This window comes from Mustela erminea, chromosome 20, assembly GCF_009829155.1.
Source record: "Mustela erminea isolate mMusErm1 chromosome 20, mMusErm1.Pri, whole genome shotgun sequence".
In the NCBI taxonomy this organism is placed as follows: domain Eukaryota; kingdom Metazoa; phylum Chordata; class Mammalia; order Carnivora; family Mustelidae; genus Mustela; species Mustela erminea.
In genome coordinates, this window is record NC_045633.1 from 28943825 (window position 1) to 28998417 (window position 54593).

The 54593-nt window shown below is 46.4% G+C and overlaps 2 protein-coding genes across 2 annotated transcripts; both read left to right on the forward strand.

Annotated features, from left to right (window-relative positions):
- The first annotated feature begins 2797 nt into the window (after positions 1-2797).
- Positions 2798-7489, forward strand: LOC116580724 (speedy protein E4-like). The gene is given in 7 exon segments (XM_032327366.1): positions 2798-2861; positions 2950-3240; positions 3736-3933; positions 4814-4872; positions 5352-5437; positions 6950-7118; positions 7303-7489. Coding segments are annotated over 7 exon segments (930 nt in total). The 3' UTR covers positions 7366-7489.
- Positions 7490-14062: 6573 nt separating this feature from the next.
- Positions 14063-46017, forward strand: ZNF12 (zinc finger protein 12). The gene is given in 6 exon segments (XM_032326977.1): positions 14063-14214; positions 14999-15063; positions 38208-38334; positions 38586-38681; positions 42378-44180; positions 44183-46017. Coding segments are annotated over 5 exon segments (2112 nt in total). The 5' UTR covers positions 14063-14214; positions 14999-15048; the 3' UTR covers positions 44254-46017.
- The last annotated feature ends 8576 nt before the right edge of the window (positions 46018-54593 follow it).

Sequence of the window (54593 nt, forward strand, 5' to 3'; positions counted from 1 at the left end):
GACTCTTAATCTCACAAGGCAAACTGAGGGTTGCTGGGGGGAGGGGGTTTGGGAGAAGGGGGTGGGATTGTGGACATTGGGGAGGGTATGTGCTTTGGTGAGTGCTGTGAAGTGTGTAAACCTGGTGATTCACAGACCTGTACCCCTGGGGATAAAAAATATATGTTTATAAAAAATAAAAAATTAAAAAAAAAAGGGAGTTGGGGGAAATTGGAAGGGGAGGTGAACCATGAGAGACTATGGACTCTGAAAAACAATCTGAGGGGTTTGAAGTGGCGGAGGGGCGGTGGAGGTTGGGGGAACCAGGTGGTGGGTATTAGAGAGGGCACAGATTGCATGGAGCACTGGGTGTGGTGCAAAAACAATGAATACTGTTATGCTGAAAATAAATAAAAAATAAATTAAAAAAAAATAAAGTGTACATCATTGCGAGTGATGTACACAGTGAAGGGATTCTAACCACCTAGTTAATTAACACATCCATGACCTCACCTACTGATCTTTTTGGGGGGTGAGAACATGTCAGTTCTACTCCCCTGGCTAATTTCATTTATGTGCTGTGTTGTGTGCGGTTACTGTGTCTGATAGGAGATCTGTAGACTTCATCTTCTCACTGAAAAGTTTTCTCCTTTTTACCAGCCTCTCCCTAGTTTCTCCACCTTCCCCACCCCTGGCAACCTCCTTTTTTTTTTTTTTTAACCTTCTGTTTCTCTGAGTTTGACTTTTTGTTGTTTTTTAAGATTTCCTATATAAATGTTACCACGCAGTATTTGTCTTTCTCTGTCAGTCTTATTTCATTCCACATAATGCCCTCAAGGTCCATCCATGTTGTCACGAATGGCAGGATTTCCTACTTTCTCACCTCTATACAAATACCGATCTACAGCTCCCTGTGTATGTACCTCACATCCTCTTTATGCACGCCTCCGTTGACGGACACCAGGGTAGTTTTCCTATCTTGGCTATTGTGAGTAATGCTGCAATGAACACAGGAGGGCAGATATTTCTTTACTATCCTATTTTCATTTCCTTTGGTTGTATACCCGGCAATAAGAGTGCCAGATTATATAGTACTTCTGTTTTTTTGGGTTTGTTTGTTTGGTTTTTTAAAATCTTTGGAGAAACCTCCATATTGTTTTCTGGGTGAACTGGTTTGACTTTATTTATGCTTGGACTGGGCTCCTTAGCTATCCGTAAGTTTGATCGAAATGCAAAATAAAACTTGAGGCACATCTCGAATTAAAGATGTGTTTCTAATCCAAGTGCAAACAATGGATCGAAAGCAAGGCTTAGCCAAAATGTGGACCCAATACTGGCGTCCATCAACAGATAGATGGATAAACTAAAAATGGTATGTATGTATTACTGTTATTATATGATTGTGAAAGGAACATGTAAAAATGCAAACATACACACACAGAATGGATATTATTCATCTTTAAAAAAGAAGGAATTCTGTCACACACTATAACACAAATGAGCTTGGAAGACATTTTGTTCAATGAAATAAATCAGAAACATACGCATAAAATACTGCATGATTCTACTGATAGGAGCTATGTGAAATAGCCAAATCTCTAGAGACAGAAAGTGGAATGGTGCTTGCCAGGGACTGGGAAAGGGGAGAACGGGATTTATCCTTCAGTGGGTGCAGAGTTTCAGTTTCAGGGAAGACGAAAAAGTTCTGGAGAAGGATGGTGCTGATGGTAGCACAGAGACCCGAAGGTGCATACTGCTACCAAATCATACCCTCAAAAATGGTTAAAATGGTAAATTTTCAGTCCTGTTATTTTAACACAGAAGGAGAGAGTGAGCAAGATTCAGATGCACAGGTGAGAAGCAGAGGCAGGAGGTAGGAGGTTGGGAAGAAGCTTCCTCTGATGTTAATGGACAGCCGGCCAATACCTCCGTGACGGCTTCTGTGCTACCACATGCTTCCCACCTTCTTGGTTAAACAGATTCTGCCTTAAACAGGAGATTTTTCCCTCTAGGCTTTTTGTGCATGTGGCATTTTGTTCATAAGATAAACAGGGGGTCATGAAGTTTCTGGGTCGAGAGTGATACACGGGCTTACAAATTTCAGATGCAGACTAGAGCTGATTAATTGCGACCAAGGGGCAGGTTTTGGGTGGTCTAGGGACTTAAGTTGTAGACATCGTCTGAAGTGTGTGAGAACACAGGTACAGTTATCTACCGGTTCAGGTTCCCAAAATGTCTCTTGGGCTCAGAGATGCCTCAGAGGAGAGCGTGAGTGCTCCTCAACCACTGAACCCCCACCCCCAACACTATGTCAGTAAAACACGGAGCGGAAGAAGTCTACCAAACAAGAGATTTAAACTTTTTTTAAAAAAATTTATTTATATATTGTCAGACAGAGAGAGAGGGAGAGGGAGCGAGTGAGCACAGGCAGAGGCAGGCAGAGGCAGAGGGAGAAGCAGGCTCCCCGCGGAGCCAGGAGCCTGATGTGGGACTCAATTCCAGGATGCTGGATCGTGACCTGAGCCGAAGGCAGCCGCTTAACCAACTGAGCCACCCAGGCGTCCCTTAAACTAACTTTTAATTCCAACAAGTCCATGTACCTGGAACCTTCTTGACATACTTATGTCTGTCTTGTAAGTTCGTACGTTTCGGCCCATCCCAATTTCCCTTGTCCCTTTCCTCCTTCTCCCACCAGATGTGCCCTGACTTAGGAATAGGAAGGATGGAGAGAGCCCAACATGTGCCAAGAGGGGAGAGAGCCGGGCACCTGCTGGAGAGGAGTAGAGCGATCCAGACCCCTCGAGGACAGTTTTGGAGGATGGTCCAAGGCTGGGTCGGTGGCTGGAAACAGCCCTTACCTCGAGATCCAAAACTGGACACCAGTGTGGCAGTTATGTGTTTCCCTTCAAACTGGTTGCCATGCTGGAATGACCTGTGACATCAGAGGCTTCCGACCTTCCTGATTGGAAGGACCAGATTCCGTGGTGCTTGGCAGCAGAGGTGGACAACTGTATCTTCACAGACCTTTTCGCCACTCCTGGCTTTGCCCCAGCTTGGAGAAGGGATCACGGGCTTGTGTTCGGTCGGAATTTGCCCAGAACAGGGTCTAAGGTTTCTGGGAGGACAGAAAGAGCTTGGGAAAAATCATGGCCGATGATCAACCTAATCAACCGCGTTCCCAGTCTGAGGACCAGAGTCCCCAGCCTAGCTGCTCAGGGTACCCCTTCAATGTGGTGGATGATGAAATCCCAGGACCATCAGGTGAGAAAGGAGGAAGAGGAAGGGACTTGAGAGGCTTGGCTAGTAAAGAGGAATGGGTACAAAAGTCAGGAAGGAGTGTCTGAGTAGGGTGTGTGTGACAGGAGAGATCCAGAAAGCCGGGGATTGGAGAAGGAAAGTACAGGAGTTGGGGACAAAACTGTAACCATGGAAAGAAAGCCCAGGAAGCAGGGAAAGAGGGTTAGGAGATGAGGTCCAAAGAGGAGGTAAAGGAAGAGAGGAAATTATGCCATTATTCCCAGGGGAGAAGTTATCTACAATGAAATTTTGAGGATGGGGGTGGTGAAACAGTGCCAAAGATGAATGGGCACAGATGTGTATCAACAAAGGAGAAAGATGGAAACATGGTTGGGGAGATGTCAACTGTCAGTAAGGCTGGAGAGAATGAAGGGGAAGTTGGGGTTTTTGGAGGGGGAGAAGGGGTGGCTGAATTCCAAAGACAAAAGCCTTATACTGTAGCCTGGTTTCTTCACTCAGCCCCCTGGGTAGACCCCCGCCCCATGCCTGAGTCCCCCACAAGGAAGAGAGGAAGGGATGAGTCAGATGAGGAGACAGGCTCTGGCGCTGAGGACATCTGGGTCGTGGAGTCACTGTGTGGCCTCAAGATGAAGTTGAAGAGACAACGGGTGTCTTCAGTGCTCCCTGAACACCACGAGGTCTTCAAAAAGTTGCTTGGTAAGAAGATCTCCTCCAACCCTCTTCCATTTTCTCTTTAAATTCAAGAAGCTTCCAATGGAAAAGAATTTTCCAGTGGAAAGGAATTCTCTGAAGGTTGGTGAGCTCTCCATCCTTGGAGGACTCCATAATGATCCCTCACTGGGGACACATAAAAATGACAGAGGATTAGGTGAGACTTGGAGAAAGGTCTGTACTTGGGATGAGAAAGCTTGGTTTCAGTTACACTCCGTGGATGTCTTAGTTCTTATTGGTCTTTTGCTTTTTGGTTTTTTTTTTTTTTTGGATAATTTATTTATTTATTTGAAAGAGAGAGAGAGAGAGAGATCACAAGCAGGCAGAGGCAGACAGAAAAAGAGGGGGGAAAGCAGGCTCCCCGTTGAGGAGAGAGCCTGATGTGGGGCTCGATCCCAGAACCCTGGGATCATGACCTGAGCCGAAGGCAGAGGTTTTAACCCATCGAGCCACCCAGGTGCCCCTTATTGGCCTTTTGACTCTAAATGTCTTTGGCTGTGTGTGTGGAGTTGGGCAGGGGGTGTGGAAATGACATGCCATCTTTATACCCTTATGTCACTGTGGGATGAGAAAATGACAGGGAATGACTGTGGTCTGCGCAGTGGCATGTCCATGCATGATGAGACAGCATCCCTGTTGACTTCCCATCCAATCTTACAGGTGTGCTCCCTCAGCCTCCCCACGCCGGAAGCCACCAACTTTCCCTGGGCGGTGACTGGTCTCTTCTCCCTTTTGTCCATCAGCCTCACCGCTGGCCACATCCTGGAACTTCCCCAGGAGAGGCATCATTCTCCTCTTTGCCCTGGAATGCTCCCACAGTAACCCCATTCTGCTTGTCAACCTGACCTATGCCCTCTTTTCACAGACGATCCTGTCATTCAAAAATTCCTGGCCTGGGACAAAAATCTGAGCGTATCCGACAAGGTATCGTTGTTCTCCACTCAGATGTGTTCTTGCTCCAACATCTGTCCTGGGGCAGGGCGATGCCTCCAAAACCCTGTCTCCAACCTCATCCTGCCAACACTTCCCGTTGGGGACCTCGTGGTTTCCTGCAGGTCCTCTGCTAGTCCCAGGCGTGCCCCTCTGGCTGTTGCCACCTTAAGTCCCTTCTCTCTCAGCTCTTGGGTGGGGCTCCCCTTGGCTCCAGCTTCTCAGAGACCCTCCAGAGGCCGGCTGTCCTGAAGACAAGCCCTCAGACCAGCACAGCTTGCTATCCTGGGAGCACCATCAACTCTTCCCTTGACTTCTTTGGTTTGCAACCAACCATTTGACACCAAATAAGCAAATTCACCCAGTCTGTCAAAGCGGGAGCACCTGCTCCAGCCTCCTGTCCCCATCCCCCACTGGTTTTCCTCGCCCAGGATGTGACCTCTCTCTGACACTGTGTCTCCTCTTGCCGCCAGTATCTCCTGTCTATGGTCATAGCTTACTTCAGCCGTGCTGGCCTCTTCTCCTGGCAGTACCAGCGAATCCATTTCTTCATAGCCCTGTGAGTATTTTTGTCTCATCCCTCAGTAGAATTCGCTACCTGGGTGGATGGAGGGGGAAAGTGGGACCCTCACCTTTCATCTACTTTTTTTTTTAAACCATTTGTAACTGTTTATTAAACTACTTTTTAAAAAAACTGTTGACCCCGTGTATAAAAACGATAGGATTATAGTATAGTGTTTTTTTAGACTGTTCCTTGTAAACACAAACAACCCTGACGTCAGCCAGGAGAAGCAAACAGAAGACCCTTCTAAGAGGACAGAAGGAAGGAACGGACACGGCCCTGCCCTGAGCAAACAGACTAGCGAAGCAGCCGGTCCTGATCCTCCGTCTGTCCCCTTCCCACGGCGATACCAAGCGTAATGGTTTTCCTCCTAAGCATTCCCAGCACAAATGCCTCGATTCACGCCCCCAAGACATAGCACAGATCAGTTGTGAATGCTTCCGCGGGTGTGTCTTACAAGACCGTCCCCAAGCCTGTGGGTGCTATGTGCAGGAAGTCCTTCAAAGCTCTGGTCTCCTCCTCCACTCTCCAGGGCCAGTGGTGTTCTGGGTCAAGGCCAGGCTTCCGAGCTTGGATCCAACCCTTTCGTCTTCGTCCGACTTGCTCATCCCCTTGGTGTTGCAACCTTCTAAGGACACTTCCCTCTGTTCCTATATTGCGTTTTCTGTCTAGGTAATTTTGCACCTATACCTGAGGAAAACGACTTGTCCTCAAGGTCAAGTTCAACTCCCAAATCTTCAGATGCTCCCCCCTTCCCCGCCCCGCCAACCTCCCTGACTTCTACACCACAGCAGCACTTCTGTTAAAATCCGAGTGTCATGGATATTCTGGACTATGGTTATTGCCTATCCACTCACCGCCCCACCCCTTTGTCCCCTTCCCCAATCCCATTAGACTTGATGCCTGCAGGACTTGTCAAGATATTACCACACTCTCAAAGACACTGCACAATTCCTTCTGTTTTGCATAGGTTTAAGTTATGTTGGGACTAGGAGGTGATCAGTATTGCACTTGAACATGAGAAAAGGCATCATTTATTCATTCAACAAATACATATAGAGTACACCTTATGGACCAAGGACATGAGGCAATGGGAAGAGAGGTTCAAGAAGTGCGTGTTGAATTAATGCACCCAATGAACCCAGTCCTGTATTAGTCATTTGGTAGGAAAGTCATGGTTACAGAATAGAACAGGGTCAGCTCCTGCCCATGGGAGATGTATATGGCCTTGCTCAATGGGAAGACAAGTTTGTGCACAAACTAGCTAAAGGGAAGGGGTGGGTGTGGGTGTCCCCCCACAGGACATGCCCTCAGGCTTCCCATTGAGTTCCCTCTCCATCGTCAAGCTGGGAGAAGTCTGTGCCCAGCCATGCCTTCTCGATGACTGAGTGGCACTCTGTGACACTGGGTAATAAGCAACCTGTGTCCTTGCTGGGAAGCTGAGCTCAGATGGGGGAGGGGCATCCTTCCCGTCCTGCTCCTGACCAGCCACCTGATGTCTCTCTCCAGCTACCTGGCCAATGATATGGAAGAGGATAACCAGGCCCCCAAACAGGCCATCTTTTCATTCCTCTATGGGAAGAACCGGTCCGAGCGACCCTTGTTCCACAAACTGAGATTCCAGTTTATACGATCCATGAACTGGAGGACCAGGGTGTCCCGAGAAGAGTGTGAAGAGGTAGGTTGGCTGGAGGGATTTGGGGTGTGGGGCCCAATGGGAGAGAGAGGAGGTGCAGCGAGGGACATGGGCATTTGGGACCAGAAAGAATTAAGGGTCTGGACGACAGGAGGGAGCAGGTCGGGGGTCGCGGGGGCAGGGCCCATCTGGAAGTTGTGTTCTCATGGGGCCGCTTGTCTTCTAGATCCAGGCTTTTGATCCAGACCTGTGGGTGTGGGGGCGAGACCGCCTCACTCTGATGCCCTAGGTCTCCTAGGGCCATGGAGGCCTGAGGTCATCGGCCTAAGGGAAGGTAGGTCTCTGTCCTCATGGGTCCAGGCACAATGATTTCTTGTGTAATGAGGAGATCTGAGGAATCCAGGAGCTGAGCCCACGCTCATCTCACTAGCCCCACACGTCAGCCTTCCATGCGCTATGAGGTGGAAGCCGTACACGCACTCAGGTCCCAGCCACGAGCTGACAACCCCACAGAGCCATGACTCAGGGAGACGTGTGGAAAACCTTAAGGACCTCAGGAAAACCAGTTTGTCACAGAGGCATGGACTTGGCTGAAATAATTCCATTGAAACCAACTGGACCCACATGATAGCTCTGAGGAAATGTTGACTTTCTGTGAAAAGGGAGCAAGTTTCCAATTTTTTCCCCTACATTGTGTTTTTACTTTCTCTTTCCTGCCTCAGAGATATGAATTCTGGGGATTTATTTACAACAAAGTAAATGTCTAACAATAGGACATTGGATGGAACAGTCTATCTATCCAATAATAAAAGATAAATTAGGACTAGCTGTGTGTTCATCCAGATTTGCTTGCGAACACATTGCTGATGCCACATGGCATCTGTGAGTCCTTTGGGTCCCCTGCCCACTTCTGGACGAGTCTCTCATCTCGTTCCATTACATCTTTCCCCTCAGGTTCACAGTCAAGGAGTTTGTCAGAATGAGTGAACCTTCAGAAATACTAGTTTCAGGGCGCCTGGGTGGCTCAGTGGGTTAAAGCCTCTGCCTTCAGCTTAGGTCATGATCCCAGGGTCCTGGGATCGAGCACCACATCGGGCTCTCTGCTCAGTGGGGAGCCTGCTTCCTCCTCTCTCTCTCTCTGCCTGCCTCTCTGCCTACTTGTGATCTCTGTCTGTCAAATAAATAAATAAAATTTTTAAAAAATAAAAAAAGAAATACTAGTTTTAGCATAGCTTATTGTGATCAGCACGTAGAGTTATAGATTTGGGCAGAGGACTAAGTAAAGATTTGGTTTAAATCATGTGAACTAGTTCTCAGTCCCTTCGGCCTCCCACAATGACGTACTACATGGCTTTGAGCAACAGACATTTTTTCTCATGGTTTGGAGGCTGGAAGTCTGAGAGCAGGGTGCGGACCCTTTTCTGGGTTGCAGACTAAGTGGGTTCTGAGTTATGTCACTGGGGTCTCTTTTATCAGAGCACTACTGCCATTGTTGAGAGCCCCCCCTCATGGCCCAATCAACCCAAAGACCTCATCTTATAGCACCATCACCTTGTGATTTAGGATCTTAATGTACAAATTTTTTTTAAAGATTTTATTTATGTATTTGACAGAGAGAGATCGCAAGTAGGCAGAGAGGCAGGCAGAGAGAGAGAGAAAGGAGGAAGCAGGCTCCCTGCTGAGCAGAGAGCCCGATGCAGGACTCGATCCCAGGACCCTGAGATCATGACCTGAACCGAAGGCAGCGGCTTAACCCACTGAGCCACCTAGGCGCCCTCAATGTACAAATTTGAGGGAGGTGAAGCGACAAACATTCAGACCACGTAGCACTGACCACATTTAGGACTAGGTGTTATGGTTAAACATTAGGATCTAGGGTTAGAATGGAGGATTAGGTGGTCTCATGGTTCATGATGTTGATGTTTGCAGTATGGTTCTTTGTTCAGACTTTAAGTAGCACAAAAGGATCAAGGTGAGTTTCAGGTCTAAAGCAACATTCTCTCAAGTTTGTTTGTTTGTTGTGTTGTTGTTGTTGTTGTTTTGTTTTTGTTTTATTTTTAAAGATTTTATTTGTCAGAGACAGAGAGAGAACACAGGCAGGGGAGTAGCAGGCAGAGGGAGAAGCAGGCTCCTCATTTGAGCAAGGAGCCTGATGTGCAACTCATTCCCGGGTACCTGAGCCGAAGGCAGACGCTCAACCGCCTGAGCCACCCAGGCGACCCTCAAGTTTGCTTTACTCCCTGAGCAGAATCACCTAGAGTCCTGGCTATCAAGCAGATAACCGGGTGTGACCTTAGGCTCATGAAAACATTTGGGGGGTCAGGGTCACCAAAGTCCAAGAGTCATAACTGATAATGAATTGGGGTTTAGAATGAAGGATTAGAGATAAAGTTGGATTTATGAATTAGTCTAAATTCTGGTTAGAACTGACCAAGATGTCTGGAGCGTTGACTCCTTGCGATCTGACTTCCTCTCTTTCTCTCAATTTCAGATCCCTGAGCCCCGGGGAGACACAGGTTTACAGCAGGATATCAATCTAGACACTAACAACAGGCATGAGGAAGGAAGAGAGGAGTCTCTTGTGCAGATAATCTAGAAGAGCCCAAGACCTTCTAAAATTAGCTAAAGGGAATTTTCATATTGTACTCGGAGGAGCTGGGAGTACCTATAGGAGTCCAGAGAAGGACAATAAGAAACCAGGCTTTTTTTCAGGATCCACCCTTTCCTGGGGTGGTACCAAATATTTCAGATTTTTAAAATTCAAATCTCCCTTGAGGTAGGAGTTGGAGATCCTGATTTTTATGCATTGGGACACAAACAAGGAGGAGATTACTTCAAAAATATAAAACGAGAGACGACAGGATTATAATAGCCTAATATTATACCATGAACTTCATTGGTATATTTTGAAAATGTTGTCCTTAGAACTATTTTATTTATTTTTATATTTTATATTTATGTATTTATTTTTTAAAGTTCTGAAATAGTCATAGTTTTCAAAACATGCTCCTACAAAGCTTTGTGATGAGATTACACCTGTAGATAAAATATTGTTGACATATTCAGGATAGGTTTTTGTATTTTTACTATAGTTATATATCAATTACACTTATAACTAGGTAGGTGATTCCCTCAAGTTGTTATTACTGTAAATGTTTATTTGATATTTAGTCTTCATTATTAAATTGTGGGAATCAGTTGTAATTCTTTTACTTGCCTGGATGACACGTTTGTAAGTTGTTTTATGTTATTTTAGGTTATTAAAGAGGACACTGCAATGTGTCTCTTGAGGAAAGTACAAAGTTTTGTGATGAGATTACACCTGTAGATAAAATATTGTTGACATATTCGGGATAGGTTTTTGTGCTTTTACTATAGTTATATATCAATTACACTTATAACTAGGTAGGTGATTCCCTCAAGTTGTTATTACTGTAAATGTTTATTTGACATGTAGTCTTCATTATTAAATTGTGGGAATCAGTTGTAATTCTTTTACTTGCCTGGATGACACGTTTGTAAGTTGTTTTATGTTATTTTAGGTTATTAAAGAGAACACTGCAATGTGTCTCTTGAGGAAACATAATAAAGATAAAAGTCTTCATCTTCGTGGTGTTTGTGTTCATCTCAATTGGTCTTACTGTTCACTGTCCAATGATACTCTTTCTTAATGGGGTTGTGATTATTCAGCCACACTTCTTACCTTTGAAAAATAAGTGTAAGTCTTTTTTAATGAGGATGTGGGGTTTTTTTAAAGATTTTATTTATTTATTTGACAGAGAGAGATCACAAGTAGGCAGAGAGGCAGTCAGAAAGAGACAGGGGAAGCAGGCTCCCCTGTGTGCAGAGAACAGGATGTGGATGCGGGCGGTCTCGATCCCAGGACCCTGAGATCATGACCTAAGCCGAAGGCAGACATTTAACCCACTGAGCCACCCAAGCGCCCCAAGTGTAAGTTACTTGTTATGTAGAAAATAAAAAGAAGATAAAGTGAACCCTGAGCTTGTGTCTTAAAGCAAGAAACAAGGCAAAGATATTGAGGCAGGAAAAGGGAAAGAAGGAAGATAGAGCTATGGGGACCTAGATAATCTGAAATTCACAACAAAGGCAACGTGCCTCAGTGAGATTATACATTTTAGGCGATGATCCATGGCAAGTAGACCCACAGGTGCAAGGGAGCACCCTTCTTTGGTAGAAGGAAAATCTACAGTATGGGATGAAATAGAACAACTGGAAAGAAATGAGGGTTTGGGAGAACTTTCTGAGAAACACAGTAAGATAGGAGGAGCTAAAGCTGTCAAATAAGAGAGGCATGGAGAAGAAAGAGTTAATGGCAGGAATCCTGAATATTGGAGGAAACCATCTTGGGAGATGGTAGCACCAGAGAATACTGGGGCTGTCTCAAATACCAAGCTTCAGTGTCCTCGGGAAGCATCCCATGGATGTCTTGGCACATAGATGCATATCACCCGTCATGAAGCTCACCTGAGCTTGGTGACCAGAGTTTTTATTGGGGTTTCATTATGCAAGTGTGATTAACTCCATCATTGGCCATACCTCGAACACAGTCTCCAACTCTCTTCCTTCCCCTAGAGATTGGGCTGATATCAAGTGGTTCAAAGCCCCACCCCTGTTGGAGTTCCTGGTATGGCTGGCCCTATCCTGACTCATCTCATTAGCACAAACTCAAGTTTGGTCCACGGGGCCCAGTGTGAGTAACGAACACTCCTATCACTCAGGATTCCAAAGATGTAGAGGTTCTCTCCCAGGAAGCAGGGAGGGAGAGGTATCTGAAAAATTATTTATACAACACACTGGCTATGGTAGGAGATTGGCAAAACTCAGGTAGTCAGGGAAGGTAACAGTTTGGGGACAGATCTATCACAGGAGATGTTGGAGAAGTTGAACAAATAAGGATTGAAATAATGGGGTCCTCATGGGGATTTGGAATAGCTTGGGAGATGTGAGATATTTAGGAGATGGACACAGCACTCTATAGAGGAACAACAAGCAAAGGAGTAAAGAGAAACCAAAGGGAAAATTGTGTGTGTGTGTGTGTGTGTGTGTGTGTGTGTGTGTGTGTGTGTGTGTGTTGGGGTTGGGGTTGGCGTTGGGGTGCAGTTCTGATGAATGAGATGAACTCCTAAGCCTGGAGCAATTTCAGAAAGTGAAACTACCAAGGTCAGAAGAGCCACAGGGACATCAGCATCTGATTACAGCAGCTCAAGGAGAGGGATGGCATTCAGAATTGGGACACAGTTGATGGACTGGGAACAGCAGAGGCTAGATTCTGCAGACACGGAAACAAAGAGGAGAAACAGTATGGCAGCTTGGAAACAGATATAACATATACTTAAAATGTATATTTAAGAAGCTTTAGGTCTCTGCAAGGTGGCAGGTAAAGGCAGATTAGGAAACAACTCAAATAAGGAAAGACCTGAATGAAAAGGCACAAGAAACAGGACGGTGGATGCACACAATAAAGCAGTAACAAACAGGCGAGAAAGCAAACAGTCCGGTGACTGATGACAGGTGAGAACTGGGAGTACTTGGGAACACTGGAGCAGAACATAGTGGATTCAGCCTGGACACCTAGAGAAACTGAAATCAGGACGGATCCAGTTGAAGAGAAGGGGGAGCCGAGGCTGCTGAGAAGGGGGTGAAGCTCAAGAGACTTGGAGGATAGAGAGAGGGACCAGCTGAGAAAGTGGGAGAGGCTAGAGGCCACCGAAGGCTGAGAAGGAATACGGATCCAGGGAGGTGGTTCGGAAGTGTGATCTGATGGCAGAAGCACGCGTGGCTCCCAGAGCACAGAAGAGTCAGAGCAGCCAAGCTTCTGGAACCGGAAAGCATCCAGGGCTCTAGGTGGCCGCTGAGTGGAGGTCAGGAGGCAGCAACAGCGAAGTTCAGCCACACAGCAGAGGAGCAGCGGGCTTGTCCTGAAAAGCAGGAGTGATGGAAGAACTCCAATGCCTGGAGATGGAAAAGTAGGAGAGTGGTGGGGATCAGGGGTGTGATGTGGCTCAGTCACTGAAGCAGCTGCCTCGGCTCAGGTCATGATCTCAGGGTGCTTGGATGGAGCCCTGCATGGGGCTCTCTGCTCAGCAGGGAGCCTGCTTACCCCCCACCCTGCACCTGCCTCTCTGCCTACTTGTGATCTCTCTCTGTGTGTCAAATAAAGAAGACTGAGTGACAAACAAGGAGGAGCTGCTTTGTGAAGGGGAAACACGGAGAAAACTAGAAAGAAATAGGAGCAGGGACTCAGGAAGAGTCCCGCGGGCAACTCCGGGGCGCCTGTCTCAGTAGCTACTCCCATTCTCTCAGTTCTCCCTCAGCAGGCAGCCACGTACCCTGTACCGCTACTCACATCGCAGATAAGGCGGGATTGTCTTTTTCTTTTCAGTTTTTCCCTTTATTTCTCTTTCCTTCCTTTCCCTTTTGCTTCCCTCTCCCTTCCTTTTCCCTTGCATACCTTTCCCTCCCCTCCCCTTGCCTTTTTTTTTTTTTTTTAAGTGTGGCTTTTTCGAGACGTCCCCTAACTTGTGGGCGCTTGAACTCAGGGGAAACAGAGGTCGGATATTTGACGGGCTCCCAATTGGGCTCCAACAGGCGCACGGCCGCCGCCGTCCTGCGCATGTGCAGCTCGGCCTGTGTGCGTGTTCGCGCACGCGTACTGCCGCCGCGCAGCGCTCGCTTCCTGTCCGAGTTCAGGTCACCGCTCGCCGTGGTTCCCAGGCTTCGGCCTCCGGCGGGCGAGCGTCCCAGTGTCCGAGGGGCTGCACCCCGTCCAGCCGGCCGGCACCCAGCGAGCGTGGGGCTGTGCGAGCACGGGTCCTCGCGGAGGCTCGAGCGGGGACCCCCGAGCGCGAGCCCCGGAGCCCGCGGGCTGGGCCGGAGGGGCCGGGCGGCGGCGAGGGCGCAGGGCGGCGAGGCCCCGGCCCGGCTCGTCTGCTTCCGCGGGACGGCGGGGCCCCTGGAGACCGAATCGGGGCCCGGGAGGGTCGTCGGCCCGAAGTGAGTTTGTCCCGTAGGCCCAGAGCCGGCTCACCGGGAACGGCAGCCCCGGCGCGCGGAGGAGGAGCCACCCCCGCCCCGGAGTCCTCCGGAGCCTAGGGGCAGCTCGGCGTGTCCCGACGGGGTAGGTCGTGCGTTTGTGGGTCTTGCGGGCGGCTGGACCTGGAGGGATGGGCGCTCCCCCGGGACTCGGGACTCGTGGGACTCACGTTCCTGGGGGCGCAGGGAGTTCCCCTCTCCCCTCCACTCCGACACCCTTGCTCCCCCGGTTCTCTGTCCAGTTGTAGACGGGTCTGTAAGCGCGCAGGAGCGTGTTCTGACCCTGCTGGGTTGTGCCCTGGGGCATCCCCCAGTGTAGGGCAGGACCAGTGTGCGAGAAGGAGTTGACAGGAGAAGACTGGGCCTGAGAAGGGAAGGGGCATGTCCACGTTGACGGGGTCTGGGGGTGGGCTTGCTCGCAGGACTCGCCTCCTGGACCTGGGTTCTGTCCTGTTACATTTAAGTCAAAATGAGTTTCTTAATAAAAGACCCTTTTGCAGTTTGTACAAATGATTTGAAGACAGCCATGCCTGAGCGCATCTCTTTCCTCAGAGCATCCCCGTTCTGTTCTTAAGTAGTTAAAAGGGGTAGTGAGAAGATGAGTGTAACAGATTTTGGTTTATGTTACTTTTAATGATGGAGGATGATTTCAATAGGATTCAGGTTGGTTAGTTAAGAAACAACATACCAATCAGGTGGGAGTTACAGACAGGTGGGTGCGTCCTCATTTCTTTTGGTCATTTCTGAAGATTTAAAGGGACAGTGTCGCAGTTTCTTTCATGGAACTTTCCAGGAGAGTACTCCCCCCCACCCCTTCCTCGGCAGTCCAGATCTCACTTAGTTTCGTTGCTTGTCCTTTCTTTCTCCAGGTCTGCCTCCACTTTCACTGTCCTTCCTGTTTTTCCAAGATCAGCAGAAAATGAGTAAATCTTTGGTGAGTATTTCTGTGTCTGTGTTTATTCCCCACTTGCACTTACAGTAGGCCTTAGGAGGTGAGTAGTTCAGACTTTAAAGTGGGAATGGGGACATAAAAACAAAAAAGGTGTGGGCAGACAAAGCGTGGAGTAGTAGCGGGGCGCCAAGCACGTCTGTCACGTTCATCTGTGTGGACAGCACGATCCTTCAGAGCCCTTGAAGCCAGAGTTCAGTTGACATTCATTGCAAAAAGTGACAAATACTGTTCAGTACTTGACTTACACTGACCTGCCAAAAAACAGTTTTGTTTTCTCGCGTGTCTTGTGATTTCTTTGGCTGGGTTGTTGTAATGCTGAACAGGCTTCCTGAGTGGCCATCCCCGAACGGTGGCCATTGGTATCTCACTTGTGTCTCCTGGAGACAAGGCATACTGTCCAGGGAGCACCCAGTGCATGTAATTTCTCTGGTAACTAAAACATTGCCCTATAAATGCATCGTTTTTATTGCTCAAGTCAAGGGGAGGATGAGGGACCTCTGGAGGAATGGCCTTTCCACCCTCCAGTGAGTCTTGCCAACTAGTTCTCTCTGATCATCTGTCTGGTTTGCATCTCAGACTGGGCGGTGGCACCTCTGGGACAGATTGCTGATTTCCCACTCACGTTGTATCCGAAACGGCACTTCTGGGTCTGCCCCTGTCCCTCTGGAACCTGACCCGGTAAAGGTTAAGCTGGGAGCCAGTCCTTGTGTTGGACCACTTGCCACCTTTCCTATCTGCAGAGGCGGTCTCTTGGCATCTCTGACGAGTTTCTCCTCTTTGTGACTGCTTCCTCTGCCCTCTTCTTGTGTTGTCATGTCCCCGCTGACTTTTGCACTTTCACATCCTCTGAGCCACCTGCTCTGTCTGTTCTCCCACGTGGACCAGATGCCGGGGCTTCCGGGGAGGGTGTCTCAAGTCACCTTAATAGACCCAGTAGATTCAAAAGTAGTTATTTGCAGCCCCCCCACCTATGCTTTCTGCTGTCCTTCTCCGTCCTCTCTCTGTTCCATTGTCAGCCTGTCACTCTGTCCCGAACAATGGGGTTCATTCTCCTCTCTGTCTGCATCCTGTGTTACATTTGCATGTTCCTGTTGTTGTGTTCTAAGTGGCTTCTGTCCCTTCCCCTTCGGCTCCTCCATGCTGCCGTTAAAATAGCTCATTCTTTTCATCTGTGGACCATTATAGAAACTTCTTTTCTGTGCTCCTTTCCTCCACGGGCTCAAGTATATTTTCCACGCTGAGCATTTCTCCAAAACTGTGAATCACATAATTTTGTCCCCATGTGGAAAAAGCACTTCAGAGGCTCCCTGAATGGCAGGAAATGCAAGGCTGGGGTGGGCGGGGCAGTCAAGGGGCCCCAGCTTGTTAGTGAGACAACAGGCAGAGAAGGAACGCGGCCTGGGGTGTTCTAGCTGATTGTAGGCCCATACTGGGTTGGTGGGGTTGGGTTTGTTCTTTTCAACACCCCCCCCACTCAAGAGAATATTAAGTCATTTATTGATTACACATGATAATGGGTGTTATACAAGCTTTAATCCATCTATAATTTTATCTGATACCATTATTCAATTTAGATATATTGCCTAGGATGTGCCAACAATCATATTGATAACCAAACAAACTCCAGGACTTTGCTTGGGTGACCCTTTTAGTGTGAACTCCAGGTCACAACACATTGTCAGTTCAACTGCACCAAGGTTTGGGGAGACAGTGGCTTCTGGGCCCAAGCAGGTTGCAAATAAATTTCGAATGGAACCTGGCATCACCCTGAAGGAATTTGAACTTCACACTGTTGGGATAGTGTACCAAGACGGCTTCAGTGTAGACTGACTTTACACAGCACATTTAAGAAAAAATATATTTATTCAGGGTCATGATCAAACTATTATATTTAGCAGCATGGATGCAAAAAAAAAATTATATTAAAATCCTTTATTGGAATGCTCTACACTTTCCAAAGAACAGAAACTAAAGTAACCCGTTATACAGTTAGTCACAAATACAGTCCTGGAGTTGTTTGCCCCATATACGTGAGTATCCTGTAACATGTCTTCTTTGTAGCAGCTCGGCCCTGCCACCACTGTGCTTGGCTGAGTTCAGGAATCAGTTGTAACCTGTAGCTTCCTTGTTTCTCTGGCTCTCCTCTTCTGCTAAGCTTCGTTTACTGGCAGTAATTGAAACCTTCTGCTGGGGCACTTGGGTGGCTTAGTGTGTTAAACCTCTGCCTTCAGCTCAGGTCTTGATCTCAGGGTCCTGGGATCGAGCCCCACATCAGGCTCTCTGGTCAGCAGGGAGCCTGCTTCCCCCTCTCTTTCTGCCTACTTGTGATCTCTCTCAGATAAGTAAATAAAATCTTAAAAGAAAAACAAACAAAAATCTGCCACTGCTGTAGCTACTGCTGCTACTGGAACCACCATAGCCACCTTGTTTTCGTGGTTTGGCAAAGTATTGGCGTCCATCTTGGTGCCAGAGCTTCTGCCTCCCAAATTTCTTCTTTTCATGGGTCCAGAATTTGAGGATTGATTGTTGTAATTGCCGCAATCATTATAGCTTCCACCACCTCCAAGGTCGCTTCCATCATTACCAAATCCGTTCTAGCCATCCGCACTGCCACCCTGTTTACCACCACCTCGACTGCCACCAGAGCCACCTCGATCACTGAAGTTCCCTCCACAACCGAAGCTGTCATTCCCAACAAAACCACCTCCATATCCAGCAGCAGAGTTTCCAGAACCACTTGGACCTCTTTGGCTGGATGAAGCAGTAACCATCTCTTGCTTACTCCCCATTTGTGGCTGTTCACAGTGTGGTATTTTTGAATGACAGTCTTGTCTACAGAGTCCTGGTCATCAACTGTTACAAAAGCAAAACCCCTCTTTTTTGCCACTGCCTCGGTCAGTCATGATCTCCATCACTTCGCTTTTCCCATACTGTTCAAAATAATGTCTTAGATGATGATCTTCAGTGTCATCTTTAATGCCACCGACAAAAATCATTTTCCCAGTTAAGTGGGCACCAGGTCTTGGAGAATCTTCTCTTGAGCCAGCCCTCTTCAGTTCCACAACTCTCCCGTCCAGCTTGGGCGGCCTCGCATTCATGGCTGCCTCCACCTTCTCCACAGGGGAGTATGTGACAAACCCAGAGCCTCTCGAGTGCTTAGTGTTGGGGTCTGTCATCACCACACAGTCCCCAGTGCTCAGAATGGCTCCTCAGACTCTCATCGGTTGTTTCAAGGCTCAGATCTCCGATGAGGATCTTCTGCAGCCGTTCAGGCTCTTTGAGAGACTGTGACTTAGACATGACCGCAGTGGGAGGGGCCACTTCAACGATGCTTACTTAGCGGTGGCCATGGGCGGAAAGGACTTGGGTTTGTTCTGAACCACAAGTGAGTTTAAGTGTATATTCACATTTTTGGAAGCTTTTGTTTTGTGTGTGGCTTTTATCTTAATCACATTTTTTATTCACATTGACTTTCCTGACAGATTTTTTTGGCCAGTGCAAAAGGGATTATATAATCTCTCATAGGAGATATGAGTGGATATGTATATAGAATACACATGGTATGTGTGTATATGTACCCACACATCCAGAGTCTCTGTGGAAGTTGTATTCTTACCCAGTAACCCAGTGACTGATGGTTCCTTTTTTTAAAAATTTTTTTAAATTTAATATACAATGGGGTGCCTGGGTGGCTCAGTGGGTTAAAGCCTCTGTCTTCAGCTCAGGTCATGTTCCCAGGGTCCTGGGATCAAGCCCCACATCGGGCTCTCTACTCCGCAGGGAGCCTGCATCTCCTCTCTCTCTCTGCCTGCCTCTCTGCCTACTTGTGATCTCTGTCTGTCAAATAAATAAATAAAATCTTTTTAAAAAGTTAATATACAGTGTATTGTTTCAGGGGTACAGGTCTGTGATTCATCAGTCTTAGACAATTCACAGCGCTCACCAGAACACATACCCTCCCCAGTGTCCATCCCAAGCCACCCCATCCCTCCCACTTCCCTCCACTCCAGCAACCGTGAGTTTGTTTCCTGAGATTAAGAGTCTCTTACGGCTTATCTCCCTCTCTGGTTTCATCTTGTTTCATCTTTCCCTCCGTTTCCCTATGATCTTATATCTTGTTTCTCAAATTCCTTGTATCAATGAGATCATGTGATAATTGTCTTTCTCTAATTGATGTATTTCGCTCAGCATAATACCCTCTAGTTCCATCCCTATCATTGCAGATGGCAAGATTTCTCTTTTTGATGGCTGCATAATACTCCATTGTAGATATATACCACATTTGCTTTATCCATTCATCTGCCGATGGGCTTCTAGGTTCTTTCCACAGATTGGCTATTGTGGACTTTGCTGCTATAAACATCAGGTGCACATGCCCCTTCGGATCACTACATTTGTATCTTTGGGGTAAATACACAGTAGTGCGATTGCTGGATCGTAGAGTACCTTTATTTTCAACTTTCTGAGAAACCTCCATACTGTTTTCTAAAGTGACTGCACCAGCTTGCATTCCCACCAACAATGTAAGAGGGTTCCCCTTTCTCCGTGTCCTCGCCAACACCTGTCGTTTCCTGACTTGTTCATTTTAGCCATTCTGACTGGTGTGAGGTGGTATCTCATTGTGGTTTTGATTTGTGTTTCCCTGATGGCGAGTGATGTTGAGCACTTTTTCATGTGTCTGTTGGCCATTTGGATGTTTTCTTTGCTGGAATGTCTGTTCATGTCTTCTGCCCATCTTGATTGGATTATTTGTTCTTTGGGTGTTGATTTGGATAAGTTCTTTAGGGATTTTGGATACTAGCCCTTTATCTGATATGTCATTTGTGAATATTTTCTACCATTTTGTCAGTTGTCTTTTGGTTCTGTTGACTGTTTCCTTTGCTGTGCAAAAGCTTTTGATTTTAATGAAGTCCCAATAGTTCATTTTTGCCCATGCTTTCCTTGCCTTTGGCAATGTTTCTAGGAAGAAGTTGCTGCGGTTGAGATCGAAGAGGTTGCTACCTGTGTTTTCCTCAAGGATTCTGATGGATTCCTGTCTCACATTGAGATCTTTCATCCATTTTGAGTCTATTTTTATGTGTGGTGTAAGGAAATGGTCCAGTTTCATTCCTCCACATATGGCTGTCCAATTTTCCCAACACCATTTGTTGAAGAGACTATCTTTTTTCCATTGAACATTCTTTCCTGCTTTGTCAAAGATTAATTGACCATAGAGTTGAGGGTCCATTTCTGGGCTCTCTATTTTGTTCCATTGATCTATGTATCTGTTTTTATGCAAGGACCATACTGTCTTGATGATTACAACTTTGTAATAGAGCTTGAAGCCCAGAATTGTGATGCTACCAGCTTTGGTTTCCTTTTCAACATTCCTCTGGCTATTCAGGGCCTTTCCTTCTTCCATACGAATTTTAGGATTATTTGTTCCATTTCTTTGAAGAAAATGGATGGTATTTTGATGGGGATTGCGTTAAATGTGTGGATTGCTTTACATAGCATAAGCATTTTCACAATATTTTTTATTCCAATCCATGAGCATGGAACGTTTTTCCATTTCTTTATGTCTTCCTCAGTTTCTTTCATGTGTATTCTGTAGTTTTCTGAGTACCGATTCTTTGCCTCTTTGGTTAGGTTTCTTCCTAGGGATCTTATGGTTTTGGGTGCAATTGTGAATGGGATCAACTCCTTCATTTCTCTTTCTTCTGTCTTGGTGTTGGTGTATAGAATTGTAGCTGATTTCTGTGCATCGATTTTATAGCCTGACACTTTACTGAATTCCTGTATGAGTTCTCGGAGTTTGGGGTGGAGTCTTTTGGGTTTTCCACATAAAGTAGTATCACATGATCTGCAGAGAGTGAGAGTTTGACTTCTTTGCCAATTCGGATGGCTTTAATTTCTTTTTATTGTCTGATTGCTGAGGCTAGAACTTCTAGTACTATGTTGAATAGCAGCCGTGATAGTGGACAGCTCTGCCGTGTTCCTGACCTTAGGGGAAAAGCCATTGAGAATGATATTTGCTGTGGGTTTTTCATAGATGGCTTTGATGATACTGAGGTATGTACCCTCTATCCCTACACTTTGAAGAGTTTTGGTCAAGAAAGGATGCTGTACTTTGACAAATGCTTTTTCTGGATCTGTTGAGAGTTTCATGTAGTTCTTGTTCTTTCTTTTATTAAAGTATTGTATCACACTGATTGATTTGCAGATGTTGAACCAACCTTGCAGCCCAGGATTAAATCCCACTTGGTTGTGGTGAATAATCCTTTTAATGTACTGTTGGATCCTATTGGCTAGTATTTTGGTGAGAATTTTTGCGTCCATGTTTATCAGGGATGTTGGTCTGTAATTCTCTTTTTTTGATGGGGTCTTTGTTTTGTTTTGGGATCAAGGTAATGCTGGCCTCATAAAATTGGTTTGGAAGTTTTCCTTCCATTTCTGTTTTTCAGAACAGTTTCAGGAGAATAGGTGTTATTTCTTCTTTAAATGCTTGGTAAACTTCCTCTGGGAAGCCATCTGGCCCTGGGCTCTCATTTGTTGGGAGATTTTTGATGAATGCTTTGATTTTCTTACAGTCATGGATCTGTTCAGATTTTCTACTTTTTCCTAGTTCGGGTTTGGTAGTTTCTCCGTCTCTAGGAAAGCATCCATTTCTTTCAGATTGTTTCATTTGCTGGTATATAGTTGCTCATAATATTTCCTTATAATTGTTTGTATTTTTTTCAGTGTTGGTTGTGATCTCTCCTGTTTCACTCATGATTTTAATAATTTGGGTGCTTTCTCTTTTCTTTTTGATAAGTCTGGCCAGGGGTTTATCAATCTTACTAATTCTTTGAAAGAACCAGCTCCTCGTTTTGTTGATCTGTTCTACTATTCTTTTGGTTTCTATTTCATTGATTTCTGCTCTTGTCTATACTATAATTTCCCTTCTGCTGGGTTTAGGCTTTCTTTGCTGTTCTTTTTTCAGCTCCTTTAAGTGTAGTAACTTAGGTTGTGTACTTGAGACCTTTCATGTTTCTTGAGAAAGACTTGTATTACTATGTACTTTCCTCTCAGGACCACCTTTTCTGCATTCCAAAGATTTTGAACAGTTGTGTTTTCATTTTCATTTGTTTCCTTGAATTTTTTAAATTCTTTGATTTCCTGGTTGACCCATTCATTCTTTATTGTGATGCTCTTTTTAGCCTCCATATATTTGAGTTCTTTCAAACTTTCCTCTTGTGGTTGAGTTCTAGTTTCAAAGCATTGTGGTCTGAAAATATGCAGGGAATGATCCCAAGCTTTTGGTACCAGTTGAGACCTGATTTGTGACCCAGGATGTGATCCATTCTGGAGAATGTTCCATGTGCACTAGAGAAGAATGTGTATTCTGTTGCTTTGGGATGGAATGTTCTGCATATATGTGTGATGTCCCTTGGGTCCAGTGTGTCATTTAAAGCCTTTATTTCCTTGTTGATCTTTCCTTAGATAATATGTCCGTTTCAGTGAGGGGGGTGTTAAAGTCCCTTACTCTTGTTTTATTATTGTCAATGTGTTTCTTTGATTTTGTTATTAATTGGCTTATATATGTTAGGGACATAGATATTTTAAATTGTTAGATCTTCTTGTTGGACAGGCCCTTAATTTAAGTATGATATAATGTCCTTCCTCCTCTCTTATTATAGTCTTTAGTTTAAAATAAAATTTGTCTGATATAAGGATTGCCACCCTAGCTTTCTTTTGATGTCCATTAGCATGGTAAATTGTTTTCCACCCCCTCACTCTGAATCTGGAGGTGTCTTTGGGTCTAAAATGAGTCTCTTGCAGACAGCATATCAGTAGGTATCATTTTTTTTTTTATCCATTCTGATAACGTATGTCTTTTGGTTGGGACATTTAGCCCATTTACATTCAAGGTAACTATTGAAAGATAGGGATTTAGTACCATTGTATTGCCCGTAAGGTGACTGTTACTCTATATTTTCTCTGTTCCTTTCTGGTCTATTAATTTTAGGCTCTCTCTTTGCTTAGAGGACTCCTTTCAATATTTCCTGTAGGGCTGGTTTAGTGTTTGCAAATTCTTTTAGTTTTGGTTGTCCTGGAAACTTTTTATCTCTTCTATTTTCAATGACAGCCTATCTGGATATAATATTCTTGGCTGCACATTTTTTTCGTTTAGTGCTGTCATGCCAGTCCTTTCTGGCCTGCCAGGTCTCTGTGGCTAGGTCTGCTGCCAATGTAATATTTCTGCTGTAATATTGTATGTTACAGACCTATTGTCCCGAGCTGCCTTAAGGATATTTTCTTGTCTCTGAGACTTTTAAGTTTTAGTATTAGATGACAGGGTGTTGACCTATTTTTATTGATTTTGAGAGGGATTCTCTGTGCCTCCTGGATTTTGATGCCTGTTTCCTTCTGCCAGTTAGGGAAATTCTCTGCTATAATTGGCTCCAATATACCTTCTGTCCCTCTCTTTCTTCTTCTGGGATCCTAATTGTTCTAATATTATTTTGTTTTATGGTATCACTTATCTCTCGAATTCTCCCCTCCTGATCCAGTAGTAGTTTATCTCTCTTTTTCTCAGCTTCCTTATTCTCCATCATTTGGTCTTCTATATCACTAATTCTCTCTTCTGCCTTTTTTATCCTAGCAGCTGAAGCCTCTATTTTTTATTGCATCTCATTAATAGCTTTTTGATTTTGACTTGGTTATATTTTATTTTTCCAGAAAGGGATTCTCTCGTGTCTTCTGTGCTTTTTTCAAGCCCAGCTAGTATCTTTGTAATCGTCATTCTGCACTCTAGTTCCAACATCTTACTAATGTCCATGTTGATTGACTCACTGGCAGTCAGTATTGGCTCTTGGTTTGTTTTTGTTTTTTGTTTTTGTTTTTGTTTTGTTTTGTTTTGAGGTGAGTTTTTCCATTTTGTCATTTTGTCCAGGGAAGTATAGATGAACAAGAGAACAAAATGCTACAAGGGTAACAAATACACTAAACAAATCAGAAATGATCCAAAAACTGGGGTCAGGGTGGAGAGGGGGAGAAAAATAAAAACAATATGATCAGGCTGGTGAATAGAATACAGCCAAACACTAGAGTTTGGGTATATTTTGGTCTGCTAGAAGAAACTGCCTCCCAAAATTTTAAAGAAAGGAAAACTTAACATATATACAAAAATAAGGATAAATATAATGAAGGGATGGAATATGACTGTAAAAATGAAAATTTAAAAAGATTTTTGAAAATGAATTGATAAGTTGGTTAAGAAGAAAAAACATTTTAAAAAAGAGAGGATTGTGAACTGGCAGGAGACTAGAATAAAGCCATTCATTAGATTTATCGTATATTTTGGTCTGTTAGAAGAAACTGTATCCCGGCACCCGGGTGGCTCAGTGGGTTAAGCCTCTGCCTTCGGCTTAGGTCATGGTCTCAGGGTCCTGGTATCGAGCCCCACGTCAGGCTATCTGCTCAGCAGGGAGCCTCTAAAAAAAGAAAACCTTATGTATATATCAAAAAACAAAAGTCTAAGTACAATTAAGGGGTAGAATATCACTGTAAAAAAGAAAATTGAGAAAGATTTTTAATAAGGAATTGATAAGATACTGGTTAAAATAAGAAACAAGAAAAAATTATAAAAATAGAAACAGAGAGGGTGCCTGGGTGGCTCAGTGAATTAAGCTGCTGCCTTCGGCTCAGGTCATGATCTCAGGGTCCTGGGATCAAGTCCCGCATCGGGCTCTCTGCTCAGCAGGGAGCCTGTTTCCCCCCCTCTCTCTCCCTCTCTGCCTACCTCTCTGCCTACTTGTGATCTCTCTCTCTGTCAAATAAAATCTTTAAAAAAAAAAAAAAAAAGAAACAGAGAAATAAAGAAAATTTTAAAAATTAACTTTGAAAGACTGAGGAACCATGAGGAAAGAAGGCATGGATTCTCTGTGGTGTGTTCCCCGAGCGCTGGAGTTTTGCAGTTCTCATTGATTGGGAACTTGGTTTTGGCTGGATGTTCTTGCTGATCTTCTGCAGGAGAGGCCTATTGCAGTGATTCTCAAATGTCTTTGCCTGAGATGGAACTGCACTGCCATTGCCAGGGGCCAAATTAAGTCATCTGCTTGGGTTGCTCTTCATAACTTTTGTTCCCTGAGTGCTTTCCAAACAGCTTTGGAGGACAAGAATGAAAATGGCAGCCTCCCAGTCTCCCTCCCTGGAGGAGCGGAGAGCTTGAGCCTGGGGGGGACCCCCATCCTTATTGCACCTGCAGAGGGAAGCAGTCCATTACTCCTGTCCTCCTGGTTTCCGGCCGCACTCCATGCTTACCCAGCCAGTGACCGAGCATTTCTGTCTCTGGCACATGACCCCATTTGGAGTCTCCAATCCCAGCAGATTCCTGCAGCATGCCCCTGCACTGCTCCTCCTGGCAGAGGAAGGGGTAGGGTCACCCTAGATCTGCCACTTGTTGGGTCCCTGCTTGAAGAGTAGCAGCTAGAATGTGCTGTGGATCATGGTTTAGGGTAACCCCTAGCTCACTGAGAGCCCACTCCTCAGCTCTGACTTTTCAGATGGTTTCCCTGCTCTGATACCTGGGAGTTCACCACACTTAGTACCCCCCAGTCTCTCTGTGACCCTGAAGGTCCTGAGACCACACTGTCCCAGCCACGGTTCCACCCCCAACTTAGCCACTGGAGTGATGTCCCTCAGCAGAGCAGATGCCTAAAAGTTCCGATTTTGTGCTCCACTGTTCTGCCGCGAGCCGGCCCCTCCCCACTGCAGTCTATCTTCCCGTATACTGCCTCAGATTCACGTCTCTGCACATCCTACCTTCTAGAAAGTGGGTCACTTTTCTGTTTATAGAATTGCTACTATTCTTTTCCTCAATCTCCTGTTAAGTTTGTAAGTATTCAGTATGGTTTGACAACTATCCAGCTGAATTCCTGGGACCAGACAAAATTTAGATCTACTCCTTGCCATCTTGTTCTCCATAGCTCTATCTTCCTTCTTCCCCTTTTTCTCCCTCAATATCTTTGACTTGTTTCTTGCTATAAGACACAAGCTCAGGGTTCACTTTGTCTTCTTTTTTTTCTACATGAAAAATAACTTAAACTTGGGGCACTTGGGTGGCTCAGTGGGTTAAGCGTCTGCCTTCAGCTCAGGTCATGATCTTAGGGTCCTGGGATCGAGCCCCACATCTTGAGTTGTCATGGTCACTGCGTAACGCGCTTTCCGCACCCTCTTCTAGGTAACTGCTGCTGTTGCTGCTGAACAGCGTGAGCTCTGGATTCTTTATGGTTGATCCCTGATCTGGATGGCTTGTGTAGGCTTCATCGGTTACCTGGTCGTGGTCTGGTTCCACCTCTTCTATGGGGTGAAAGGTTGCTGGGTTTAATGTCCTTACTATTTCAAGGGTGACCCGTGGTTTTTTGCAGAGGAGCCCTTGGTATTGTGGTAGCCGAGATTTGGAAAGGAAGCGGTGCCCCTGTGTCTTCATGAGGGTGCAACTTCATGAGGGACCTTGACGTTAAATTCTTGCCCTAGGGTATGCTTGCCTTCCTCCTTAATAAGTAGGACTGTGGCTGTTAGTGCCCTGAGGCACAGTGGCCATCCTGCCATGGAGTCCTTTCTTTGACAGATATGCGACTGGCCATTGTCAGGGCCCAGCAGTCTGGGTGAGTACCCAGAGCACTATCTTTTCTTTTTTTATGTAGGGGCCTGATTTGGAGCTAGTCCAGGTGAGTTGTCTTCAGCCCATCTCGAAGAGAAGGCGAGCCTCAACTCCAGCAGGCTGCTCGGTTGGGCCTGGCCAGGGGAGAGTCTCTATTCTTCTTCTCTCGTGTGGTAATTGCTAGTACCAGAGCGGTGGTCGGTGGTGGAGAAAGGTTGATAATATATCATGGAACAGGCCAGGTTGGACTGTTCTGTCTTTACTGTGCCTCTCGGGTTCCTACATCTCTCGTACCAGCATTTGGAGGGTGCTTGTGCCTGGCCTGGGGTGCACCTGACTGCTGGTCCTAGAAAAGTGGATCCTCTGGGCCTAGGACACTGGGGAGACTGATGGTGGTGGAGTGCCTGGAACTGTATGGGATCAGGTGTAGACGGCCTTGGGGGTGCATACAGAGGGGGCAGGATCGGTTTATCCATGAGATCTCCAGCTAGGATCTTTGGAGGCTGTGGTCCTTTTGGGGCTTTTGGGGCTTTTGGGTGACATGATTTAAAACTCTGGCCTATCCCTGCCTGTTGCAAGCAGATCGCACACAGGGGGTAGGGTCTGGGCAGTTCCTAGCTGGGAGTCCATGTACGGAAACTGGTCAGGGTGTCCTGGCTCTCCTCTTACAACTTGCCACACCCAGTGAACCATTAGGACATCCAGTGTCCCTTCTGAAGGCCATCTGACATTAAAGCTCTGCCTTTCTAACTCACATTATATTTTTACTTTGCCGGGATGAAAACCCCTTCATGAAATGTTGATCATACAGTCTAGAACCATAGGTTTACTCTGCCCTGATGCCATAGTGATGTCCCCGTGTGCGGTGGCACAGAGAAAGTCAAAGGGTGGGTGTCCCTCCAGAGGAGAGACCAGTCAGATGCCCACATGTGTGCCCTCCTGGAGGAGACTTGGGTGCCTCTTAGCCATACTAAGTCCTTATAAACCCCGGACTAGTGCCCCGAAGGGCTCATCATAGATCCTATGAGGTCACCACGAAACAGGTTGGGGCCTATTCAGACTCTGTAGTCTCAAGACCGTGGAGCCACAGAATCAGTCCGCCTGACAAACCAGGTCAAACCGCACATTTACTCACCCATTTGCACCAGTTATTACAGTTCCTCCCCTCTTGGGAGGCCCTGACCTGTGGAATTCCTTTCGGAAGTTCCTTTCTGATCCCCCTTCTGAGAGGTATCTGACCTGAGGGACCTGCCCCTCTGAGAGTTCTCTGGGAGGTGATCAGTCTCCCCTTCACCCTGACGGATGGGCCTGACTGGGTGCTGGGACCCCAAGCCTTAGGGGAATCTGATGTCGGGACCAGGTTGTCACCTGCCAAGTCTCCTTGAGTCTGGTGGAAACAGAGCAGGGCCTGTCCGAGGCAACCAGGTGGGAGACTGCCAAGTTTTCGAAGGGCATACCTTCTCTGTTGTGACCCCTCGTTTTTGTCACTGCCCCACCGTTGCTCTCACACCAGTGGCAGCAATGGGCCAGTGCAGTTGGGTTTCCCAGTCAGGGAACCAAATGTTGTGGAGCCTGGACTGGATATTGGCCAAAGAACCAGGTAGCACTCGGAGACCTTGGAGATCAGAGATTTACGTAATACTGGTGGGCTCAGAGGATAGTAATCTGCCCAGGTCTGAGCCCCAAACACAAAAAAGGGGGTAGTTTATACACTTTTACTTCCGTATCTGTGGCACTGTTATGGCTGTGACCGGTGGGGCAGGGGGTGGGGACTCGGAATGGCCCTGGGGCTGGGACTAGGATCTGCTGCTGGATTGGTTGGCCACCTCAGAACACAGATTTCCCTTATCACTTTTAATGTGTAGACTTATTTTTTTTTTTAAATAAAGATCTTATTTGTTTATTTGAGAGAGCATGAGAAGGGGGGAGGTCATAGAGGGAAGCAGAATCCCTGCTGTGCAGGGCCCCTCCCCCACTTCCGATGTGGGACTCGATCCTGGAACTCCAGGTTCATGGCCTGAGCTGAAGGCAGTTGTTTAACCAGCCAAGCCACCACGTTTGCTGGGTAGACGATTTTTGAGAGCAGTGTAAGTTTATAGGAAAATTAAGTAGAGAGTGGTCAGTAGAGAGGTGCCGTCAACCCCTCCTTGTCTCTGTTCCTCCCGTTGTGAACGTCTTAGGTCCGTGTGGTTCACTGTAGTAGTGATAGGTGATTATCGGCAGCCTGTAGTTGATGTTAGAGGTCATGCCTTGTGTTGTGTGGTTCAGGCCTTGATGTCTGGATAGTGCGTGTGTCCATCATGACAGTATCCTATGGACCACATTTGCTGCCCTGAAAGTTCCCTGCCCACCTGTTCATCCCTCCCTCCCCCGGTCCCTGACCACCACCCGTCTTTGCGCTGTGTGTATAGTATAGTTTGTGTATGTATAGTTTTGTGTGTATAGTTTTGGCCTTCCCCGAATGCCCATGAACAACATGGGCCTGATCTCTGGGTTCACTTATATGTGGATTTTTTTCAATAAGTACAGACTGGCACCAAAAAGGTATTTTCCTAACATTTTCCCCCCAGCTTACTGTATTGTAACAATACAATTTATCATACACATAACACACAGAACATGTGTTAATCAACGGCATGTTGTGGGTAAGGCTTCTGGTCGGCAGGATACTGTAAGTTTGGGGGCGGTTCAGAAGTTGTATGCGCATTTTCAGCTGTGAGCGTCAGTGTCCCTAACATCAAGGGTTGTTCCCTTTTGAAACTCACCTAAAATCCTTAAATATCTGCAGTTCTGTCTAGTTTCTTAATTTGTTAGCCAGGTTTTGTGAAACCCATTTTCTTTGAGTTTCAGAAGCTTCTGAAGCTGCTTTTTTAAAGTCAGAGAAAGAACAATATGGTTTTCTCCTCTCTTTGCATGTAATCATGAACTTGGGCAAGCTACTCAGACCCATCAGGAAAGAGAGAATCAGTTTGGAGCATTCACAGTAATGCTGGTTGTAAACATGTACTTGATGTGCATTACAAACAACAAAAACTATCATTTTTCCCTTAATATGTATTTTTTCTTAATAAGGCAAAAATGCAAGTGTTAAAAAAAAGATTGCTGCAAATTGTACATTCTGTGAAATTACAGACGGCAAAACCAGAAGTTAAAATAAGATGTACATTGTTCTACTTATGCTTTAGAACTTAACTACTTCCTGTTTCCATCCCTGCTCTCTTGGTTTTGGTAATGACTTTTAACACGTGAACTGGTGGGCACTGGTCTTTATCAGGGTGGCTGCAGTCTTGGCTGGATATGTCTGACTGAAGGATGGGCACAGCTTCTGGAAGACCTGCTCGCTGTTGCTCCCCTAGCCCATCTGCTCACAGGCTGGGCCAGGGCAGTTCTGCACACCCTGGTCTGGATTGGGCAAGAACCACTTTTAGCCATACTCTGTGCCCCAGAGCACAGTGCTCAGTGCTCTGAGCCCAGCACCTTTACCCTTCCCAGGCCAGCAAAGCCTGGTCCCCAGACGTCCCCACACCTGGAGCTTAGAAGAATAACAGGGTCAGGTGACTAGGCATCTCGGAGAATCTTGCCAGTGGGATGCATCCTGCACTCTGATCGTTCCACATGAAGAAACATAGCTTTTTGGTCAACGTCTAGAGTTTGTGTTCTTCTCACATGGCCCCTGAGTATGACACAGCCTTTCCCTTCATTGCTGTCCACGCCCCTCTTTACTCCGTGTTTTGTCGGAATCCCTGGGGACTTACTCTTTTTCCTTTTTCTTTTAATTAACATATAATGTAGTATTTGCCCCAGGGGTACAGGTCTGTAGATCATCAGGCTTACACATTTCATAGCACTTACCATAGCACATACCCTCCCCAGTGTCCATAACCCAGTCACACTGTCCCTACCCCCACACTCCCCAGCAATCCTCATTTGGTTTCATGAGATTAAGAATCTCTTTTATGGTTTGTCTCCGGCCCAATCCCATCTTGTTTCACTTTTTCCTTCCCTACCCTCACAGCTCCCCACCCTGCCTCTCACATTCCTTATATCAGAGAGATCTTATGATGATTGTCTTTCTCTGATTGACTTACTTTGCTCAGCGTAATACCTAGTTCCATCCACATTGTTGCAAAATGCAAGATTTGGTTTCTTTTGATGGCTGCATAGTATTCCTCTGTGGGTGTGGGTGTGTGTGTGTGTGTGTGTGTGTGTGTATACACACACTCCACATCTTCATTATCCATCTGTTGATGGACATCTAGGCTCTTTCCATAGTTTGGCTATTGTGGACATTGCTGCTATAAACATTCGGGTGCATGTGCCCCTTCGGATCACTACGTTTGTATCCTTAGGGTAAATACCCAGTAGTGCGATTGCTGGATCATAGGGTACCTATATTTTCAACTTTCTGAGGAACATCCATATTGTTCTCCAGAGTGGTTGCACCAGCTTGCATTCCTACCAACAGTGTAAGAGGGTTCCCCTTTCTCCGAATCCTCACCAACACTTGTCATTTCCTGACTTTTTCATTTTGGCCATTCTGACTGATGTGAGGTGGTAGCTCACTGTGGTTTTGATTTGTATTTCCCTGATGCCGAGTGATGTTGAGCACTTTTTCATGTGTCTGTTGGCCATTTGGCTGTCTTCTTTGCTGAAATGTCTGTTCATGTCTTCTACCCATTTCTTGATTGGGCTTTTTGGTCTTTGGGTGTTGAGTTGGATATGTTCGTTACAGATTTTGGATACTAGCCCTTTACTTGGTATGTCATTTGCAAATATCTTCTCCCATTCTGTGGATTGTCTTTGGTTTTGTTGACTGTTTCCTTTGCTGTGCAGAAGCTTTTTATCTTGATGAAGTCCCAATAGTTCATTTTTGCCCATGCTTCCCTTGCCTTTGGCGATGTTTCTAGGAAGAAGTTGCTGCAGCTAAGGTTGAAGAGGTTGCTGCCTGTGTTTTTCTTAAGGATTTTGATGGGTTCCTTTCTCACATTGAGGTCTTTCATCCATTTTCAGTCTATTTTTGTGTGTGGTGTAAGGAAATAGTCCAGTTTCATTCTTCTGCATGTGGCTGTCCAATTTTCCCAACACTATTTCTTGAAGAGCCTGTCTTTTTTCCACTGGACATTCTTTCCTGCTTTGTCAAAGATCAGTTGACCATAGAGTTGAGGGTCCATTTCTGGGCTCTCTATTCTCTTCCATTGATCTTTGTGTCTGTTTTTGTGCCAGTACCATACTGTCTTGATGATTAAAGCTTTGTAATAGAGCTTGAAGTCTGGAATTGGTGATGCCACCAGCTGTGGTTTCCTTCAATCCTTGCTTCAATTTCCTTGCTGGTTATGGGTCTGTTCAGGTTCTCTATTTCTTCCTGGTTCAGTTTTGGTAGTTTATATGCCTCTAGGAATGCATCCAGTTCTTCCAGATTGTCAAATTTGCTGGCATATAGTTGTTCATAATATGTTCTTATATTTGTTTGCATTTCTGTGGTGTTGATTGTGATCTCTGCTCTTTCATTCATGATTTTATTAATTTGAGTCCTTTCTCTTCTTTTTGATAAGTCTGGCCAGGAGGTTTTCAATCTTATTAATTCTTTCAAAGAACCAGCTCCTACTTTCGTTGATTTCTTACACTGTTCTTTTGGTTTCTATTTCATTGATTTCTGCTCTGATCTTTGTTGTAATTTCTCTTCTCCTGCTGGGTTTAGGCTTTCTTTACTCTTCTTTCTCTAGCTCCGTTAGGTGTAGGGTTAGGTTGTATACTTGAGACCTTTCTTGTTTCTTGAGAAAGGCTTGTATTGGTATATACTTTCCTCTAGTACTGCCTTTGCTGTGTCCCAAAGATTTTGAACAGTTGCGTTTTCATTTTCATTTGTTTCCTTGAATTTTTAAAATTCTTCTTTGATTTCCTAGTTGACCCATTCACTCTTTAGTAGGATGCTCCTTAGCCTCCATTTATTTGAGTTCCCCTTTCCAACTTGCCGCTCGTGATTGAGTTCTAGTTTCAGAGCATTGTGGTCTGAAAATATGCAGGGAATGATCCCAAGATTTTGGTACCAGTTGAGACCTGATTTGTGACCCAGGATGTGATCTATTCTGGAAAATGTTCCATGTGCAGTAGAGAAGAATATATATTCTGTTGCTCTGGGATGGAATGTTCAGAATATATGTGTGATGTCCCTCTGGTCCAGTGTGTCATTTAAAGCCTTTATTTCCTTGTTGATCTTTTGCTTAGACAATCTGTCTGTTTCAGTGAGAGGGGTGTTAAAGTCTCTTACTATTATTTTATTATTGTTGATCTGTTTCTTTGATTTTGTTATTAATTGGTTTATATGATTGGCTGCTCCCATGTTCAGGGATAGATATTTAAAATTTTTAGATCTTCCTGTTGGACAGACCCTTTAAGTATGAGGAAGGAAGTGTCCTTCCTCATTTCTTAATATAGTCTTTGGCTTAAAATCTAATTTATCTGATATGAGGATTGCCACTCCAGCTTTCTTTTTAGCATGGTAAATTGTTCTCCACCCCCTCACTTTAAATATGGAAGTGTTTTTGGATTTAAAATGAGTTTCTTGTAGACAGCATATCAGTGGGTCTTAATTTTTTTTAACCATTCTGAGACCCTGTGTCTTTTGATTGGGACCTTTAGCCCATTTACATTAATTTACATTCTTTATTATTGAAAGATATGAATTTAGTGCCATTGCACGGCCTGTAAGGTGACTGTTACTGTATATTGTCTCTGTTCCCTTCTGTTCTATGTTACTTTTAGGCTCTCTCTTTGCTTAGAGGACCTCTTTCAATATTTCCTGTAGGGCTGGCTTGGTGTTTGCAAATTCATTTAATTTTTGTTTGTCTTGGGAGATTTTTATCTCTCCTTCTATTTTCAGTGACAGCCTAGCTGGTTATAGTATTCTTGGCTGCATGTTTTTTCTCATTTAGTGGTCTGCCAGGTCTGTGTGGATAGGTCTGCTGCCAATCTAATACTTCTACCATTATATGTTACAAACCTCTTGTCCTGAGCTGCTTTCAGGATTTTCTCTTTGTCACTGAGACTTTTAAGTTTTACTCTTAGATGATGGGACGTGGACCTGTTTTTATTGATTTTAAGGAGTATTCTCTGTGCCTCCTGGATTTGGATGCTTGTTCCCTTTGCCGTGTTAAGGGGAATTTTCTACTATAATTTGTTCCAATATACCTTCTTCTCCTCTCTTTTTTCTTGTGGGATCCCAATTACTCTAATATGGTTTCGTCTTACGGTATCAGTTATTTCTTGAATTCTTCCCTTGTGGTCCAGTAGTTGTTTGTCTCTCTTTTTCTCAGCTTCTTTATTCTCCATCATTTGGTCTTCTATATCACTCATTCTGTCTTCTGCCTCATTTATCCCAGAAGTAAGAGCCTCTTTTTTTTTTAAGACATTTTTGTTTATTTATTTGACAGAGACAGTGAGAGAGGGAACGCAAGTAGGGGATAAGGCAAAGGAAGAAGCAGGCCTCCCTCTGAGCAGGGAGTCTGATGCGGGGCTCGAGCCCAGGACCCCAGGATTATGACCCAAGCTAAAGGCAGACGCCTAACGACTGAGCCACCCAGGCACCCCAAGAGCCTCTGTTTTTTATTGCACCTCATTAATAGCTTTTTTAAATTTCAACTTGGTTAGATTTTAGTTCTTTTATTTCTCCAGAAAGGGATTCTCTAATATCTTCCGCGCTTTTTTCGAGCCTGGAAAGCACCTTGATAATCGTCATTCTGAACTCTAGTTCTGACATATTAATAATGTCTATATTGATTAGGTCCCTAGCAGTCGGTAGTGCCTCTTGTTCTTTTTATTGTGGAGAGTTTTTCCCACCTTGTCATTTTATCCAAATAAGAATAGATGAATGAGACAACAAAATACTAAAAGGATGGCAACAACCCCAGAAAAATATATGCCAACCAAATCAGAAAAGACCTGGAGGGAGAAGAAAGGGGTACAAAATAAAGAAATTAAAAATGAAGAACGAGGGGCGCCTGGGTGGCTCAGTGGGTTAAGCCGCTGCCTTTGGCTCGGGTCATGATCCCAGGGTCCTGGGATCGAGCCCCACGTCGGGCTCTCTGCTCAGCAGGGAGCCTGCTTCCTCCTCTCTCTCTCTGCCTGCCTCTCTGCCTACTTGTGATCTCTCTCTGCCAAATAAATAAATAAAATCTTTAAAAAAAATAATGAAGAATGAATATATATATTTTATATATATATATATTTTTTATATATATATATATATATATATATATGACTTGTGAATTGAACAGAGCCACACACTTGATTTTGGGTGTATTCTCATCTCTTAGAAGAAAGTACCTCCCAAAATTTTAAGGAAAGTCACGGTGAAGGGATGGAATATGCCGGTAAGGATGAAAATTTAAAAAGATTCTTAAAAAGGAATTGCAAAAAATGTAGTTGAAAAAAGAAAAAAAAAGAGGAAAGAGTGTGATCAGGCTGGAGACTAAAAGCCATAGGCTAGATTTAGGGTATATTTTGATCTGTTAGAAGAAATTGTATCCCAAAATTTTAAAGAAAAAAAAAAAAAAGCCCTATATGTATATAAAAAAATAAGGTTAAATACAATGAAGAGATAAAATATGACCCTCACAATGAAAATTTGAAAAGATTTCTTCAAAAGGTATTGGTAAGATAAAATAGTTAAAAACCATTAAATAGGAAAGAGGAAAAACTTTAAAAATAGAATAAGAAAAAAATAAAATTAAGAAAATTTAACTTTGAAAGACTAATGGATCATGGGAAAAAAGCCATGAATTCTATGTGTTGCTTTCCCCTAGATTTGGAGTTCCACAGTTCGTTCATTCTTTTTTTTTTTTTTTCTTTAAGATCTTTATTTATTTATTTGACAGAGATCAGAAGTAGGCAGAGAGGTAGGCAGGGTATAGGGAAGCAGTCTCCCTGCTGAGCAGAGAGCCTGATGCCGGTCTTGATTCCAGGACCCTGAGATCATGACCTGAGCTGAAGCCAGAGGCTTTAATCCACTGAGACACCCAGGCACCCACTTCTGCAATTCTTTTTTTTTTTTTTTTAAGATTTTATTTATTTATTTGACAGAGATCATAAGCAGGCAGAGTCAGGTAGAAAGAGAGGGGGAAGCAGGCTCTCTGCTAAGCAGAGAGCCCGATGCGGGGCTCGATCCCAGTACCCTGGGATCATGACCTGAGCTGAAGGCAGAAGCTTTAACCCTCTGAGCCACCCAGGTGCCCCCAGTTCCTCAATTCTTGATCGGTGAGCTTGGTCTTGGCTGGATATCCTTGCTGATCTTCTGGGGGCAGGGCCTATTGCTGTGATTCTCAAATGTCTCTGCCCGAGGCAGAATGGCACCTCCCTTGCCAGGGGCTGGGCTACATAATCTGCTCAGATTCACTCTTGGTAGCCTTTGTTCCCTGAACACTTTCCGTACCACTTTGGAGGACGGGAGCAAAGATGGTGGCCTCCCAATCTCCAGCCCCATAGTTGTCGGGTGCTCGGAGCCCCACTCCTCAGTGCATCCTCAGAGAAAAGCAGTCAGTCCCTCCCATCTCCCTGGTCTCTGGCCACACTCTGAGCTCACCTGGCCCATGACTGAGCATTTCTATCTTGAGCATTTCTATCTCCAAATGGGGTCCTTGGAGTCTCCAAACCCAGCAGATTCCTGCTGTGCACTTCTGCGCCACTCCTCTTGGAGGAAGAAGGAGGGTGTCTTCCCGATCTACCACTTGTGGGGTCCCTTCTCGAAGAGTAGTGGTCTGACTATGTGTTGGATCACAGTTTACAGTAAGCCTGACTGAGAGCTCACTGCTCAGCTCTGTTTCTGCAGCCAGCTTCCCCGCTCTGATACCTGGTAGCTCTGCCATCCTCAGACACCCCTGGTCTTTCTGCAACCCTGTGGGTCCTGAGACCACACTGTCCCCGCAAGAGCTCCAGCCCCGCTTAGCCTCTGGAGTGATGTCCCTCGGTGGTGAAGACTTCTCAAAGTTCCGATATTGTGCTCCGCTGCGCTCTCGCTTGCTGGGAGCTGACCCCTCCCCCCGCTGTCTATTTCCCCATCGCTTTGGATTCACTTTTCTGCACGTCCTGCCTCCCAGAAAGTGGTCGATTTTCTGTTCCTAGAATTGCAGTTCTTCTCTTCTATCTACTGTTGAGTTTGTAGGTGTTCAGAACTGTTTGATAACTATCAAGCTGAACTGGGACCTGATGATATTTCAGTCTCCTGCTCCTCCACCATCTTGCTTCCTCTCCCTCGAGGGCCTTTTTCTTAACACGGGGACACTTTTATAATCCTTCCTTGGTAATTGCATAAACTTGACAGCTGCATTACCTTTAGTTGCTTAAACTTTTGTCTTACTACTTTCTGTCCTTATTTGGAAAGAGTGGATAAGGGACAGGTATCAGTAATACGTAGGTGTCATTGAGAAGTGTGTATTATGTTCCAAGGACTTGGCTAAGTGCTTTTCCATGGATTAGCCCATTTGATGCTGGTATTATGTGATGTGATAGGCACCACTCTTACCTTTATTTTAGAGGTTGCGATACAGCGGGACTGTTGTAATGACTGGTGTATTTGAGTGGACAGTTGATTCAGAAGATCAATGTTTTAAAGTGTGGTTTGGGCAGTCTCTGGGTCTGTTCTGAGCTGTGTGCCCCTCTGCAGGACCTTGCTCCCGCTCTCCTGGAATGTGGGTGGGAGGAAGGGGGTTCTGAGTTCTCCAGTGGGAATTAGAGATGGCCAAAGCCCATCGTTACTGACAATTCATGTGGCAGCTCTGTCAGACCCGGGTAGGCTTACCCTGCAATAAAGCACACGATTGGGCTGTCTGTTGCTAGACTTGCTTGTGGCGTTGGCAGTTGTGGCCAGTATCGCTTCTGTAAGCTGTAGTAGGAACAGGTATGAACAGAAATAGCGGTGGAATTTCAGGCTGTTCAGTTTGGGTCTGGGACGTGTCTGGAGTTAGGAGAGAAGTTGGGGTGGCTGGTTTGGACATACTGACGTGTAGGTGGGAGGGAATTAAAGCCAGGCGATCCGGTGGGATCACAGTTGGGTGCAGACAGCAGAGTAAGGGACCAAAAACAGAGCCCCGGGCCCTCTAACTTGAGGATGACTTGGAGAACAGGGGAGCCAGCAAAGGAGATAGAAGGAGCAGTGGGAGAGGTGAGAGGAGAACCGACATTGGTAATGTTCTGGAAGCAAAAAGGAGCAAAGTTCATCCTGCATCCGTGGGAGTGCTCCTCAGTGCTGTTTTCCTCAGGGCGGCAGCTGCGTCTGCTGGTCTGTGTCCCCAGCAGCCAGGATTGTTCCTAGCTCATAGTGCAAAACGGTATTTTCTTTTTTTATGTATGCTAAATGAACTCATCCTGGCATATTTTTGCTATGTTTATTTTCTTTCCACAATAAGGAAGGTATACAATGTTCATAGATAACTTGACCAGTGAGCTTGGTAAGCTCTTGTCCTCGTCTGCCTTCACCTCATCCAGTTCCGATCCGGTGCCATTGCAGGGGCCAGTGTCATTCAGGGACGTGGCCGTGGACTTCACCCAGGAGGAGTGGCAGCAGCTGGAGCCCGAGCAGAAGACCACGTACCGGGATGTGATGCTGGAGAACTACAGCCATCTCGTTTCCGTGGGTGAGGAGAGCCCGCTTTCTTGATTGCTAAGATACATGGGATTTCCCTCAAATGTTACCGACTCTAACTTGGAGTTTGACGGGACAAACGTGAGTGGTCTGTTTTGGGCAGCAGGCAGGGCATTTTGGTCTTCACCTCCCCAGTGAAAGGTCCTCATTGTGGTGCTGGTCGTGAGGCATCACTGTCCTCGGACAACAGAGACCCAGCAGCCCAGCAGTCAGGCTCAAGTTCTCTTTCGTTTCTGTTAACAGGCTGTCACATTATCAAACCGGAAGTTATCATCAAGTTGGAGCAAGGAGAAGAGCCATGGATAGTAGAAGGAGAATTCCTACCACAGAGTTACCCAGGTGTGTTAGTGCAGGCAGTGCGGAGCCTGGTAACTTGGAAGTGTTTTTCCCGGGAATTGTTAATGGTCCCGAACGTGTAGACGTGACTACAGACAGTCACCTGTGTGCTCCAGCTCCCCGAGTCCCTCTCCCAGCGCCTTCTTCCTTCCCCCACGAGAACCTGTGTTTGCAGAACGTTGCCATGCTTGCCTCTTCCCAGAGCCCCTGCCCAGTCACTTCCTTCTTCCCCCAGCCTTGGCGTCTTGCTCGCTCCCAGGGCGTTTCCATCCCTGGGTTCTTTCTTTCTTAGGCCTTCATAAGCCTGTTGTCGAGAAGGGACTGATGTGACTCTTCGGTTCTTGCTCCCTTTTTTCTTCCTCTTTTCTGTGAAATGGCTCAGACTGGTTTCTGACCCCGGTTTCACGTCCCCCTTCTCTGAGGTCAGATTCCAAACCCTCACCTGTGCCTGAGCCGGTGTGTTCAGTTCACCTGTGGCCTGTGCTGCTCGTCCTTCCCGCAATCCGGCGCTTCTTACGTCTGGTGACAGCGGTGTCTGGTCTCCTGCCTGCCCCGGACACCCGTGTCCATCTTGTCTCTCACTCCCTGTTCTGTCCCAGTGCTTGACCAGCATCCTGTCCCATCAGGCGCTCAGTGCGTGTGGTGCATGGGAGTGAGTTCTGTTCCCTCCACCTTCCAGAAGATGCCCCCGACGGATCTGCTTCCGCCTGTGGTGTGTTCTGGCTCCTGAGTTCCTCCCAGGTCTCCTCCTGCCTCTGTCCTTAGGGCTGTTGTTGGCCTGTTTGTTTCTGCTTTACCGTCCCTGTCCTCCTGTCCAGCCTCTCCTGTGGTGGCCGTCCCGCACCCCCTTGCACCTGCACAACGAGTTCCTCGACGTTTCCAGTCGATTTTATCACTGGTCGCCCAGGAGGAGCCTTTGGTGAGCCCCTGCTGCTTCCCAAGGGGGTACGAATTCCTCCTCTTCCCTGTGCTGCCTGGAAAGTCAATGTTCTGTGCTTCCCCACAGCCCTTGGTACACTCCATGGGGTCCTCGCACCTAAGTGTCTTCTGTTAGTGTGGTTATTGTCCCTGTCACTTCACTTCAGAGGGGTCTGCTCTGTCCGATGACACGTTCTTCCCGTCCGGGCTCAGTTTTCCCAACCCCTCCTTGAAGTTTTTCCTTCTGGCTCTTACCATTATCTCCGTCTGCTCCTTCTCTCAGAGGGACTCTGCCTCATGGCCACACCTTGAAAAAAGTTAGGTTTGATCAAGTAATCTGTTATTTGGTAGGATATATATATTGTTTGTGCTTTTTTCTTTCTTTTAAGATTTTATTTATTTGTGTGAGAGAGCGCATGAGCAGTGGGGAGGGGCAGAGGGAGAAGGAGAAGCAGGCTCCCCGCTGAGCAGAGAGCCCAATGTGGGGCTCAATCCCAGGACCCTGAGATGGTGACCTGAGCCGAAGGCTGAGAGGCCTAACCACTGAGCCACCCAGGCACCCTTGAGCTTCTTTTCTTCCCCAAATCAGTGTGTAGTGTGTTCTCTCTTGCCTTGGTATGTACCATGTAGTGTGCACCCGAGTATCTGAGGAGCCAGGTAGGTGACAGAACTTTCTTGTCCATCTGTTGAGAAATAATCCGTAAGCGGTTCTGACTACGCATGGCCTGGGTCACATCCCCATTTATACCGCGGGTGCCTGAAGCATACCCACAGGATTCAGATGAAGAGCAAACCTCGGATTTTGTTCAGGGGCTCAAAGGAAACAGGGAATAGAGTCGTACTTTCTAAGAGACAGGATTTGGTTAAGAAAGGAGTATTGCATGGTGTAAGTTAGAACTCCACGTTCACGTGGACCATTGATGGTCCAGTGCATGGCTGAACCAGTGTGCTAAAGTCATTGTTGGTGGTGGGGGTGGTAATTATTTTCAGCTTTCAGGGGAAATGGAGCTGATTGAAGTGAGAAAGGATTTAAGCAGTTTTTGGTTTTGGTTTTGTTTTGAGAACACAGAGACTCCCTCCCTGAGAGGTTTTGAGTAGGTCAGGGTTGGAGGTCAGGTGAACTATATAAAGCAGTAAGAGCAGAGACTTGGGTTTGAACGTTTGCTGGGCGTTGTTGGCACCCCAGCGATCTCAGAAGCAGCCCCTGGCACCCGACATGGGACTCCGTGTCTCCCAGCTTGCTGCAAAGCAGAGTAGCGCCGAGTGCTGGTCTCTTCCTCCACACCCAGCCCCCCTCGTGTGTATCAGGTGACACACTTTGCCCAACAAAGAGCTTGGTTTTCCTGGAGCAGAAAGTATTTGTAGATCAGTATAATCCCAGTTTGGAATCATACCGTGAATCTAGGTGAGCAGTATTTTTGGTCAGATGTTTCCCGCATTTTATCTGTCCTGTCTTGGCAGTGGACTCAGGGGAGCTGTAGTTTTGGGAGGACAAGGTCAGCATAGTTTCATTTGATGTGGATGACAGCAACCACAGTCATCTGGTTCATCTAAAAACTTGTAAGATAAGTAAAAATAATGAGCAGCTTGGGAAATCTGATTTTTAAGGTTTATAAATGAAAGTGAAACCAGATGAAACTCAGGAGTGGTGAAGTCTGTTCTCAGAATGCAGTGACCGCGCTATGTCAGAGGCAAGACTCCTTTAAGGAAATCGCCAGGAGACTGAAAATGGGAAAACTAGTTGCTGTGTTACATGTGTCTTGTGCCAGATGCTGGTCTGAGCACTTCATGAGTTTATGTCACCTACAAAGACCCTAGAATGTAGGTACCATTGTCTACGCGTCACCTGGGGGTCATCGTGAGCTAAGGGCGACGTAAGGACTCCCCCAGGTCACCCAGCCAGAGCGTCTGCTGTATTGTCCAAATGGAAACAGAGTTCCGTGGTTCGACTGAGTTCAGGTTAAATCCTAACATCACATAGGGTTTATGAAATCCTGCACTTCAGAAGGGCTGGCACGCTCTGGTCTGTTTTATCCTTCATGTTGGACATGAGCTCCTGGGGCTCTCCTAACACATGACACAGAACCACCGGGAATGGGAACCCTGGCCTCACAGGTGCTCCTCCAAACAGAAGAAGGTTTGGGTGCAAGTGGATTTGACCCTGCTGTGCAGAATCTGGGCAGAATGGTTTGGAAGGATCTGGGCTGGTTAGAGTGCTGCCACAAGAATCTCAGTGAAAGGAGATGGTGCCCGAGACCGACCGTCTCTCCCGCTTGCTGTGCAGTGGCGTGCTGCAAAGTGCCGGTCCCCTCCCCTGCGCCTGATGCCTCCGGGGGGCCTGTCCACCCTTCCTCACCTGGCTCTGCTCCTTGGGGCCCTTCATTCACCCCGTCTGGTGTGAATCCGTCCATGTCTGCCTATCAGCTGCCCATCTGTTCATCCAGTGTCCCTTGTCTTCCCATCATTGCTCTGTGTTTTTACATCTTACCATCTATGCCCAGTTGGAACAAAATCTTATAAAGTAGCAAAGATCAAAGGTGCTTGTGTTTTTCCCCTTTCCTCACCTCAGAGGTGTGTCAGTGTGTGTGTGTGCGTGCGCATGCATGCTTGTATGTGTTTATTTCAAACCATAACTGTACAGGAAAGAAGTACACTGGGAAGTATTTTCATCTGTCCATGCAGCTAGCATCTATGCTAAAATAAAACGCTTGCATGTAAGCCCTCTTCCGTAACTTACATGGGAATAGATACAAAACTTTGTTTATTTCGCCTTTTTTTTAGAAGAAGTCTGGAAAGCTGATGTTCTGGGAGAGAGAGTCCAGGAAAATGAAAGCAAATATTCAAGACAAGCCGTATCCAACAACAAAACCCTGATTGAAGAGAGAGGTAATGTTCTTGGTAAGACTTCTAATGCGGAAACGAATCCCATTCCTTCAAGAAAAATGTCCTATAAATGTGACTCGTGTGAAAAGAGTTTGAAATCTATTTCAGAATATATTAGTAGTGATGGCAGCTATGCAAGAATGAAGCCTGATGAATGTAGTGCATGTGGGAAACCACTTCCCCAGATTAAACTTGAGAAAACTCATCCGGGAGATGAGTCTTACAGATTTAATCAAAATGGGGACGCTTATAGTCTAAATGAAGAAAGTATTTATCATAACATTAATATTTTGGAGAAACCCTTTGAATATATTGAATGCCAGAAAGCCTTTCAGAAGGATACAGTTTTTGTTAATCACATGGAGGAGAAGCCCTATAAGTGGAATGAATCTGAAATAGCCTTTCTGCAAATGTCCAACCTCCGCGTACACGAGAGGTCTCACATGGAGCTGAAGCCCTATGAATGCAACGCGTGCGGGAAATCCTTCTGTAAGAAGTCAAAGTTCATTATCCATCAGAGGACTCACACAGGAGAGAAACCTTATGAATGTAATCAGTGTGGGAAATCCTTCTGCCAGAAGGGAACCCTCACTGTCCATCAGCGCACACACACCGGGGAGAAGCCCTACGAATGTAACGAATGCGGGAAAACCTTCTACCAGAAGTTACACCTCATTCAGCATCAGAGAACTCACTCAGGAGAGAAGCCCTATGAATGTAGTTACTGTGGGAAATCCTTCTGCCAGAAGACACACCTCACACAACACCAGAGAACGCATTCAGGAGAGAGACCCTACGTTTGTCACGACTGTGGAAAAACCTTCTCCCAGAAGTCCGCACTTAACGACCATCAGAAAATCCACACGGGCGTGAAACTCTACAAGTGTAACGAGTGTGGAAAGTGCTTCTGCCGCAAGTCTACACTCACCACGCATCAGAGGACCCACACTGGAGAGAAGCCCTACGAATGTAACGAGTGTGGGAAATTCTTCTCGCGGTTGTCCTATCTCACTGTACACTACAGGACGCATTCGGGAGAGAAGCCCTATGAGTGTAACGAGTGTGGGAAAACCTTCTACCTGAACTCGGCCCTCATGAGACATCAGCGAGTGCACACCGGAGAGAAACCGTACGAATGTACCGAGTGTGGAAAACTCTTCTCTCAGCTGTCGTACCTCACTATACACCACAGAACTCATTCAGGAGTGAAACCCTACGAATGTAACGAGTGCGGAAAGACCTTTTACCAGAACTCAGCCCTTTGCCGACATCGGAGGATACATAAAGGAGAGAAGCCCTACGAATGTTACATATGTGGAAAGTTCTTCTCTCAGATGTCATACCTCACCATACACCATCGAATTCATTCAGGAGAGAAGCCCTATGAATGTAACGAGTGTGGGAAAACCTTCTGCCAGAATTCAGCCCTTAATAGACATCAGAGGACACACACAGGAGAGAAAGCCTATGAGTGTTACGAGTGTGGGAAGTTCTTCTCTCAGATGTCCTATCTCACCATCCACCACCGGATCCATTCGGGAGAGAAGCCCTTTGAATGTAACGAATGTGGAAAAGCCTTCTCTCGGATGTCCTACCTCACTGTTCACTACAGGACTCACTCCGGAGAGAAGCCCTACGAATGTAACGAGTGTGGGAAGAAATTCTACCACAAATCAGCCTTCAATAGCCATCAGAGGATTCACAGGAGAGGGAATGTGAATGTTCTGGATGTGGGGAGGCTTCTCTGAAGTCGGAGAACCTTTCCGTGTGGTGAGTGGGAGATGCCTGCTGACGTGCGTCAGCGCTCACACGGGTGTTGTGCTCAAGGCTTTGTGTTAGTCAGACTCGAGGCCTGAAAGTTCACAGGGTAGGAACCACAACTGTAACAAGACCACAGCACTTGTCGGATTCCAAACTCTACAGGGATCAACGTTCGTAAGCATTCAGAACGAGTATGCACTTCACCGTGGACTTAGACTGTTTTACATATCAGGGAATTCATACCAAGGGAAAAAATCTCTCCGTTTTAAAGAAGGCGGGAAACCTACTCCTTTGGAAATTATCCGTATTAAATGTTACGTTTCTGACGTAGTATCAAGCTTTTTGAAAACAAAAATACAGACGATAAAGATACTTGTGTAAATAGAAGCTGTGAAAGCGGCGACAGCGATCCAGACCGCAGCGTAGCAACCTCACACTCACACGGGAGCGGCTCCTGGGCATGTAGGGCTTAGGTTTCTGAGGGGTTTTCAGTCTCTGTGCTTGCTTTTTAGGGTGCTGCATTACAGGAAGTGTATGTTCAGTTTGAATCCTATTTGGAAAGCCACTGTATCCTTATTAGAATAATTCGGAAGACGCAGTAAGATTATCCATTTTAAGCTCCACCGTGTTCGTATCCCAATACCCTGAAACGGTCACCATGCTGACATCTGATAGTCTCAAGTACACTGCTTCTCGTACACTTGCTTGGCATTTTTAAATGTTTTTGATCGCTGTTAACGAACAGAGTCTTCTGTAAAGAAGCCAGTGTTTTTTATAACATGTTCAGCTGTATCTGAGTCAGCAGGAGTTAGAAATTCACACATACAATAGAGAAGTGCATAGATAACTTTAAGTTGTTAATGCGAGACATTTCCAGTAGTATGAAGCACCTGTAGTATTCATTGTACTCTATAATTATATTTACTTTAAATATTTAAGTACTTAAGGTATTTCCATTTGTATCAGTTTTTTCCATCTATTTTATTTGGATGCTGACATAAGTGTGGAGAACATACATACTATGTAACTTAGGAATTTTCTGTATTTTTATTTGATAGGATAGTATTTTTAAATATCGTGCTCTATTCCTTCTGAATGACCTCTTCCTATGGGTTTGTGGCAGACGATGCTGAGTGACCCTGGTCACTCCTTACTGTTCGCTAGCAGAATTTGGGGCTCCATTTCTCCTCGTGGGTTGGGGGGAGTTCCTGACTAGTTTCAACTAATAATGATAATCCCTTTCTCACTGCCAGCAATTGGTTTAGAATGGTCGAAGGACCCAGCTCTGTGCAGATAAACAGGAGATATCTGACAGGTTATTTCTGGAAAAGGTTCCCTTCAAGATTCCAGGAAAGAACCGTGCAGGGTGAAGCATCTGTTGTGGACCTTTGCCTTTGCTGCGTGTGATGCCCGGCTGTGCCCTTCAGCACAGAATTAGAGTCTAAGCGTGGCAGAGCAGAAGGACGGGGAGATTTGGGGACCCGGTCATGGCAGAGCCCTGACCCGCCCAGCCGCGCGGCTCCTCGGCCCCTGGACTGCTGCTTCGGTTGTAGATGAAATTTACTTTGGAGCCAGTTGGTTTAGGCTGCTGTGTTAGGGACAGCTGAAGACACAGAGCTGTACCTTTGTAGGAATTATGCAGTTGAGAAGGACTTGAGGTAAATCGCCAGTTTAGAAGTACGGATAGAGATTGGTCTTATTTTCTGTAAATTTTGATGTAAATAGTTTGAGCACTACAAACCAACTTCAAACAATTAAATGTGTATGTTTCCTCAAATGGTTACATCATTGACAGAAGAACCCTTAGAGCCCAATAATGATGTCAGATACGCCTTCCTTTTTACAATGCATGACATTAAATCTTGTTTAGGTTGATTTATGTTATTCACGGATCATCACTCCACTGCTGGTTCACAGTATATGGTGTGGCAGTAAGGACCTTTGCTTTCCAGTGGTCAGCCCGATAGCCTGTATGTGAACGCCAGCCCTGCACATGGAGGTGAAATGCCATATTTTTCATGTGTTGGGATCATTTGTGACACCAGTTTTTGTTGCTCAGCACATATTCTTTAGCACACTGTGCGTTTGCTACATAACTGGGATGGAAAGGCTAGTAGATAGTGTACATTGGTGTAGGAAAATATATTCATGGTATATTTGTTGAAATATCTACAAAGATTTCCCAGTTTGTCCTCATAGCTTAAATACACAGTATGCATTTTAAGTAAAATATTTAAAAAGTGGACGTGGTGTAACACATTCTTCCTCACGGAGCCATGCACTCAAGGGCCTGGTGCACAGAGCTTCCTCATAGCTTAAATACACAGTATGCATTTTAAGTAAAATATTTAAAAAGTGAACGTGGTGTAACACATTCTTCCTCATGGAGCCATGCACGCAAGGGCCTGGTGCACAGAGCTGGTCCCGAGCTGCATCCCTGACGACGTAATAACGAGGTTTATTCATCACAGTGAATGTGTCGGTGTTTTCGTGTCACATCTCTGTGCGGGCTCAGTGGCTGCTGCTGCTTTAATGACCCTGTTTTTCTTCTTCCCTAGAGGCACTTAAAATAATGGTTTGTCTTAAATTTGATGGAATACAGTGTTCAAAAAATTTCTAACTGTTCCTGGCAAGCGTGTAAGATACCCAGGCCTGAGTCTCTGAGGCAGAGCACTAGAGGGACATCTGCATCCGTCCCATAGCGAGGACCACACGTGGACTGGGGCAGAGCGGGAGTCCGTGTGCCTCACAGACAGGGACCTCATGAACTCTGAGAGGCGTTTTCCAGGGCTGAGGGGAAGGAAGACCCTTCCTGGCCAGTGGACACGTGAGATTCCCACAGATTTTTCTGTCGAGTCAGTGAAGCAGCTTCAGATAGGTGAAATCAAAGACTGCCAGCACCAGGACCCCATCTTCTCAGGGACCCCAGAGCTACTCTTCTGTGGCCATGTGCCTGGCCATGCTGTGCCACCAGCGCCCCTTTCCCCCCAACCGCCACGACTACAGCCCCAAGAATGACCCACTTTAGAGTGCCTGCAAATAGAACAAGCGAAATCCTTTTCCTTCTCATCACGGAGATAACTACATCACAGATAAATCGCTTTTCCCTTCCCTGAACTTAAACCTAGGATTCTTGCCAAACTGATGACCTAGCATGGGCTGCTGACTCCAGCCCAACGGACAGAGCCCAACCCTCGGGCTGCCATAAAAGAGCAGCTTGTGGGGCGGGGGGCTGCAGTGGGGGGCTGCTGGGGGCGGTGTGAGCAGCCAGAGCCACTGGAGAGGCAGCTGCTGGGGAACCTGGGGCTTGGAATCTCCTCCACTCTCCTGCCCTGCACGGTCGTGTCCCCAGCACCTTCTGGCCCAGCACGGCGTCTTCATGCAACAGCAGGCGGAGGCTCCATCCATCTGAGGGGGGCAGGGGGCTCCCTGCCCGGAGCGGCCTCTTCTCACGCCACGGCCAAGTCCCTACAGTAAGTAGACACGGGTTTCTGGATGGAGGCGGACCCTTCAGTGGTGGATTAACATGCCAAGAGGAGAGGGTCCATCAGGAAGGGGGTTCCTCCCAGCCGGGGGCGGGCTTTCTCTTGTACATGGGTCTGCGGAAGGCATCCTGAGGAGCAGGAACTAGGGATTAGACCTTCCATTGCTCCCTGTACTGTCCTTGATTTGCAGAATTCATGTGAAAATGCTGGGAAAAACCAACACAGAAGGAGTCACTAAGAGCACACCAGACGTCTCCACAACTGGCAACCTTAATGGGATGTAGAAACCCAGATTTCAGAATTGTCTTACAAGACATCCTTACAGAAAGGTATATTGGTTATATGAAGCGGGAACGGTTACTCCAAGGTAGGGGACGGGGCGGGAACCCAGCCATAAAACCAGTCAGTGGGCAGTGTGAGGAGAGGAGTGGTTGGCCTGGGGCGCCAGACCGAGAGAAAAGAGATATATGTAGAAAGTGAAACACTGAGAGCAGAACACCACAGACATCCTACCCGTATCCTGGGGTTCTTAACGTAGGATGGGAAGAAAATTATGAATTAAAAACTTCTCCATGCTGGGAAGTGTGTAAACCTGGCGATTCACAGACCTGTACCCCTGGAGATAAAAATAGATGTTTATAAAGAATAAAAAAATCTTTTCCAAATTAAGGATGAGATTAAAAGGGGCTTTTGTGATTCCAAATGCAAAGGTGCAGAAAAATCTGCTGTCTATAAAGCAAAATTATTTAACTTAAAGACCAATAATTAGAATATATGAGGAGGGGCGCCTGGGTGGCTCAGTGGGTTAAGCCTCTGCCTTCGGCTCAGGTCATGATCTCAGGGTCCTGGGATCGAGCCCCGCATCGGGCTATCTGCTCAGCAGGGAGCCTGCTTCCCCCTCTCTCTGCCTGCCTCTCTGCCTACTTGTGATCTCTGTCAAATAAATAAATAAAATATTTTTAAAAAAATACATGAGGATGGATATCCAGCAAAGTAGCAAGAAAGGGCAGTGCTTAGACTCCTCTGTCACCAGAAATACATTTGTGAACCAGTGAAGTACCCCTTACACTAATGACAGCGGCGTGTACCATCAGTGTGGAAATGGGTAAACTGACCTGGAGATACCTTTTAAAAAATTCATGTGTGTGCCTTGTGGAGTGGTACTGCTTTTGTGTCCCAGAGACATTCTGTACACACGTAGACGTGTGCACAGAGCAATGCTGTCAGCACGAAGTGCGGGACCGTCTAGGTCCGGGAAGAGGCGAGCGAAACGCAGATGAAGCCGTGGGGTGCTCGCTGTCCAGCGGCGCGGCGCGGAGCCTGTATCTGCATGTAGCTCGTCTGATAAAGCATAAGGAAGAATTTCAAAAAATGGAATGAGACTTCATGAAACTAAATCCTTGTATCCGTTTTCATGACCTGCCACTCCCACACCCCCACACAGGCTCCAGGGGAATGGGCTCGCGGTCGCACACGCATGAATGGTGTCGATGGGAAGCGCGTGGAATCGGGGTTTGGGATGAAGAGAAGAACCAGGTCAAGAACGGTTTCCAGGCAGAAACCGGTACTGAAAATGTTTTGAACTGAGTGGTATGATCCACACTTTCCCCAGGACTCCAGAAACATTACACAAAAATTAAACGACAGAAATAAAAATCCTTGGCGTTTTATGCTGTTCAGTTTTAGCTGGAGTTTTGGAGCCCAGGTACATAAATGATGTCTCTGTCCTTTTTGGCAACTTCACCCCAAGCCAACTTGCTGTAAATGGTTGTAGCTGCTCCATTAGTTGGTTATTCTGTACTTTTAAGAAATTATTTATTTTAAAGATTTTATCTATTTATTTGACAGAGATCACAAGTAGGCAGAGAGAGACAGAGGAAGGGAAGCAGGCTCCCTGCCTAGCAGAGAGCCCGACGTGGGGCTCGATCCCAGTTCCCTGGAATTGTGACCTGAGCCAAAGAGGCTTTAACCCACTGAGCCACCCAGGTGCCCCCCAAAAATTATTTTTTAAAGAACGCTCCGACCCCAGCATGGGACTTGAGCTCACAGCCCTGAGATCAAGAGGCACATGCTTTACTGACTGAGCCAGCCAGGCGCCCTGGTCACTGTGCTTTGAACCATCCGTCCTGGGACAGGGATTCCACCCCCACCCCGGGGAGGACACGCGTGGCCTTGCAGAACTCACCGAGTGGGCCAGCCTGCGCTGCTCCGGGCACCAGTGCTCCCTTCCCTCCAGTGCCAGCCGGCACCCCACGGCAGCTCTGACGTCCAGCTTTGGCTAGCTGAGGTTAGTTAGGTCCATGGGGCGTGAGTAGGGTGATGTGTCATCTTCTGAGTCCCATTCTAGAAGGACTGTCTCCTTCACTGCCTCTATTTGGCTGTGAAAGAACCATGGTGTCAAGCCAGCTTCTACCCTGAGAACAAGGACAACACTTAAGGGCTGGGCTTGGCCAATGGGCCCTGGGAGGGGCCAGCTGGGAGCACTTCGGGCTTCGTGGGCACAGCCTCTGCCACCGCTCAGCCCTGCCTCTAGTGGGAACTGTCCCAATAAACCTGACATGGGACACAAATTTCAGTCTCACTGAATTTCATAAGCTATAAAATACTCTTGATCTTTTTTAAAAAACTACTTGCAAATGTGAGCCCAGTTGTGGCTTCCACGCTGTATGAAAGAGGCAGGGGCCAAATGTGGCCCATGACTGTCTCTTGCTGACTCCTTTCTGGGGGACAGAGAAGCAACTGGATAAAGGGGACCCTTTCCCTCTGGAGAACCACCTGGAAGGGGCTACCCTACCTCCCGGGGACCAGCTGTTAGACTGGAATTGTACAGGAGATAGCAATCTTCTATCCTGGCAGCCAGTCAGACATGGATACAGAATTCGCCAACAAAAAGTGAAGTGCCATCATTTCTTCTAATAGAAACTGCAATGACTGTGTCCCTCTCAAACCTCATGCTCCTGCTACAAGCCGACAACAGTACGTCGTGGGGAGAGAGGGCGGCCCACTTGAGACTTCTGTAACGTAACCAGAGATCTTGCAGAATCCACAGCAATCCTAACAAAAAATACTAGCACAGTTTGCAAATTTTAAGTTCCTACAAAAGCATGTCGTATTTTTATCTTTAGGAAAGTATGCGCTCAGACCTTGATTTCTAAATATTCTTCTCCACCAGATGGCACCAGGGCTGCTCAGGAGCGCTCACAGCACAGGACACTGGTCAGTGGGACGTGCTTAAGAACTGACAGTGGCAGAGGCGGGACACGGAGGGTTCGGGTTCCACCCCCCCCCACCCCTGCCGCTGGTAGAAACAGCTGATGAGTGGGTGACCTCTGCAGGTCTCGGGACTGTTGTCCAAAGCAGGGGAGGCATGGTGAGGGAGGCATGCTGCGCAGCCACAGAGCTCCCGACTTAACACCTGCCACCCCCCCACACCCCATACTCCTCAGATCAGCTGCCACGCGGTGACGGGCGGTGCAGGCAAGTTCCTGGGCTGGGGCCAAGTGACAGACCTTGTTCTCACCTGCAGAGTGGGTGTCCCGGCTGGACCGCTGTCTGGAGGAGGGCTGTGTGGCTTCCCCTTGTCTCCTGGACTCCCGTCAGTCACAGGTCTGTGCAGCTTCCCAGACAGCTTGTGCCACAAGCACGCAAAGACCCAGGTCCTGGCTATAAGCCAGCAGGGGCCAGGAATGGCTGTCATGGTGAGTAGCAGACTGACACACCTGGGAAGGAGGAGGCTGAAAAGGAGAGCTGTGTGGGCATAAGCTTCTAGAAGCTTCCATGCGTGCCAGGAAATCACCTGTGCCTAGGGTGGACACAGGCTTAGAGACATCTGTACACGCTCACCTCGGATGGGCCTCCAGGCTCCACAGAAACGATGTGAAGGCTAGGGCAGGACGGGAACCAGCTTGGCTAAGCGCTGAAGGTCTGCAGAGATGGGGAGTTATTTTTCCTCTTTTTCTTCCCCCACCTTTAAACCTTTTTTCAGCTCCTGATGTTTAAGGAGAATCTGGCAAAACACACCTAATCCCTGAGTTAATGGAACAGTGCATCCAGTGGCTGCATGTGACAAAGATGACACACCTACTGAAACAGAAAACGCCATTTAGAAAGCACATTTAAGAACCCACTAGGGTGGGGCACCTGGGTGGCTCAGTGGATTGAGCCGCTGCCTTCGGCTCAGATCATGATCTTGGGGTCCTGGGATCGAGCCCCGCATCGGGCTCTCCGCTCGGCAGGGAGCCTGCTTCCTCCTCTCTCTCTGCCTGCTTGTGATCTCTCTCTGTCAAATAAATAAATAAAATTTAAAAAATTAAAAAACCCACCAGGGTGCCTGGGTGGCTCTGTGGGTTGAGCCTCCGCCTTCAGCTCAGGTTGTAGTCTCGGGGTCCTGGGATCGAGTCCCGCATCAGGCTCTCTGCTCAGCAGGGAGCCTGCTTCCTCCTCTCTCTCTCTCTCTGCCTGCTTGTGATCTCTGTCAAATAAATAAATAAAATCTTAAAAAAAAAAAAAAAAACCACCAAACCCTCCAAAACCCCTGGGGGTGGGGAGAATCTAATTTCCAGAGTTGCCACATTATATTTAAAATGTCCAGTTTTCTGGGCGCCTGGGTGGCTCAGATGGTTGAGCCTCTGCCTTCAGCTCAGTTCATGATCCCAGGATTCTGGGATCAAGTCCTCCATTAGGCTCCCTGCTTAGCTCCCTCTCCCTCTGCGGCTCCCTCTGCTTGTGAGCTTTCTCTCAAATACATAAAATCTTAAAAAATAAATAAAAGGACCAATGAAAACATGATCTTGTTCAGTACAATTATAGGTCAGTAAAACAGAAAACAAACCCAGAATCAGAGTACTTACAAGCCGTGAGTCAGGACTGACTGCAAACAGGAGAAAACTCGGATAACCAAGCTGCCGGCAGCTCTGCGAGCCAAACCAGCCAACCGCTGCTCTGTGACGTCCACCAGAAGCCCTGGCTGGAACTCCCTGGACTCTCACTGGCCTCTAGATTAAGTGTCCCTCCCAGGAACAACGAACTGTGCCTCAAGGGTGGTGCTGTGACTGGCCTGCCAGGGAATGTGCCAGCCCTGGAGGGATCAGCTTCCCTTTCTGGAAGGATGTGGGGAAGAGGCTGAGCGGACAAAAAGCGAAGCCACTGCAAATGGTAATTTAATCCACGATAAAGACAGTACTTTAAGTCAGGGACAGAAAGATTAATTCAGTGGCATAAAGACAGCAACTCAGGAAGAAAATAAAAATCAAATGCATCAAACCACATCTTGTTGAGAAAAAAGTGGGAAAGATAAATGAAAGGAATAAATTAATAAGAACAAATAAATAAGTAAATTTCACATAAAGAATATTTAATATGTAACTGGGTTGCAAAATGACATTTCCTGTGCTCTATTTCTTTCCAACAAGAAATAGCATTATTTCATCAAGGCATGGAACTGTACAGGGGAGAAAGCAGTCACTGAATCATTTTCTTGAATGAAATCATTCTTGCTCCCAAGTTCTGGTGTCTACCACTTTGGCTTATAGAGTAAGATATATACTACATATATATACATGTATATATAGACACACACTGTGTGTGTGTGTGTATTTATATATTTGCAACATTAAGATGCCTTATAGCTCCCAGCAACAGAAAAATCCCAACTCCCAACAGGTGTAAACTCAAAGGGAGATTGAAGACCTCAGTCTTCCCGGTACAGAGACCACTCTCCGCGCTCCCTGCCCTGGGGACCGACCTTCCCTCAGATCACCATCCTGACAACCAGCCCCGAGTCACAAGATGCCATCAACAGGCATCCACACGGACAATGCCATTCTGGTCCTGATTCTTTATTGATGACAAAACCTTCCCCCAGATCACCCGGAATACTTCAGTGTCTGGTCATCCCGCCAACACCAGTCTCTGGCAAGGAGGGAGCACAGGCCCCATCAAGGCCCTCTACCAAGGGAGATGCGACAGCAGCTGCCAGCCTGCTTCGAGGGGAGCAAGGACCAGGGTACAGTCCCTGGAGCCTGCTCTTCCTCCCATGGGGACTCCAGCCGCCGAGCCTCGGCAGGCGCCCTGCAAATCCCCCCAGGAGTGGGAAGAGAAGGGTCTTTTCTACACACGGCGCTGTCTGCAGCGGGACAAGCACCACCGCCTGCAAAGAGCCACACCCCTGCCCCTGCACACTCGATGAACATGTGTTCATTAAATCAGCCAAGCCCAAGACACATACTTTTTTTTTAAGGCAATTGTTCGGCTTTTTTATTGATGTGCAGATCAGTAACAATGGGCATCACTATATATGCCAAAAAACAGTGCTTTTCCAAAAACGGTTAGCATTGATCAGAGCTTTGTAAAGAAAAAGAGAGTGAACACCCATGTCCCAAGCACCACCCTCAGTGCTTGCTGAGATTTTTGCCCTATTTCCTGCTTCCTCTAATAATGCACATTCCTGTCCCAAACCATTTCCCAGCGGCAGAACCGACAGCCCACCTCTGTTCCGCATGGTGTCCTAGAGACTCGCACTCATAACCACCGTTATCACACTGAAGAAAACTGCTCGAATTCCCTAACATGATCCAATGCCATTCCACATTTCAGTTCCTCCAAAGGCCTCAGAAGTACCCACGTGGATGTCTTTTCGAGCTGAGTGGGGTTTGGATCCAATCAAGGACCACACATTGCATCTGGTCAGGTCTCGTAGTCTCTCTCGATGGAAAGAGCCCCCAGCCCCGACCTTTTCCTTCTAAAATGACATTGACTTTTGGAGGCACCAGGCCAACTGTCTTGGTGGATGCCCCCACATTCTGGATTTTGGTTTCTTCCACTGAAGCTGCTCTCTCATATCTGCTGTAAACCAATCACCTGACTAAAC